Raw genomic sequence first — 72,089 nt, forward strand, 5'->3', positions numbered from 1 at the left:
TGTATATCCCATATGGAAACAAAATGTCTAGGAATAAAAAAAGGCCTCTATGGATGAATAGAAAGGTTAGAGATAAAATGAAGAGGAAAAAGAATGCCTATAAGGTCCTAAAACAGGAGGGGTCCGAGGCTGCACTCAGCAATTACAAGGAGTGCAATAAAAATTGTAAAAAAGAAATTAGGCTGGCAAAGATCGAAGCTGAAAATCAAATCGCTAGGGATATCAAATCTAACCCAAAAAAGTTTTACAAGTACATCAACTCTAAAAAAAGAAAGGTTGACTGTATAGGACTCCTAAAGGATGAAGGTGGAAACTCAATGGTGGATGACCAAGGTAAGGCAGAGTTATTAAATCCTTTCTTTGCTTCTGTCTTTACAAAGGAAACAGCACTGTTGCAAATTACAGAGGCGGAAGAGTCTCAATCTTCTAACTGTAATATTAAATACTTAACGCAGGAAGAAGTAAAGGCAAGACTAAATAAATTAAAAATAGACAAGGCACCTGGCCCGGATGGCATGCATCCTCGGGTCCTAAGGGAATTAAGTTCAGTTATAGATAAACCCCTTTATCTTATCTTTTGTGACTCTCTTGCAACTGGCAGAGTCCCAGTGGATTGGCGTACAGCCCACGTTTTCCCATTATTTAAGAAGGGCAAAAAATCAGATCCAGGAAATTATAGACCTGTAAGCTTAACATCAGTTGTATGCAAACTATTTGAGGGGTTACTAAGAGATACTATACATGACTTCATAGTAGAAAATAATCTTATTTCTCAGCATCAACATGGGTTTACTAAAGACAGGTCCTGTTTGACTAACATGCTCAGCTTTTATGAGGTAGTGAATGCTAATATGAATATTGGGAATGCTGTAGATGTGATATACTTAGACTTTGCTAAGGCCTTCGACACTGTTCCCCACAAAAGTCTGGTGCAAAAGATGAGGATGCAAGGACTGGGGAAGAGTCTGTGTGCTTGGATAGGGAACTGGCTAATGGACAGAAAACAAAGAGTTGTGGTCAATGGATCATACTCAAAATGGGAGACTGTTAGCAGTGGGGTCCCACAGGGGTCTGTACTGGGTCCAGTGCTCTTCAATTTATTTATTAATGACCTAGTGGATACAGTAGTGAGCAATGTTGCTATTTTTGCAGATGATACAAAATTGTGCAGAATCATCAACTCTAAGGAAGATAGTGTTATATTGCAACAGGATCTGGATAGGATGGCTATATGGGCACATACATGGCAGATGAAATTCAATGTTGACAAATGTAAAGTCATGCATTTTGGTCGTACCAATGGTCTAACACCATACAAAATAAATGGGATACAGTTGGGAACATCAAACTTGGAGAAGGACTTAGGAGTACTCATCGACAACAAGTTAAATAATCGTACTCAATGCCAAGCCGCTGCAGCTAAAGCTAACAAAATTTTGGGATGCATTAAAAGGGAAATAAAAACTCGAGATGCTAGCATAATATTGCCCCTGTTTAACTCTCTAGTAAGGCCACATCTGGAATATGGAATTCAGTTCTGGGCACCACATTACAAAAAAGATATTGCAGTTTTAGAGCAGGTGCAGAGACGAGCAACAAAATTGATACGTGGGATGGAAGGTCTCACTTACCAAGAAAGGTTAGATAAACTGGGTTTATTTAGTCTAGAGAAAAGACGCCTTAGAGGAGATCTAATTAACATGTATAAATACATCAGAGGGCAATATAATAGCTTAGCGGATGAGCTTTTTGTCCCTAGGCCTTCTCAAAGGACTAGAGGACATGATCTGCGCATGGAGGAAAAACGTTTTAGCCATTTATTTAGGAAAGGGTTCTTTACAGTAAGAGTGATTAAGATGTGGAATGCATTGCCACAGGAAGTCGTTATGGCAAACTCTATACCTGCATTTCAAGGGGGCTTAGATGCTTTCCTTGCGTTGAATGACATCCATGGCTACAATTACTAGGTAATGCCAATGATGTTGATCCAGGGATTTTATCTGATTGCCATCTGGAGTCGGGAAGGAATTTTTACCTTGTAAGGGTTTTTTCGCCTTCCTCTGGATCAACAGGGATATGTGAGGGAGCAGGCTGGAGTTGTACTTTGTACTGGTTGAACTCGATGGACGTATGTCTTTTTTCAACCAAAGTAACTATGTAACTATGTAACTATGTAACTATGATAACAGGGGTGACAGCACAATACAGGTAATAGACAATAGATACAACAATACAGGTAACAAGCAATAAGATACACAATACAATGCATATAGTAATACATTGCCAGATCATACACTGGAGTGGTAGTGGTAAAAATACAAGTTCCATAATTCTGGGTAAAGTACACTCCGTCAAGTATGATACACAAGGGGAGAGGGCCCTGCCAAAGGCTTGCAATCTAGAGGGAGGGGTTGGTGACACGAGAGGAGGGGGTGCATCAAGATGTTCATGGCAGAGAGGGTTAGGGCAGTGTTGAGTTGAGGTAGGCCTCCTTATTAGTTTTGAGTGCTTTTTTGAAGGAATTGAAGGTGGGGGCAAGCCTGATGGGCAGTGGGAGAGAGTTCCACAAGATGGGGGCAGCTCTAGTGAAGTCCTGTAGTCGTGCATGGGAGTGCGAGATGCATGGGATGGTTAGGGGGAGGTTGGTGGAGGAGCGAAGTGGGCTGTCAGGTGTGTATCTGCTGACCAGGTCAGAGATGTAGGTTGGGCAGTACTTGTGTATAGGTTTGTAAGCCAAACATAGGATCTTGAAGCTGATTCTGAAGCGAACTGGAAGCCAGTGGAAGGATTTGTGTAGGGGAGTTGTGGAGACAGAGCGGTGGGAGGGGTAGATTAGTCTGGCTGCTGCATTCATGATGGATTGTAGGGGGGCGATGCGATTTTGAGTCAATCTCCGCCTCTCCCCATCCCTCTGAATCTTCTTTCACAGAGAGGGGCGGGGAGATGCGGAGATCCGCACGGAGATTGACCTCAGTAGAGGCAGAAGCAACAGCACAAAGCTCTGCCTCCCCGGGCAGCAAAATCCACAACTAGGAAAGTCGTGGAATTTTGACCCGAAATTTGCAGCATTTCAGCACTGCTGATATTGCTGAACAAAAGTAGCAGGTAAAAATAAGTATTTTATTAGGATTCTTATTAGGCCAGTACAAATTATATCTGGGCTAACTGCAATTATTTTTTTCTCCTGAGTTTTCTCACAGGAGATAATTTTTCATCTTGTACAGGTCCTTCTCAAAAAATTAGCATATTGTGATAAAGTTCATTATTTTCTGTAATGTACTGATAAACATTAGACTTTCATATATTTTAGATTCATTACACACAACTGAAGTAGTTCAAGCCTTTTATTGTTTTAATATTGATGATTTTGGCATACAGCTCATGCAAACCCAAAATTCCTATCTCAAAAAATTAGCATATCATGAAAAGGTTCTCTAAACAAGCTATTAACCTAATCATCTGAATCAACTAATTAACTCTAAACACCTGTAAAAGATTCCTGAGGCTTTTAAAAATTCCCAGACTGGTTCATTACTCAAAACCGCAATCATGGGTAAGACTGCCGACCTGACTGCTTTCCAGAAGGCCATCATTGACACCCTCAAGCCAGAGGGTAAGACACAGAAAGAAATTTCTGAACGAATAGGCTGATCCGAGAGTGCTGTATCAAGGCACCTCAGTGGGAAGTCTGTGGGAAGGAAAATGTGTGGCAGAAAACGCTGCACAACGAGGAAGATTGTGGAGAAGGACCGATTCCAGACCTTGGGGGACCTGCAGAATCAGTGGACTGAGTCTGGAGTAGAAACATCCAGAGCCACCGTGTACAGGCGTGTGCAGGAAATGGGCTACAGGTGCCGCATTCCCCAGGTCAAGCCACTTTTGAACCAGAAACAGCGGCAGAAGCGCCTGACCTGGGCTACAGAGAAGCAGCACTGGACTGTTGCTCAGTGGTCCAAAGTACTTTTTCGGATGAAAGCAACTTTTGCATGTCATTCGGAAATCAAGGTGCCAGAGTCTGGAGGAAGACTGGGGAGATGGAAATGCCAAATGCCTGAAGTCCAGTGTCAAGTACCCACAGTCAGTCAGAGGCGTAGCAATAGGGGGTGCAGAGGTAGCGACCGCATCGGGGCCCTTGGGCCAGAGGGGCCCCGAAGGGCCCTCCATCAACTGCAGTATTAGCTCTCTATTGGTTCTGTGCTCATAATAATCACTTATATAGATGCTTTGAATAGTGGTAATCATTAACAAACTGCTTCCCATCCCCTTCCTGCACCTCTGACACTGTGGTTGTCCTTGGCAGGTTTTGGTGCCAATTGTTATGTATAGAGCGCTTGAGGGGCCCCAATGTAAAACTTGCATCGGGGCCCACAGCTCCATAGCTACGCCACTGCAGTCAGTGATGGTCTGGGGTGCCATGTCAGCTGCTGGTGTTGGTCCACTGTGTTTTATCAAGGGCAGGGTCAATGCAGCTAGCTATCAGGAGATTTTGGAGCACTTCATGCTTCCATCTGCTAAAAAACTTTATGGAGATGAAGATTTCATTTTTCAGCACGACCTGGCACCTGCTCACAGTGCCAAAACCACTGGTAAATGGTTTACTGACCATGGTATTACTGTGCTCAATTGGCCTGCCAACTCTCCTGACCTGAACCCCATAGAGAATCTGTGGGATATTGTGAAGAGAAAGTTGAGAGAGACTCAACACTCTGGATGAGCTTAAAGGGAAGGTTCAAGCAAAATAAAAAAGAGTTTCACTTACCTGGGGCTTCTACCAGCCCCATGCAGCCATCCTGTGCCCTCATAGTCACTCACTGCTGCTCCAGTCCCCCGCTGGCAGCTTGCCGACCTCGGAGGTCGGCGGGCCGCATTGCGTACATTTTTACGCATTCCCGCCAGTGCAGGAACATTAACACATACATTTTTACGTGTTACTGGTTCAATGTGTAAAAATTTGCGCATTGTACCAGCAATGCATAAAAATGTATGTGTTAATGTTCCTGCACTAGCAGGAATGCGTAAAAATGTACGCAATGCGGCCCGCCAACCTCCGAGGTCGGCAAGCTGCCAGCAGGGGACTGGAGCAGCAGTGAATGACTACGAGGGCACAGGATGGCTGCATGGGGCTGGTAGAAGTAGTGTTGGGCGAACACCTGGATGTTCGGGTTCGCGAACGTTCGCCGAACATGGCCGTGATGTTCGAGTGTTCGCGCCGAACTCCGAACATAATGGAAGTCAATGGGGACTCGAACTTTCATGCTTTGTAAAGATTCCTTACATGCTACATACCCCAAATTTGCAGGGTATGTGCACCTTGGGAGTGGGTACAAGAGGAAAAAAATATTTGAAAAAGAGCTTATAGTTTTTGAGAAAATTGATTGTAAAGTTTCAAAGGAAAAAAATGTCTTTTAAATGTGGAAAATGTCATTTTTCTTTGCACAGGTAACATGCTTTTTGTCGCCATGCAGTCATAAATGTAATACATATAAGAGGTTCCAGGAAAAGGGACCGGTAACGCTAACCCAGTAGCAGCACACGTGATGGAACAGGAGGAGGGCGGCGCAGGAGGAGAAGCCCACGCTTTGAGACACAACAACCCAGGCCTTGCATGAGGACAAGAAGCGTGCGGATAGCAATGTATTTTGTCGCCATGCAGTCATAAATGTAATACAGATAAGAGGTTCCGTAAAAAGGGACCGGCAACGCTAACCCAGCAGCAGCACACGTGATGGAACAGGAGGAGGCGCAGGAGGAGAAGGCCACGCTTTCAGGCGCAACCCAGGCCTTGCATGAGGACAAGAAGCGTGCGGATAGCAATGCATTTTGTCGCCATGCAGTCATAAATGTAATACAGATGAGAGGTTCAATAAACAGGGACCGGAAACGCTAACCCATCACAGATGTTCATTGTTCATGTTACTTGGTTGGGGTCCGGGAGTGTTGCGTAGTCGTTTCCAATCCAGGATTGATTCATTTTAATTTGAGTCAGACGGTCTGCATTTTCTGTGGAGAGGCGGATACGCCGATCTGTGACGATGCCTCCGGCAGCACTGAAACAGCGTTCCGACATAACGCTGGCTGCCGGGCAAGCCAGCACCTCTATTGCGTACATTGCCAGTTCATGCCAGGTGTCTAGCTTCGATACCCAATAGTTGAAGGGTGCAGATGGATTGTTCAACACAGCTACGCCATCTGACATGTAGTCCTTGACCATCTTCTCCAGGCGATCGGTGTTGGAGGTGGATCTGCACGCTTGCTGTTCTGTGGGCTGCTGCATGGGTGTCAGAAAATTTTCCCACTCCAAGGACACTGCCGATACCATTCACTTTTGGGCACTAGCTGCGGCTTGTGTTGTTTGCTGCCCTCCTGGTCGTCCTGGGTTTGTGGAAGTCAGTCTGTCGGCGTACAACTGGCTAGAGGAGGGGGAGGATGTCAATCTCCTCTCTAAAGTCTCCACAAGGGCCTGCTGGTATTCTTCCATTTTGACCTGTCTGACTCTTTCTTCAAGCAGTTTTGGAACATTGTGTTTGTACCGTGGATCCAGAAGGGTATAAACCCAGTAATTGGTGTTGTCCAGAATGCGCACAATGCGTGGGTCGCGTTCAATGCAGTCTAGCATGAATTGAGCCATGTGTGCCAGAGTCCTGCCAGAATCCTCATCATCCTCTTGTGAGCGTTGTGATAGTTGTGATGCATCATAGTCGTCACCTTCTTCCTGGTCTGCTTCTGCTGACCATTCGCGCTGAATTGTGGAAGTCCAACGTGCACCGCTCTGGCCCTCGTCAGTGGTGGCATGAAATTCCTGCTCCAACTCCAGCTGTTCCTCCTCCTCTTCTTCGTCATAGCTGCTGGGGCCAGCGTTTCCTGAGGCAGATGGCCTGATGTTGGTATCATCACGCTGATCGTTTTCTCCTTCAGATTCCCTAAGTTGCATCATGGCAGCTGTTTCCTTGATTTTCAATAGTGTTGGGCAAACATCTAGATGTTCGGGTTCGGGCCGAACAGGCCGAACATGGCCGCGATGTTCGGGTGTTCGACCCGAACTCCGAACATAATGGAAGTCAATGGGGACCCGAACTTTTGTGCTTTGTAAAGCCTCCTTACATGCTACATACCCCAAATTTACAGGGTATGTGCACCTTGAGAGTGGGTACAAGAGGAAAAAAAATGTAGCAAAAAGAGCTTATAGTTTTTGAGAAAATCGATTTTAAAGTTTCAAAGGGAAAACTGTCTTTTAAATGCGGGAAATGTCTGTTTTCTTTGCACAGGTAACATGCTTTTTGTCGGCATGCAGTCATAAATGTAATACATATAAGAGGTTCCAGGAAAAGGGACCGGTAACGCTAACCCAGCAGCAGCACACGTGATGGAACAGGAGGAGGGTGGCGCAGGAGGAGAAGACCACGCTTTGAGACACAACAACCCAGGCCTTGCATGAGGACAAGAAGCGTGCGGATAGCAATTTGCATTTTGTCACCATGCAGTCATAAATGTAATACAGATGAGAGGTTCAATAAACAGGGACCGGAAACGCTAACCCATCACAGATGTTCATTGTTCATGTTACTTGGTTGGGGTCCGGGAGTGTTGCGTAGTCGTTTCCAATCCAGGATTGATTCATTTTAATTTGAGTCAGACGGTCTGCATTTTCTGTGGAGAGGCGGAAACGCCGCCGATCTGTGACGATGCCTCCGGCAGCACTGAAACAGCGTTCCGACATAACGCTGGCTGCCGGGCAAGCCAGCACCTCCATTGCGTACATTGCCAGTTTGTGCCAGGTGTCTAGCTTCGATACCCAATAGTTGAAGGGTGCAGATGGATTGTTCAACACAGCTACGCCATCTGACATGTAGTCCTTGACCATCTTCTCCAGGCGATCGGTGTTGGAGGTGGATCTGCACGCTTGCTGTTCTGTGTGCTGCTGCATGGGTGTCAGAAAATTTTCCCACTCCAAGGACACTGCCGATACCATTCCCTTTTGGGCACTAGCTGCGGCTTGTGTTGTTTGCTGCCCTCCTGGTCGTCCTGGGTTTGCGGAAGTCAGTCTGTAGGCGTACAACTGGCTAGAGGAGAGGGAGGATGTCAATCTCCTCTCTAAAGTCTCCACAAGGGCCTGCTGGTATTCTTCCATTTTGACCTGTCTGGCTCTTTCTTCAAGCAGTTTTGGAACATTGTGTTTGTACCGTGGATCCAGAAGGGTATAAACCCAGTAATTGGTGTTGTCCAGAATGCGCACAATGCGTGGGTCGCGTTCAATGCAGTCCTAGGCCGAAGAGGTCATAGCCTAGGGTCACAAAACCTGTTTATTTGGGCAATTTCAATGGTGGCGAGTCTGACGTACATAAATCACAGCAATGGCCGTTAGCAACGTCTGAATCTCACGAAATGTCTCATGCAGGTAGAAGACATATTGTTAGACTTGGGCTCCAAAGATGGGTTCCCTACATCTCTGCAAACCAGAGTTACAGGGCTCCAAATTTGGTAAAATCCCCCATAGGCTTTCATTGGGCCTCCTATTTACAGTTCCAAAATCTCACATCTTTTCAAAAGGCAAATACTCAGCAGTGGCAAATTTTCTAGCATTGTAGGGACCCTTAGGGGGAACATGACTGGTGAGTTTCGGGCCCCTAGGCCAAAGAGGTCATAGCCTAGGGTCACAAAAACCTGTTTATTTGGGCTATTTCAATGGTAGTGATGGTGACGTACATAAATCGCAGCAATGGCCGTTAGCAAAGTCTGAATCTCACGAAATGTCTCATGCAGGTAGAAGACATATTGTTAGACTTGGATTCCAAAGATGGGGTCCCTACATCTCTGCAAACCAGAGTTACAGGGGTCCAAAATTGGTAAAATCCCCCATAGGATTTCATTGCCTCCCTATTTCACTTTCCAAAATCTCACATCTTTTCAAAGGGCAATGGCTCAGCAGTACCAAATTTTCTAGCATTGTAGGGACCCTTAGGGGGAACATGACTGGTGAGTTTCGGGCCCCTAGGCCGAAGAGGTCATAGCCTTGGGTCACAAAAACCTGTTTATTTGGGCTATTTCAATGGTAGTGATGGTGGCGTACATAAATCTCATCCATGGCCGTTAGCAACGTCTGAATCTCACGAAATGTCTCATGCAGGTAGAAGACATATTGTTAGACTTGGATTCCAAAGATGGGGTCCCTACATCTCTGCAAACCAGAGTTACAGGGGTCCAAAATTGGTAAAATCCCCCATAGGCTTTCATTGGGCCTCCTATTTACCGTTCCAAAATCTCACACCATTTCAAAGGGCAATGGCTCAGCAGTGGCAAAACTCACCAGTCATGATCCCCCTAAGGGTCCCTACAATGCTAGAAAATTTGGTACTGCTGAGCCATTGCCCTTTGAAAAGATGTGAGATTTTGGAAAGTGAAATAGGGAGGCAATGAAATCCTATGGGGCAGAGTTCCCCAACCCTGTCCTCAGGGCCCACCAACAGTACATGTTTTGCAGAAAACCACACACAGTCACAGGTGAGGTAATTAGTGTCTCAGTAGAGTTGATTAACTACCTGTGTGGCTTTCCACAAAACATGCACTGTCTGTGGGCCTTGAGGACAGGGTTGGGGAACTCTGCTATGGGGGATTTTACCAATTTTGGACCCCTGTAACTCTGGTTTGCAGAGATGTAGGGACCCCATCTTTGGAATCCAAGTCTAACAATATGTCTTCTACCTGCATGAGACATTTCGTGAGATTCAGACGTTGCTAACGGCCATTGCTGCGATTTATGTACGTCACCATCACTGCCATTGAAATAGCCCAAATAAACAGGTTTTTGTGACCCTAGGCTATGACCTCTTCGGCCTAGGGGGCCGAAACTCACCAGTCATCTTCCCCCTAAGGGTCCCTACAATGCTAGAAAATTTGGTACTGCTGAGCCATTGCCCTTTGAAAAGATGTGAGATTTTGGAAAGTGAAATAGGGAGGCAATGAAATCCTATGGGGGATTTTACCAATTTTGGACCCCTGTAACTCTGGTTTGCAGAGATGTAGGGACCCCATCTTTGGAATCCAAGTCTAACAATATGTCTTCTACCTGCATGAGACATTTCGTGAGATTCAGACTTTGCTAACGGCCATTGCTGCGATTTATGTACGTCACCATCACTACCATTGAAATAGCCCAAATAAACAGGTTTTTGTGACCCTAGGCTATGACCTCTTTGGCCTAGGGGCCCGAAACTCACCAGTCATGTTCCCCCTAAGGGTCCCTACAATGCTAGAAAATTTGCCACTGCTGAGTAATTGCCCTTTGAAAAGATGTGAGATTTTGGAACTGTAAATAGGAGGCCCAATGAAAGCCTATGGGGGATTTTACCAAATTTGGAGCCCTGTAACTCTGGTTTGCAGAGATGTAGGGAACCCATCTTTGGAGCCCAAGTCTAACAATATGTCTTCTACCTGCATGAGACATTTCGTGAGATTCAGACGTTGCTAACGGCCATTGCTGTGATTTATGTACGTCAGACTCGCCACCATTGAAATTGCCCAAATAAACAGGTTTTGTGACCCTAGGCTATGACCTCTTCGGCCTAGGACTGCATTGAACGCGACCCACGCATTGTGCGCATTCTGGACAACACCAATTACTGAGTTTATACCCTTCTGGATCCACGGTACAAACACAATGTTCTAAAACTGCTTGAAGAAAGAGCCAGACAGGTAAAAATGGAAGAATACCAGCAGGCCCTTGTGGAGACTTTAGAGAGGAGATTGACATCCTCCCCCTCCTCTAGCCAGTTGTACGCCGACAGACTGACTTCCGCAAACCCAGGACGACCAGAAGGGCAGCAAACAACACAAGCCGCAGCTAGTGCCCAAAAGGGAATGGTATCGGCAGTGTCCTTGGAGTGGGAAAATTTTCTGACACCCATGCAGCAGCACACAGAACAGCAAGCGTGCAGATCCACCTCCAACACCGATCGCCTGGAGAAGATGGTCAAGGACTACATGTCAGATGGCGTAGCTGTGTTGAACAATCCATCTGCACCCTTCAACTATTGGGTATCGAAGCTAGACACCTGGCGCAAACTGGCAATGTACGCAATAGAGGTGCTGGCTTGCCCGGCAGCCAGCGTTATGTCGGAACGCTGTTTCAGTGCTGCCGGAGGCATCGTCACAGATCGGCGGTGTATCCGCCTCTCCACAGAAAATGCAGACCGTCTGGCTCAAATTAAAATGAATCAATCCTGGATTGGAAACGACTACGCAACACTCCCGGACCCCAACCAAGTAACATGAACAATGAACATCTGTGATGGGTTAGCGTTTCCGGTCCCTGTTTATTGAACCTCTCATCTGTATTACATTTATGACTGCATGGCGACAAAATGCAAATTGCTATCCGCACGCTTCTTGTCCTCATGCAAGGCCTGGGTTGTTGTGTCTCAAAGCGTGGCCTTCTCCTCCTGTGCCACCCTCCTCCTGTTCCATCACGTGTGCTGCTGCTGGGTTAGCGTTACCGGTCCCTTTTCCTGGAACCTCTTATATGTATTACATTTAGGACTGCATGCCGACAAAAAGCATGTTACCTGTGCAAAGAAAACAGACATTTCCCGCATTTAAAAGACAGTTTTCCCTTTGAAACTTTAAAATCGATTTTCTCAAAAACTATAAGCTCTTTTTGCTAATTTTTTTTCCTCTTGTACCCACTCCCAAGGTGCACATACCCTGTAAATTTGGGGTATGTAGCATATAAGGAGGCTTTACAAAGCACGAAAGTTCGGGTCCCCATTGACTTCCATTATGTTCGGAGTTCGGCCATGTTCGGCCCGAACCCGAACATCTAGATGTTCGCCCAACACTACACGTGACCCGTTCGGCCAATCACAGCGCTAGCCGAACGTTCGGGTAACGTTCGGCCATGCGCTCTTAGTTCGGCCATATGGCCGAACAGTTTGGCCGAACACCATCAGGTGTTCGGCCGAACCCGAACATCACCCGAACAGGGTGATGTTCTGCAGAACCCGAACAGTGGCGAACACTGTTCGCCCAACACTAATTTTCAACATTGACTTCTACAGTAAACACAGCAGTGGTATGGTAATGCTGACTGAAGAGTAGTGTTGGGCGAACACCTGGATGTTCGGGCCGAACAGGCCGAACATGGGCCAGATGTTCGGCATGTTCGGCCCGAACCCCGAACTCAATGCAAGTCAATGGGGACCCGAACATGCCGCAATACGGCCCCCCTATGGGGTCGCAGGCATAAGGGGGGAGCATGCCCCGATCGCGGGGGGGGGGGGGGTCGGAAATTCCCCCCACCCCCCCAGGTACTATTTAACTTTACGCACATTTTTTTATGGGGAAGCGGGCAGAGGGGGGAGCGTTAGCGGAGGGGGAGGGGGGCATTTCCGACCCCCCCCCCCGCGATCGGGGCATGCTCCCCCCTTATGCCTGCGACCCCATAGGGGGGCCGTATTCGGCCGGGCATTGAGCAGTTCGGGCAAACCCGAACAGTTTGGCCGAACACCATCAGGTGTTCGGCCGAACTCGAACATCACCCGAACAGGGTGATGTTCTGCAGAACCCGAACAGTGGCGAACACTGTTCGCCCAACACTACTGAAGAGTTGTCACTGCTCACAAGCAACGTGGATTGCTCAAAATTTTGGAGGACTTGGCAGAGGTCCAACATGTTGGCCCAATCGGATCCACAGAAGCTTGGCAGCTGTCCGGATGCGCCTCGGTACTGCGCCGTCATGTACTGGACCACTGCACTCTTCTGCTCGCAAAATCGGGCTAGCATGTGCAGCGTAGAATTCCAGCGTGTAGGGACATCACACAGCAAGCGATGATGGGGGAGATTGAAGTGCTCCTGCATCTTGGCGAGTGCCCCCGAAGCAGTACTGGAATTTCTACAATGTTTGGCCACTCGTCGCACCTTCAACAGAAGATCGGCCACGCCTGGGTATGTCCTCAGGAACCGCTGAACTACTAGGTTCATCACGTGCGCCAGGCAAGGGATGTGTGTCAGCTTAGCCAACCTTAAAGTGCGAATAAGATTACTCCCATTATCACACACAACCATGCCCGGTTTCAGGTCCAGCGGTGCCAGCCACAAATCCGTCTGTTCCTTTATTCCCCTCCAAATTTCCTCCCCTGTGTGCTGCTTATCCCCAAGGCAGATCAGCTTCAGCAACGCTTGCTGACGCATGCCAACAGCTGTGCTGCACTGCTTCCACGATCCTACTGCTGCTGGGTTAGCGTTTCCGGATGAGGTACAGCTTTGAGATGCGTTGGAGGAGAAGGAGTCAGAGAGGTAGGTGCTGCTGTTGTTATCCAGTGGGAGGGACGGCGGTGCAGCTGTTTGCGGCATGGGCAACACCCGCGCCGTAGCAGGTGAGGAATCGCTGCCAGGCTCCACAAGGTTCACCCAGTGCGCGGTAAGGGAGCTGTATCGACCCTGGCCGAACGCATTCGTCCAGGTGTCAGTGGTGAGGTGAACCTTGCAGGCAATGGCATTCTTCAAGCTTCTGGTTATTTTGCTGACCACGTGCTCATGCAACTCAGGCACTGCAGAGCGCGCAAAGTGGTAGCGGCTGGGAACCACGTAACGTGGGATGGCCACTGACATCATGCCCTTGAAGCTGTTTGTCTCGATATGGCAGCATTTCGCAGGCCAGAAGCTTGGCTATGCTGGCTGTTAGTGCCACGGCCCGGGGGTCATTTGCTGGCAATTTCCTCTTGCGCTCAAACATCTCCGAGACAGACAACTGAACCGTAGGGCTGCACACTGAAGGGCTGTTGGTTGTTGTGTTTGATGAAGACTGGGTGACCTCAAGAGCACTATTCCGGAAAGTGACAGTGTCAGCGTCGTCTGATGTTTGTGAATGTTGTTGTGAACCACGCAATGGCTGAGCTACTGCTGCTGCTGAGGAGAGTCTGGTGGTGAGTCTGGTGACCCTAAGGGAGGCAGTGTTGCTGGTACCCTGTCTTGCCGCGTTTGCCCACAGAGTGGGATGTTTGGATACCATGTGGTGGGTCATGCTGGTGGTGGAGAGGTTGTTAATATTTTTCCCCCTGCTCAGGCGGGTCTTGCACACCTTGCAAATCACCATGGTACCATCCTCACTGCAGTCTTCAAAGAAAGGCCAGACTTTGGAGCACCTGCCTTGCTGGCGATTTCTGTTTGCGCCTCTTTTGCGTCTCACTTGAACTTCCATGCTTGTGGTGCCTGAAATTTCGTGCCGCCTACCTTGTGGCACAAGGCGAACTCGTGCAGCAGTGGGTTCTTCAACAGACTCATCTGTGCTGCTACGACGGCGATGTTCTCCTTCACATACAAAATCTGGGTCTCTGTCAACATTGTCAAAACCCTCCTCTTCCATCTCCTCAAACTCGTCATATGTGATTGTGGGCCGCCGCCGTGGAGTAGAGCTCCCCAGAACAACCTCTGCGCAGCTCACTCCAACGTCGTCTTCCAGATCTTCTCGGCCAACCTCCTGCAATTGAAAGCCCTCCTGCCCAACTTGCTCTGGGATTTGGGTTTCAAAGTCCTCGGACTCGCCTTGCATTTCAGTGCGCGGTGCATTTCCCACAGTAAATGGTTGTGAATCCGGGCACAACATTTCTGGCTGTTCCATTGACCTTTGAACGGTGGAAGTTTGTTGGGCTGGGAATAGCTCCTGCGAATACCCCATTGTGTCCTGAGGAAATTCTTCGGACTGGATATTTGGCAGTTGTGTGCGTGGTGTCGCAGCCGGTTGTGTCAGCTTTGTGCCCACTGGCTCCTTGTAACTGGCTGAGGACTCGGACCTCGTGCGTGATGTGCTGGTGCTGCTTAACCCACTGCTGGACGCTTGAGAGGTCATCCAATTAATTATCTGGTCCTGTTCTTTTGGATTTGTGAGGGTTGATTTCCTGGACAACATGGGCGGTATTGAGTGGGTTTTCTTCGGTGCTCCACTGTGGCCTGTACGTGAACCGTCAGGGGAAACACCTCTTCCCTTGCCCCTCCCTCTTTCACAGGATTTCTTCTTCATTTCACTTATCCTTAAAGTACACGCTGACTGGCAGCAGTACAGTGGCAGTACAGAAATGCTATATAGTGGTGGGTGAGCGGTGTACTACTGTTCCCAGCAGCGACACAGAGCACAATGCTATACAGTGGTGGGTGAGCGGTGTACTACTGTTCCCAGCAGCGACACAGAGCACAATGCTATACAGTGGTGGGTGAGCGGTGTACTACTATTTCCAGCAGTGACACAGAGCACAATGCTATACAGTGGTGGGTGAGCGGTGTACTACTGTTCCCAGCAGCGACACAGAGCACAATGCTATACAGTGGTGGGTGAGCGGTGTACTACTATTCCCAGCAGCGACACAGAGCACAATGCTATACAGTGGTGGGTGAGCGGTGTACTACTATTCCCAGCAGCGACACAGAGCACAATGCTATACAGTGGTGGGTGAGCGGTGTACTACTATTCCCAGCAGCGACACAGAGCACAATGCTATACAGTGGTGGGTGAGCGGTGTACTACAATTCCCAGCAGCGACACAGAGCACAATGCTATACAGTGGTGGGTGAGCGGTGTACTACTGTTCCCAGCAGCGACACAGAGCACAATGCTATACAGTGGTGGGTGAGCGGTGTACTACTTTTCCCAGCAGCGACACAGAGCACAATGCTATACAGTGGTGGGTGAGCGGTGTACTACTATTCCCAGCAGCGACACAGAGCACAATGCTATACAGTGGTGGGTGAGCTGTGTACTACTATTCCCAGCAGCGACACAGAGCACAATGCTATACAGTGGTGGGTGAGTGGTGTACTACTGTTCCCAGCAGCGACACAGAGCACAATGCTATACAGTGGTGGGTGAGCGGTGTACTACTATTCCCAGCAGCGACACAGAGCACAATGCTATACAGTGGTGGGTGAGCGGTGTACTACTATTCCCAGCAGCGACACAGAGCACAATGCTATACAGTGGTGGGTGAACGGTGTACTACTATTCCCAGCAGCGACACAGAGCACAATGCTATACAGTGGTGGGTGAGCGGTGTACTACTGTTCCCAGCAGCGACACAGAGCACAATGCTATACAGTGGTGGGTGAGCGGTGTACTACTATTCCCAGCAGCGACACAGAGCACAATGCTATACAGTGGTGGGTGAGCGGTGTACTACTATTCCCAGCAGCGACACAGAGCACAATGCTATACAGTGGTGGGTGAGCGGTGTACTACTATTCCCAGCAGCGACACAGAGCACAATGCTATACAGTGGTGGGTGAGCAGTGTACTACTGTTCCCAGCAGCGACACAGAGCACAATGCTATTAAGTGGTGGGTGAGCGGTGTACTACTATTCCCAGCAGCGACACAGAGCACAATGCTATACAGTGGCGGGTGAGCGGTGTACTACTGTTCCCAGCAGAGACACCGAGTGGCAGTAAACACAATGCTATACAGTGGTGGGTGAGCGGTGTACACAGAGTGGCAGTAAACACAATGCTATATAGTGTGGGTGAGCGGTGTACTACCGTTCCCAGCAGCGACACAATGACTGGGGGGACCCTGGCTAGCCTGGCTGGAGAGAGAACTACCCTGCCTGCCTACCCAAAGCTAAACCCACAGACAAATGGCGGAGAAATGACGTGGATCGGGTATTTATTTACCCGAACCACGTGACCCGTTCGGCCAATCAGAGCGCGTTCGGGTCCGAACCACGTGACCCGTTCGGCCAATCACAGCACTAGCCGAACGTTCGGGGAACGTTCGGCCATGCGCTCTTAGTTCGGCCATATGGCCGAACGGTTTGGCCGAACACCATCAGGTGTTCGGTCGAACTCGACCATCACCCGAACAGGGTGATGTTCTGCAGAACCCGAACAGTGGCAAACACTGTTCGCCCAACACTAGGTAGAAGCCCCAGGTAAGTGAAACTCAATTTTTTTATTTTGCTTGAACCTTCCCTTTAAGGCTGCTATCGAAGCATCCTGGGCCTCCATAACACCTGAGCAGTGCCACAGGCTGATTGCCTCCATGCCACGCCACATTGAAGCAGTCATTTCTGCAAATGGATTCCCGACCAAGTATTGAGTGCATAACTGAACATAATTTTTTGAAGGTTGACTTTTTTTGTTTTAAAAACACCTTTCTTTTATTGGTCGGATGAAATATGCTAATTTTTTAGATAGGAATTTGGGGTTTTCATGAGCTGTATGCCAAAATCATCAATATTAAAACAATAAAAGGCTTGAACTACTTCAGTTGTGTGTAATTAATCTAAAATATATGAAAGTCTAATGTTTATCAGTACATTACAGAAAATAATGAACTTTATCACAATATGCTATTTTTTTGAGAAGGACCCGTATTTAAAATAATTTTTCAGCACTTTGCAATTGAAATGTTATAAAAAAAATAGGTGAAAAGGTACTATCAAAATTATTTTGAGTATTTTCTTGCTTGCTGGTGGTTTAAAATGCATTTTATTCACAAGTTGTAAAAATATCACCTAGGAAAAAAAAAGTGAATTGCATATAGGCCCTGATCTCCCAAAATGCTTTGGAGGGCAGAATTCCACATAGCTAAATAACATAGGCTAAGCATTACTGGGAGGGCAGGACTACATACCAAAATAATAATAATAATGATGATAATAATAATAAAAATAATAATAATAGTGACATTTTGTATCACACTTTTCTCCTGTTGGAAAATGCTTGAGAGCTGCAGCCAATAAGGGTGCACTCAATAGGCCTTCAGTGTTAGGGAGTCTTGCCCAAGGATGCTTTGCTGAATAGCAACTGCCTTAGTAGATGGGTACAGCCAAGATTCAGACCCTAAACCCATTTGTTATTCATCTCCTCTCCACCTGAACTTGTGCTGAACATCGATTTTGTTGGCCTGGGAATGGGCTGTCTTCACTAACGTTACACTGTTATCACCTTTTAATAACCTCCATATGCTGGTCTTATTATTGAATCAAAATGTAAAATTCAGAATTGTTCATGACAACATTTATTTCTTTATTATTATTTAGTATTTATATAGCACCAACATCTTCTGCAGGGCTGTACAGAGTATAAGTAGTCTTGTTTTTCAAAGGAGCTCACAATTTAATCCCCACCATCATATGTCTATCATAGTCTAGGGCCTTTTTTTTTTTCGTCGGTAGTCAATTATATTATCTGTATGTTTTTGGGATGTGGATGTGCCCTGGTTGGAATTTGAACCGGGGTGAGAGCGAGAGTGCTATCCAATAGGCCTGAAAGATAAATCAAATTTAAACCGAAATTGCGAATGATCTCACCAAGATCACAATTTTGGAATTGTCAAAGGGACAATATTTGTGATTCCGGAATTTCCACATGGGGGAAGTTTGAAGAAGCGGCTTCAAACTTACCGCAAGTCCAGGCGCATGCGGCCCGCAGCATCAGCTGTGTTGGACCTACCTTCCGGCACAAGTCCAATGCTGTCCATCCTCTCTTTCCGTCTGTCGCCTCTTGTACACGGCAACGGCATACTACCTGGTTCCTGTATGTCTCATGACATACAGGAAGTATGCCGTGCATTAGAGCCTGCAGGAGGCAAAGTGGATAGACTGGCATCACTGGACTCATGCTGGAAGGTATGCCCAGCACTGCCACAGCTTGGGGGCACAGAGAGAGACACAGAGAAAGGCACAGGGCATGCACAGAGAGACAAAAGGGGCAGAGAGAGGCACACAGAGCAGGCACAGAGAGACCCAGCGTGGGCACAGAGAGACAAAAGAGACACAAAGGGGGTAAGAGAGAGACCCAGAGGGGACACAGACAAAGGGGGCACAAAGAGAGACACAGAGGGTGCACAAAGAGAGACGGGACAGAGGCGCACAAAGGAGGGGAACAATGCTCGATTTAAAGGAAATTGTGAATCGAATTGAAATTGTGACTTCGGACAGAAATCGCTCAATTCAATTTTTTCCTAAAATCGTTCAGGCCTACTATTCACTACACCACCGTACTGCCCTGACACTTTGGTGGTTATTCCTACCCATGCACAATCTTCATTTACAGATGTTTAATTGCCAGACCCTGGCTTCATTCCATTCTGGAGGTCTTTTATTTGAAGTTTGGCCAGACACCAGGTCGATATTAGGAAGTAGTGTTGCTCGTATTGGGTCATTTACAATTACGCAAAATTTCCCCTAATTTTTCACAATTACGACATACTACGTTTGTGAATCACAATTTGCAACTACATCTGTAATTTCACACTTATGCATAATTCACGTACAAGGCATAAAAATGTTTGCATCTGCCAATGTTTGCCAATGTACTGCGCATGTGCAGCTATTAGTTTAATATTCCATGCAAAAAATGAGTTTGTATGCGCAAAAACAGTTTGCGTTCATCAGCCAGTATACTGCACATGCACGGCTATTATTTAAATACTAGCTGGACGCCCGGCGTTGCCCGGGTATGTATTTGGCTAGTGTTGGCTCTGCCCACTTTTCCTAACCCTAACACACAATTATTTAATGACCAAGTATGTGAGCTTTGCGGTCTTTGGCATCAATCATTTACAATGAAATAAAATTAATCTGATTGGATGTGGCTCCACCCCTTTTCTGAATTTGAACCCCAATCACCCAATGGCCAACTGTACCAGGTACAGGTACAGGTGATTAACAGTGCAAGAATGGCAGCAATTAAATATTCCCCTTAAAAATCAAAAGGTGGATTTTGATTGGCTTTTATAGGCTCCACCCACTTTTCTGAATATGAATCCCAGTCACCCAGTGACCAACTGTGCAAAGTTTGAGGACCCTACCATTAACAGTGTAAGAATGGCTGCTGTTTACATTTTCCCAGTAAAATTTGTATTTGTCTACGCCCACTTATGACTCGGCATTGCCCATTTATGTATGTGGCTGGTGTTGGCTGTGCCTACTTTTCTAACCCTAACACACAATTAATCAATTACCAAGTTTGTGATCTTTGCGGTGTGTGGCATCAATAATTTGCATTGAAATGAAACAAATCTAATTGGCTGTTTGTAGCTCCACCCTCTTTCTGAAATTGAACCCTTTTCACCCAATGATCAACTGTACCAGGTTTGCGGCTTGTGCCATTAACAGTGCAAGAATGGCAGCAATGTAAATATTCCCCTTGAAAATCAATAGGTTAATTTTGATTGGCTTTTATAGACTCCACCCACCTTTCTGAATATTAATCCCAGTCACCCAACGACCAACTGTACAAAGTTTGAGAACCCTACCATTAACAGTGTAAGAATGGCTGCAGTTTACATTTTCCAGTGAAATTTGTATTTGTCTCCGCCCCCTTTTTGGTTATGGGAATAAAAAGTATCCTATACTTTATTCCAGGTAATGTACTTATGGCCTCAATTCACGGTGCTTTATCAAACACTTTATCAAACGTTTGATAATTTTCCTCATGGGTAAAATCCAATTTTGAATTAACTAAGGTGTTATAGATTTATCAAATGTTTTATCGATGAAATGATCAATAAATCGATAACACCTTAGTTAATTCAAAATTAGATTTTACCCATGAGAAAAATTATCAAACGTTTGATAAAGTGTTTGATAAAGCTCCGTGAATTGAGGCCTACGTGTGCCAAATTTCATTCAAATCCGTTCAGCCATTTTTGCGTGATCGAGTAACAAACATTCAAACATCCAAACTTTCCCATTTACTATATTAGTAGGATTCAATGCAAAAATCCATTCGTATGCGTAAAATCCGTTTGTGTCCGAAATTATGCAAAGATTACGTTAACATGCGTAATTATAGTTAGTGATTACGTTTACTTGCAAAATCTGCAAATTTCGCATTACGATTGTTATGCATAATTGCAAATTATGATGCGTAATTATGGGAAGGCGTAATTTCTGCCCCCCACTATTAGGGAGGTAGGCTTTCAATATTTAGGGGAGGTTGCTTCATTTTGTGTAATTCTAATTGGTTTGAATTGTGCGATTAATTTTCGTGTCATTGAATTTTGATATTTAATAAAATAATTGAATTAATTTAATTGTGGTACATCTGATTTTGCACATCTTATTTTCCTTTCTTTGAACTGCCCTTAACCTGTACAGTATCCAGCCACTGCTGTACACAGCAATATATAGATATATGAAATGTGTTTATGATGCTGAAACCAGGAAAATTCACATAAAAGTGACTATCCTGAACAAGATTTACTCATAGATTTACTCATTCTACTATAAGTCACTATGGTGCCTGTTTAATGGAACAGAAATTATCATTCTCATTCAGAATCATTCCTACACGCAGAAAAAATATATAGATTTGTATTACAAATGAAAAATGTTTCATGTTGCACATTGCCTGTCCAGAACCTCTATAATTTGCACAAGGTGACATTTGCAACTCTAAAGAGAATGAACAGTAACAGATTTTAAAAATGATCCATCATAGCTTGATCTTTTCCAGTGATTGTCTTATTATTCACACAATCTTCACCTTGGTGCTCAGATTAGGCTAACCTGTATAGGTAGCTGATGCCGGTGCTCTTTCTCTGCAGGTACACCACTCCTGCCAAACAAATACTCCACCAATGCAGAAAAAGGCACTCCACAGGCTCCAAACGTGTGTTTGTGATTTATTGAGCAAGACACACTACAAGTGAGGAAGGGTCAGGAGACTCGTAGCATGTAGTGTGTCTTGCTCAATAAATCACAAACACAAGTTTGGAGCCTGTTTGTGGAGTGCCTTTTTCTACATTGGTGTATTGTCTTATTATTCTGCTGATGGCGCCCCTATTGATGAAAGCTAATATTTATTTTTCAAATGAGTTCTTGGCAAAATGTTCACAATATAATAATGGATCCACAGGTTTCTGTCTGCTTAAATGTACCATGTAGCATTGTTATCTGTCTACCGTGTATAATATTTTTGTTTCTCCTCCCTAGATGTACTCATGCAATGATAATGTTTAGAATAGTTACCTGGCAAGCTGTGCCTGGGGTGACAGTTACTTACTGTTATCAATCTACTCAAACAGTGAATGCCATTTAAGCAAGTTTACAATATATTACAGTAAAGGCATTGGCCAGGGGCGATCTCCTTGACATTGCTGCTGACATAAGCATGACATCTTAAGAATGGAAAATGGAAAGGCAGATCTGTGCCCATGGGCTAACAGCCTTAAAGAGCTTGAAATAAAATACAAAGATATATTACACACATTAGAACATATTGTCATGCAGAAAACTATGGTAAAAACACTACTGTATATATGACGGAAAATATTTTTCTGGTGCTCAGTAATGTTAGATTTTAGAGGTATTCCTTGCATGGGTATTTGTCTTCCATGACTTGGGACTCCATAACAAGTCATTTGTTCTAAATGGTTCTAATTTCTCTGATTCTTACAAACTGTCTTTTACAGTTGTTTTACACATTGATTCAAAGGCTACTGCAGTGGTTTAAGCAGCTAAATCATTTTGGTGGTCTTGGAAAAACATCCCTTTCACCAAGTTTCTGAGACCACTGCTCTGTTCTATTTGAAATACATTCAAAATAACAGCTCCTGGTATATTGCAATAAGAAAGTCAAGGTTCTCCATTAAATTTAAGGTCTCTCCTTAAAGGAGTTCTGTGTGTTTGTGTGTGTGTGTGTGTGTGTGTGTGTGGGGGGGTGCTGAGGACAAAAACAGACACTTACCTGGGGCTTCTATCAGCCCCCTGTAGCAGTAATGTCCCACGCCATCCTCCTCCGATCCGCCGATCTCCGCCACCGGCTCCGGTCTAGCGTGGCATGCCATCCAACTGCGGCTGCGTGGCTGTGGCCGTGCGCCTACTTGCTCCCACCCGTGTCATCGGAAGCTTACTGCGCAAGCGCAGTACAAGAAAACTTTGTACTGCGCCTGCACAGTAAGCTCCTGATGACGCGAGCGGGAGCGCGCATTATCTGTCTTATCAGACAAATAATAGCCCTGTGCCGGCGGCGGGGAACAGCGGATCGGAGGAGGACGGCGTGGGACATTACTGCTACAGGGGGCTGATAGAAGCCCCAGGTAAGTGTCTGTTTTTTATCCTCAGACCCCCTCCCCGACAGAACCCCCTTTAAAGGACAACTATTGCAAAGCATTGTAAAATTTTAAATACATACATATAAGATGTACATTTGGTCTAGAGCATACATGTTAAACACCAGTCCGTGAGTCAAATCTGGCCCTTGGAGCCATTCAATTTGGGCCTCAAGTGGTTTCCTGACTTTGTATTATGTTTGGCCCACTCTGGACCACCAGAGAAGCCATATTGGCGGGGGGTAAGCCATAGATCACCAGGGAAACTATAAGAGGGAGCACTAGATACCAGGGAACTGTATAGGAGAGTGAAGGGGGCTACTAGACACCAGGAACTGTATAGGAGAAGGAGGGGGATACTAGACATCAGGAAACTGTATAGTGGAGGGAGGACCACTTATCCTCAGGGAAATGTATAGGGGAGGGAGGGAGAACCATTGAACACCAGGGAACTGTATAGATGAGGGACGGAGAACCACTAAACACCAGAAAACTGTATAGATGAGTAAAGGGTGCCCACTAAACACTAGTGAACTGTATAGGGGAGCAAGAAGGGGCCACTAGACACCAGGGAACTGTAAGAGGAAGGAGGGAGCTATTAGACACCAGGGAACTTTATAAGGGAGAGAGGTGGCCACTAGACCAAGATTGGCCCACAACTTGGTCCCAGAGCTCAATTTCATCCTACTTTGTTTTTGAGTCTGACACCCCTGGTCTAGAGTAAAAGGAACTATAAATTACTTTTTTTTTCTATGTTACTGTAACCTAGAGTAAGTGTTAAACAAATCTGACAGATTTTGGAATGGTCCATTACCTGAAGAGACATTTCCAGGTTTTATTTACTTTCAAAATAACTTACTGAATAGCAGTTGCTCAGTCCAACTGCCAATATAATGTGCAAATAAGGAGGGCTCCATCTGACATCTTTGTATAGATCCTTTCCAAGGAGTGTTTTTATAAATAATAAAGAAAATACTGAGAATACACCATAAAGAAATGGGCTAGTATAAAACCTGTCAGATCTTTCAAATGTACTGCTTAGCGTAAGTGTCAGCGATATAATTAAAAAGTAATTATAATAATAATAATCCAAAGATTTTTATAGCGCTTTTCTCCTGTTGGACTCAAAGCACTCAAGAGCTGCAGCCACTGGGACGCGCTCAAGAGGTCACCCAGCAGTTTTAGGGAGTCTTGCCTTGAACTCCTTACTGAATAGGTACTGATCCTAGCCAGGATTCGAACCCCGGTCTCCCATGTCAAAGGCAGTGCCTTTAACCAGCAGTGAACTTTGCTCTCAGACAAATGTACGTCTTATATATGTACTTTGATTTAATACATTTTTGGGATAGTGGTCCTTTACCTACCATGCCCATACTATATCCTAACAAGAAACAAAGAAAAGTGGGCTTCTAATACCACATCTGCATAATGCTATAAAGTAAAGTAACCACTCAAACTGACTCAGAAGCTGCTATTTAAGTATCTGTGATTTAATGATGTATGGAGGTTTGAGTGAGGGAACTGGGGCAAGAAAAGTAGCTTAACAATTTATAGTAATATAAAATCAATTGCATAATATTACGGCTTGAAACAGTTATTAAGTTATTGCTGGGCTGGATGAAGAACACCATAGACACAAAAATGGAAGCTGCGTGTAGAGTTCAAGTTGAGTATAAGATTTGTTAGAGAGTATCTCTGTAAAAAAAGACAGCACTACCAAGAATAAATTGAAAGCCTACATCCAGCAATTGAAAAAAACAAAAAAACAAAAAAAAATTCCCTCACCTCTTCTGCGTTTGCGCTGGCCTCTTGTGATCATACTCCCATCACCAGGAGTGCTCTGAACTGTTCAATTCTCTCTGAACTGTGCTCTCAGCAAAGTGAGTGTGCTCAAGGGAGGCAAGCAGCGTGCCTGCGCATGTGCAGAATATCCTGGCCGGGGTTTGCTATCTTATGGAGGGGAGAGAGGAGGCCTGGCTCGGAGCAGGCGTACATTTGAAAAGGGCACCTGGAAAAAAGGGCGCCTGATATAGATGAAAAAAGCCAAATTTGGCTACAATGGGCACCTCGTGTACCCGAAATGTCAAATTGGGCTACAAAGGGTGCGTGGTGTAAGCAAAAGGACAATTTCGGCTACAAAGGGCACCTAGTGTAGCTGAAAAGCTAATTTTAGTTTATAAAAAAGATGATGCTATATACAAAATGTTTTAGGCTATAAAAGGGCTCTGGATATAGCATAGAAAAGTTGTATAACCGAGAAAAGTGATTACTACGACTTAACTTCTCCCTTCTCTCACACAGAACTCTCCCCTGGTGGTGCCTAACCCTACCCCCCCAGTGGTGCCTAACCCTAACCCCCCTGGTGGTGCATACCCATAACCCCTCCCTGGTGCTGCCTAACCCTAAGACCCCCTGGTGGTGCCTAACCCTAAGGTACTTTTGTAGCAGACTTAAAAACCTTGTAGACGATTACGAAAACCTTGTTGGTGAATCAAAAATCTTGGCTACAAAGGGGCGCCCTTTTGTAGCAGAATCAAAAACCTTGTAGCCTAAAACATTGTAGCTGAATCAAAATCTCGGCTACAAAAGGGCGCCCTTTTGTAGCCAAATCAAAAACCTTGTAGCCGAATCAAAAATCTCAGCTACAAAGGGGCACCCTTTTATAGTCGAATCGAAAGCCTTGTAGCCAAAACTAAAATTTGGGCACCCCTTTCACCACCTTGTAGCCGAGATTTGCAGAAATAACACTGAAGTCTATGGAGGCGCCCTTTTAATAGAGATGGCTCAGGCGCCCTTTTCAACTGATTCCCAGAGCAGAACTGTGCCATGGGACCTAACGACTTCTAGGTGCTGGAAGAAGCCCCGGTGTAGTGAAAGTTTCTTTTTACTGATGGATGTATGCTTTAAAGTCACTTTATTGAGCATGGAATATATCCCCATTGGTCAGTTAAGGAACCAATGGGCAGGTATGAGCGCCGGATAAAATCCAAATGGGTTTTATTCGGATTTCATCCGGATAATCAGTGCAGCTAAGCGGGCAGGTGAGGGATGGTAAACGTACCCAGGAGCCTTTTGCTTTAATGCGCCCCACGTCGCTTCACACTGTGTTCCAATTCTCGATCACATGACTACCATGCTTCCTCCTTTCTACCCAGAAGGAGGAAGCGTGGTAGCCATGTGATCAAGAATTGGAACAAAGTGTAAGGCGCAATGTGGGGCGCGTTAAAGCAGACGGCTCCTGGGTAAGTTAACCATCCCTGACCTTCACCCGCCCGCTCAGCTGCACTGGTTATCCGGATTTGGATTTTATCCGGAGCTCATCCCTGCCAAAGGGGAGCTTTGGAGGGAAATATAAAGATTCTTTTCTGTCAGCTTTACTCATTTCTCTTTTTTTTTATATATGTAAATTTACTCTATCGTTAGGTTTGCTACATTATCTGTCATTTAACACATTTAAATGTATTCTTTTTTCCTATAAAGCTTTAAAATCTATTTTCTCAAAAACTATAAGTTTTTTTTTTCCCTCTTGTACCTACTGTCCTCCTCTACCTACCCTGAAAATTTGGAGTTTCTAGCACATAAGGGGGCTTTGCTATTAACCGCCAAAGTCGGCGGCCGTTCACCTGCCTTTAAAGTTTACAGTCTGTTCGAAGTTCGCAAACCGAAAATGTGATGTTCATCCCATCTCTACTTACAATGTTTACATCATTTAGCTCCACTACTTATTTACATAGACAAACTGAGGCCTACATAATTTAGCTAATTTTGCAAGATTGGACATTCACAATGATCTCTGTATGTGCATTATTAAAAAAAGATACAACCGGCAGGGTTGCTCGCCAGAGATTGCAAATTCGAATTTACCCGTGATCACGATTGATTGTTTGCTTGCGTGTGTGACAGACTTTTATTGTCACTCACTGTCTGTCACACGAGTTAGTTATCGACTACTACACTACTACTAGGGATTATAGTTAGTTGTTACCTTCGTACTAATTTACTTAATTTTTGATTGCTATAGTCTGTGAGTTTATTTAGTGCCGCAGGCCTCACTACTACTGTGTAATAGTTACTACTTCACAGGCCACTAGGCCAGGCCAGCATCTGTTGTGATCTGTGACTGTCATCTGCCCAACCCTATTGATTGCGTCCGTGTGTGACAGACTTTTAATGTCACTCACTGTCTGTCACATGAGTTAGTTATCGACTACTACACTACTACTAGGGATTATAGTTAGTTGTTACCTTCATACTAGTTTACTTAATTTGCACTGCTATAGTCTGTAAGTTTATTTAGTGCCGCAGTCTTCACTACTACTGTGTAATAGTTACTTCACAGGCCAGTGGACACTAGGCCAGGCCAGCATCTGTTGTGATCTGTGACTGTCATCTGCCTGACGCTATTGATTGCATCCGTGTGTGACAGACTTTTATTGTCACTGTTTGACTGTCACATGAGTTAGTTATCGTTATCGACTACTACACTACTACTTGGGATTATAGTTAGTTGTTACCTATGTACTAGTTTACTTAATTTGTACTGCTATAGTCTGTGAGTTTATTTAGTGCCGCAGGCTTCACTACTGCTGTGTAATAGTTACTTCACAGGCCAGGCCAGCATCTGTTGTGATCTGTGACTTTCATCTGCCTGACCCTATTGATTGCGTCCGTGTGTGACAGACTTTTATTTGTCACTGCCTGTCACATGAGTTAGTTATCGACTACTGTAGACTACATTACTGTTAGTACTACTACTATAAAAAAAAAAACCCTTTCTTTTTTTTTGTCACTCACCACCAATCACCACCAACCCAGACTCTTTATTAAAGTTTACATCCTTTCCTAGCGACCAGCCTGCCCTCACTGAGCTCGCTGTTCACCCCAGGGACCGCAAACGTTTTGAGGGATGTTGTGGAACAGTTTGAGGAGGAGATGATGGGGCATGCAAGGAGGAGGAGTTTGAGGTGGAGGAGTTTTTTGTTGGCGCACAACAACCAAAATTTCATGAGGAGAAGGAGGGGCTTGATGTAGGGGATTTTGGGGCAGAGGAGTTGATTGAGGGCTCAGAGGAGATGTTTGGGGATTATGATGATGATGATGAGGTGGGGGACTGTCCCTATGTGCCACCACCAGCACAGTTGGTTGAAGGCAGCTCGTCATCGGAGGAGGAGGCGTCTTTGGCACAGAGGGGAGGCAGCAGCATGGCGGCCATCACAGGGTTTGGAAGGCAGGAGCCACAGCCTGCTGCTTCAGCCGCTACCACCACCTGCACCAAAGCTCCTCCAAGCAAAGAGAAAAAAACTCAGCCCTCCAAAGGTAAAAATCCTCCCCAGCCCTCAAGCTTGAAGGGCAAGTTGAAATCCCCAGTCTGGCGGTACTTCACTGTGTGCGTTGACGACAAGATCTGTGCCATTTGCCACAGTTGCGGTGCCAGCCTGAGCAGAGGTCGCGATCTGAACAAGTTGGTTACCTCGTGCCTGCAGACCCACTTGGAGACCAAACATTTTCAGGACTACAGTGAGTTTCTGAAGCTGAAGGACAGTGGCGCAGGCAGTGGTCAGAGCTAGACAGCCACTGCACAGACTTCAGCAGCAGCAGCATCAGCATCCCACCCTCCTGCTCATCCAGCACCAGCAGCAGGAGCACAGAAACTCACTGCTCTCCCCCCCCACCCCGGGCAGGTAGTCCTCAGGGGCCTCATCTGCTCACTCCACAGTCGCCTCCTCAAGAGTCCTCATCCTCCCATGCAGGCAAACGCCGCCAGACCCTGCTCAGTAGTCCTTTCTCTCCTTTCTCGGTGTGACCAAACCAACAGGCGCATCCAGGTGCTGAACGGGTTGCTTGCCCAGGCCATGTGCTCCCAGCTTCTGCCATACTCCTTTGTGCAGGAGGGGAGTGACATGAGAACGCTCCTGCAGTATGGGATCCCGGAGTGGCAAATTCCCAGCCGCCACTATTTCTCCCGCACAGCAATCCAAGCACTGCACCACTTTGCTATGGCGAACGTGGGCCGCTCGCTCGATCACGCCATGAGTAAGCAGATCCATGTCACCATGGATTCATGGAGCAGCCATTTTGGGACAGACCGCTACCTGTCCTTCATGGCCCACTGGGTCAGCCTGGTGGAATGCACCAGCGAGGAAGCAGCAGGTCCATCCTCGGGCGCATCAGCAGCAGCAGCACCACCAGTAGTCCACTATGTGGTGCCACCACGCGGGGTCAGGGGAGAAGCAGCAGCTCCCGCCGCCAAGCGGCTCCGCCTCAACAGCAGCGTGAAGGCCTGCCATTGCCAAGTGCTGCAGAAGATGAGATGCCTGGGGAATAACAGTCTCATGGCAGCCAATGTGCACCACTACCTGAGGGAGCAGGAGAAGATGTGGGTGACCCCCAGAGGCCTCAGAGTCGGATTGGTGGTGTCCGAAAATGCAGCCAACCTGCTGGCTGCCATCAGCAGGGGACACTTGACCCATGTCCCCTGCATGGCCCACGTCCTGAACCTGGTGGTGCAGAAGTTCCTGCGCACCTACCACGGGATGGACAATCTGTTGGAAGTGGCTCAGAAAATTGTGCACAGTTTCTGCCGCTCAGCTGCTGCCGCAGCAAACCTAGCCGACGTGCAGCAGCTTGAATGCCTGTCACAACACCGCCTTGTCATCGATGTGCCAACTCGCTGGAATTCCAACCTGGCGATGTTGGAGCAGCTGGTTGAGCAGAGGAGGGCTGTCAATCGCCACATCGTTGAGGGCACTCTTGCCGGCACAACCAAACTCCAACTTCTCTCCAACACATAGTGGGGCAGATGCAGCAGGTCTGCTTGGTGTTGGCTCCCTTCCTGCAGGGAAACAACCTGGTCAGCGAGGAACGGGCATCCCTCTGCCAGTGGGCACCCATTGTTTGTCTGCTGGACAGGGCCCTGGGTGATCTGCTGGATGTGGGAGAGGAGGCCCTGATCCAGCTGGAACAGCAGCTACCTGCGCAGTCCACTTCTGCACAGGATTTTGAGTTGTTGGAGAAGGAGGAGTTGGAGGTCCTGGACGTTGCTGTTGAGGGGGAACAGCGGAGCGCTGCTGCAGTGGTGCGAGGGTGGAGAGAGGAGAAAGAGGCTCAGGGGCCAGAGGAGGAGGAGGACAACATTGCAGCCGCTGACCCTGATGTCTCTGCTGGACAGACCACCCTGTTCCCCATGGCAGCGCACATGCTGCGGTGCGTGCGCACAGACCCCAGGGTGAAGCAGATTCGTGCTCAGGAGGACGCCTGCATCAGTATGATCCTGGATCCATGGTTGAAGGGGAAGGTGGGTCAGTTCCTGCCTGCTGGAGACCCTGAGCAGCGAACAAGGGAGTTGCAGGAGATCCTTGTTCGGCGATTGTAGGAAGCCTTCCCCCAGCCTTCCACCGCCTCTGTCCCTATCCAGCCAGCACAGCAGCCGGTGCCTGCAGCCAGCAGCAGCAGCAGCATCGGGCGCCCAGGAGACCTGCTGTCCTTTACAAAGGCACTCTACATGACGGTAGAGCAGCCGAGAGAGGAGGTGCGTGCAGCAGCATCCTCCCCTCAAAGTCACAACCAGCACCTGACCCGGATGGTGGCCGACTACATGGGGTCCTTCAGTGGGCTTGACACCGGCAAGGAGCCTGTGGACCCCTTGGAGTACTGGGTTGAACGGTAGCAGATCTGGAGTGAGCTGGCGCAGTACGCCCTGGAAGTCCTGTCTTGCCCCCCCTTCCAGCGTGCTGTCCGAGAGGTGCTTCAGTGCGTCCGGAGGTGTGGTCACGGAGAAGCGCTCTCGTCTTTCCACAGAGTCCATGGACAGATTCACATTTTTGAAGATCAACCAGGCCTGGATTGAAGGCACGTTCCAGGCACCTGTGGTCGGCGAGAGGAGGACATGAGGTGCCTGGGAATTATTTTTTCACAACATCAACCTTCAGTCCCCTGCTAAATTGGCCTGGTTTTTCTGTAGGTGCTGTGGTACCACCGCTAGGTGCCATGGCCCGTTACATTGCCTGCTGCCACACGGTACTTCTTTTCCTCCTGCTGCTGCTGTATTTAACCTCCTGCTGTCTGTGTTCCCACCACCAGGGTCCACAGAATTATGTGCTGCTGCCATGCGCCACTAGCTATTACAATAGCTACATTTTTTGTAAAAAAAAAAAAAAAAAAATTCGGAGGTGTCTGGGTTGAAAACTGTGCTATCCCAGTTGTTTATTGGACACAATGTGGGCTTAACGACTGCTGTCTGTAACCTCCTGCTGTATGGTGTTTATTATTACAGCAGTGGTATCAATGCTAAGGACCATGGCCCATTACATTGCCTGCTGCCAAACGTCACTCCTCCTCCTGCTGCTGTTGCTGCTGCTGCTGTATTTAACCTCCTGCTGTCTGTGTTCCCACCGCCAGGGTCCACAGAATTTTGCACAGCTGCCAATATATATATATATATGACACTGAGGTGTCTGGGTTGAAAACTGTGCTGTCCCAGTTTTGTGTTGGACACAATGTGGGCTTCACTACTGCTGTCCGGAACCTCCTGCTGTATGGTGTTTATTATTACAGCTGTGGTACCAATGCTAGGTGCCATAGCCTGTTACATTGCCTGCTGCCACACGTCACTCCTCCTACTTCTCCTCCTTTTGCTGCTGTATTTAACCTCCTGCTGTCTGTGTTCCCATTGACAGGGTCCACAGAATTATGTGCTGCTGCCATGCGCCACTAGCTATTACGCCACTACAATAGCTACATTTTGTTGTAAAAAAAAATATTTTACTGAGGTGTCTGGGTTGATAACCGTGCTTTCCCACTTGTGTATTGGACACAATGTGGGCTTTACGACTGCTGTCTGGAACCTCCTGCTGTTGGTGTTTATTTACAGGTATGGTACCAACGCTAGGTGCCATGGCCCGTTACATTGCCTGCTGCCACACGTCACTCCTCCTCCTCCTGCTGCTGCTGTATTTAACCTCCTGCTGTCTGTGTTCCCACCAACAGGGTCCACAGAATTATGAGCTGCTGCCATGTGCCACTAGCTATTACGCCACTACAATAGCCACATTTTGTTGTAAAAATATATATATATTTCTGAGGTGTCTGGGTTGAAAACTGTGCTGTCCCACTTGTGTATTGGACACAATGTGGGCTTCACGACTGCTGTCCGGAACCTCCTGTTTTTGGTGTTTATTTACAGCCGTGGTACCAACGTTAGGTGCCATGGCCCGTTACATTGCCTGCTGCCACACGTCACTCCTCCTCCTGCTGCTGCATTTAACCTCTTGTTGTCTGTGTTCCCGCTGCCACAGAATTATGCACTGCTGCCATGTGTCACTAGCCATGAGGAGGAGGAGGAGAAGGAGAAGGAGAATGAGAAGAAGAAGAAGAACGCCAATAGGATAAAAATGACCAAAAACATTTAAAATGTTTGGAATGCGGTGGTGGGCCAGCCAACCCAAAAACAGACCAAAGTACTGTCGATTAAAGTTTTAGACAATTTATTCGCATACTCCCAAGACAAGTTGCAACGCATTTCGCAGGTAAAATCACGCTTCCCCAGGCAATAAATAACAGGAGTAACACACTGAAAAATGACAGAGACAAAAAGCGATAATCAGGTAACCGTGTATGGCATGACTGTATAATAGTTAAGTGTTGTTCAAAGGCAAAACTGTACATTGATGACCAAGGTGATATAACAATAATCGTGTGGAATATAAAATATGGACAGGACTACCAAATGATTAAATAATATACAGTGAAACTTCTTATTAATATAATTGAATCGCTGCTGTGCGGCAAAAACTAGGTAACGTAACATTACACAATGTTTGAAACGTTCTGTTACAATATTTTGCTTAAATTGATATATACAGGTAAACAGAAAGGAAGCACTATATATGCACCAGGAACTAGAAGAAGAAGAACCAGGGGAAGAAGAAGAAGAACCAGGTGAGGAAGAAGAAGAAGAACCAGGTGAAGAAAAAGAAGAAGAAGAACCAGGTGAAGAAGAAGAAGAACCAGGTGAAGAAGAACGGGCAGCATGGTGGCTTAGTGGTTAGCGCTCTCGCCTTGCATCGCTGGGTCCCCGGTTTGAATCCCAGCCAGGTCAACATCTGCAAGGAGTTTGTATGTTCTCCCCGTGTCTGTGTGGGTTTCCTCCGGGCTCTCCGGTTTCCTCCCACATCCCAAAAACATACAGATAAGTTAATTGGCTTCTCCCCTAAATTGGCCCTAGACTACAATACATTCACTACACAATATAGACATATGACTATGGTAGGGACTAGACTGTGAGCTCCTCTGAGGGACAGTTAGTGACAAGACCATATACTCTGTACAGCGCTGCGGAATATGTCGGCGCTATATAAATACTAAATAATAATAATAATAATAAAGAAAAAGAAGAAGAACCAGATAAAGAAGAAGTAGAACCAGGTAAAGAAGAAGAACCAGGTGAAGTAGAAGAAGAACCAGAGGAAGAAGAAGAAGAAGAAGAAGAAGAAGAAGAAGAACCAGGTGAAGAAAAACTAGATGATAGTGAAGAAGAAGAAGAACCAGATGATGAAGAAGAACCTGATGATGATGATGAAGAAGAACCAGATGATGATTATGAAGAAGAAGAAGATGAAGAAGAACCAGGTGAAGAAGAAGATGAAAAACCAAGTGAGGATGAACCAGAAGAAAAAGAAGAACCAGGTGAAGAAGAAGAACCAGGTGCCAGTGAAGAAGACGATGATGAAGATGATGGTGATGAGAATGAAGATGGTAAAACAAAAAAAGAAGACGGTGAAGAAAAAGATGGAGAGAAGAAAAAGAAGAAGGTGAAGACGGTGAAGAAGAATAAACAAGAAATGCAGAAAAAAAGTTTTCCATCAAATTTTTTTTTTTTTAAAGTACACCTATTTCATTGTGATTTCCCTTTAAAAAAATTGCTTTAAGGCCATCCAAATCCGTGATCACAACTATTACCCAAATTCAATTACCGATCACGACTCAAATTCAAATTCAAATCGAATTCTATGGTCGTGATCACGGCCGAATCTGAATTTGACCCGGACCCGAATTTGAATGTACTCAAATCGAATTTGGGTACATTCGAGCATCCCTGACAACCGGTATTTGGCTTGATCAAAATACCTAGTATTTGGTGTGGATTGTAGTAGCCACAAATAAAATTAAACAAATAATAATCCTATATAATAAAACTCCATGTGTCCCTGCGTCATCCTCCTGTCCCTGTATCCATGTGTTTTGGCTACTGTGCATGTGTAACTGTTGGGACAGGAGGGGGGGCATGTGCGCAAGAGGCTTATGCGGCAAGAGCCTAGCGCCCTTTTTTAAACGTGCCTTTGGCCTAGTGTATAATAATAATGTAATGTATTAATGTAGTTGTAGAAAGTGACTGAAATCAGGTCCTTTATTATAATCGCAAACATTTCCATTATATAGCCAGTATAGTCGGTAATCGCAGGAAATAACACTGAAGTCTATGGCGTTTGTACACAGATGGTTCTAGTGCCCTTTTCAAATACCCTTAGGCTCCGTTTACACTTCAGCTGCTCTCAGTTATAACTTAAAGGGCAACTGATTTTCAAAGTAATGTCCATGTTTTCCTATGGCACAGTTCACACTTAATGCGTTTTAACTGAAATATTTTTCACAATGCACTGCTAGTCTGCTGTTGAGAAGAAAAAAAATGTGTACCAACTGGTTAAGTGTTAATAGGGCCATAGTACTCCTTGAGCTTTATTGTGGCAGTGTAGGTGTTATTTTCAGGATTTTTCAGAGGTAATGTGCTTTGCTTTTTAGAAATGTTTAAATTATCTTTTGCTTACTGTATTCAGATTTAATACATGTTCAGTAAAGTAACTTATTGTATGAATATTAGTGTGTTTTTATGGGACTCTCCTTTTCCCAATCTCCCATTGGTCATCCCTACCTCCAGCACTGCACACCTTCTTTATTACTGTACAAATAATTTTATTACATATAGGAGCATACCAAACAAATAATTGTATCCAAACACCATGGTATCTCTTCTATAAATCAATTAAATACCCCAACCTTCAGATATTCACTGATGAATCAACAGAAGTAATCTGCGGTCACACAGCCAAGAAAGGTGATGTGTAGTGACAAGACACAGATGGTGTAAATCTGTGCTTTATTGAGACAAAGTACTGAAAGATGCTCTTATAGCATGTGGAAAAGTTTAGGCATGTCTCAGCCTGACAGTCTGACAGAAGCTGGAGAGCTCAGATGCTGTGGATAGCATTTCTGAGCTGTTTACTGCATCTAAGGATGCCCAGCTTCTGGCAGGATGATGTAGGCCAATCACTCACAGACGCACCAACTACCAACCCTGTACCATCCCATGATTCACTATCATAGAACAACGGTTCAAAAAGTACAAATTTATACAACGAGGTATAAACAGGAATGCTCAAAACGAGGTCATGATCACGAGCCATTTTTTGCGATCACGAGGTCGTAATTGGCATTAGTGATCGGCTCTCGATCACGAATGCCGATCACGCATGCATTTGTGATTGCACTCATTACCCGACTCATGATCATGAGTTACTCGTGATTAAAAACACGCTGACTTTAGCGGGTAATAGCAAAGCCCCCTTACATGCCAGAAACACCAAATTTGCCAGATATGTTAACCTCTTGCCGACCGCGTCACGCCAGTAGGCGTGGCCGCGGCGGCAGCCCCAGGACCGCCTAACGCCAATTGGCGTAAAGTCCTGGGGCTCTGTTTTGCAGGAGATCGCGCGCAGGCTGCGCGCGCATCTCCTGCTTGAGGGGCGGAGCTCCGCCCCGCCTTCAGTCTCCGAGCGGCTATTGCCGCTCGGGAGACTGTTAGACGGCGTAATCACCGTCTATTTACTCTGTGCAGCGCTGCGATCAGCAGCAGCGCTGCACTGGGGACAGCCGTGTGACACGGCTGTCCCCCTGGGGGACAAGAGAGCGATCGGCTCTCATAGGGTAAAGCCTATGAGAGCTGATCGCCATGATTGGCTGGCTGGGGGGAGGAAGCGAGGGAGGGAGGGAAGGGGTTTAAAGGAACAGCTGTTTTTTTAAAAAAAACACAAACAAAAATATTTATAAAAAAACAAACAAACATGGGGGGAGCGATCAGACCCCACCAACAGAGAGCTCTGTTGGTGGGGAGAAAAGGGGGGGGGGGGGAATCACTCGTGTGCTATGTTGTGCGGCCCTGCAGCTTGGCCTTAAAGCTGCAGTGGCCTTTTAAACTAAAAATTGCCTGGTCACTAGGGGGGTTTAGCCCTGCAGTCCTCAAGAGGTTAAGAAGAACAGTGGGGAAAAGAGGGGAAAAAATTCAAAAAGACCTTATAGTTTTTGAGAAAATCGATTTTAAAGTTTCAAAGGAAAAAAGTATACATTTAAATGCAGTAATTGACAGTTAATGTATTTACCGCATTGAAATGTATAATTTTTTTCTACTAACCGCTTAAGTCAGTGGGTTTTGGCGGGTTTTTAATCTGGAATACCTTTTTCCTTTGAAACTTTAAAATCAATTTTCTTAAAAACTATAAGGTCTTTTTGACATTTTTTTTCCTCTTGTTCCCACTGTTCTTAACATATCTGGCAAACTTGGTGTTCCTAGCATGAAGGGGGCTTTGCTATTAACCGTTAAAGTTGGCGGGTTTTTAATCACGAATGCCACTTGTGATTCGTGATTACATGCATCTATTTGACTCAAAACCGCACTCGAGTCGGATATCCTTTTCTACTCATGATCGTGATCATAAGTCAATTCGTAAGTGGAAGGAGTCGAATTCGTGCTCACTCAAATTCGTGATGGGGGGTATCAGGTATCAGAGCACCTCTGGGTACAAACAAGTATAGGCAATACAGCAATACCTTGGCGGTGATGACCATCTGGAACTGTTCTTTTGACACACCTCAGGAGGTATTTAAGCTGCTGGTCAGGGCACACAAAATTTCAACTCCACCCGGCTGGGAAGGCCACAAAGGCCCAGGGCCTTGATGAGCACCAGCTGGCTGAGGGATGGCTGGACATGGATGAGAGTTGCTGCAAATGGAATACAGAGGTTTCAAATAAGAAGCAACATATAGAAATAGGGAGCTGCAGCTCAAGGGATTTGTATATAATTAAAGGGGGCTACTGTCAGGGGCGTAGCAATAGGGGGTGCAGAGGTTGCGACCGCATTGGGGCCCTTGAGCTAGAGGGGCCCCAAGGGGTCAGGGGAAAATGAGTTGAACTTACCCGGGGCTTCTAATGATCCCCCGCAGAAGTCCTGTGCCCATGCAGCCACTCACCGATGCTCTGGCCCCACCTCCAGTTCACTTCTGGAATTATAGACTTTAAAGTCTGAAAACCACTGCGCCTGCGTTGCCATGTCCTCGCTCCCGCTAATTGTCACCAGGAGCGTACTGCGCAGGCCCAGTAATGGTCTGTGCCTGCGTAGTACGCTCCTGGTGACATCAGCGGGAGCGAGGACACGGCAACGCAGGCGCAGTGGTTTTCAGACTTTAAAGTCTGAAATTCCAGAGGTGAACCAGAGGCGGGGCCGGAGCATCGGTAAGTGGCTGCGTGGGCACAGGACTTCTGCGGGGGATCATTAGAAGCCCCGGGTAAGTTCAACTCATTTTCCCCCGACTCCCCTACAGTATCCCTTTAACGGCAGGGAGCAGTGCATGGGCAGAACACTCCAGGCCACAGGGGCATGATCTTAGTCAAAGTTGATTTTTCCCATATTCAGACATCAATAGTTTGAGGTCTACAATGACACGTATATTTCTCCACATGGAATAAAGCTGTGCTGCTTGATGGAGGGGGAAGTTTACCCCTCATCAGAATAATGGCTCATTTGATTGCTCTCTGCCCTCTTTTCATGGAGCAAAATATACAGCAATATTGAAGGTTTTAATAGCGATAGCAATGCTTACAGAAAAAAACTAACATTTCATTTTTATACTTTTATTTTAAGAGAATGGTCTCTGAGTCCTGTTAAAGCAGACCTAGAAATTTGGAAATGAGCCAGTTTTGCTTCAGGTTAGGATTGGCTCATCTCTCGCTAGCAACAATGAAATAATTATTTTACTGGGTGTAAAAGGTGTATACCAAAGCTCTATGGTCTTCCAGATGTCGACAATTAACACTGTGAATCGGTCATAGAGGTCACTGAGGTTACTGAGTAAGGAGACTTTTTACAGAGTGCCCATTAACCCATTCAGGTTCCGTCGTTTTCACGTGAGAAATGTTCACTTCCCATTCATTAGCCTATAACTTTATCACTACTTATCACAATGCACTGATCTATATCTTGTTTTTTCCGCCACCAATTAGGCTTTCTTTGGGGGTACATTTTGCTAAGAGCCACTTTACTGTAAATGCATTTTAACAGGAAGAATAAGAAAAAAATGGAAAAATGCATTATTTCTCAGTTTTCAGCCATTATAGTTTTAAAATAATACATGCCTCCATAATTAAAACTCGCGTATTGTATTTGTCCAAATGTCCCGGTTATTACACCATTAAAATTATGTCCCTATCACAATGTATGGCGACAATATTTTATTTGGAAATAAAGGTGCATTTTTTCCATTTTGCATCTATCACTATTTACAAGTTTAAAATAAAAAAAAAATTGAAATATTTCATCTTTACATTGATATTTAAAAAGTTTAGACCCTTAGGTAAATATTTACATGTTTTTTGTTTTTTTTATTGTAATGGTTTTTTTTTTATACTAAACATTTTATTTGGGTACTTTTGGGAGGGTGGGAGGTAAACAATAGATTTATAATGTAAATGTGTGTTAATTCTTTTTGTTTTGTTTTTTCAGGTGTAGTATTACTTTTTGGCCACAAGATGGCGGCCATGAGTTTGTTTACATGACGTCACTCTAAGCGTAGCACGCGCTTAGAGTGATGTATCGGGAAGGAGACGGCCAGAAAAAGCTCAGCTTCCGAGAGAAGCTGTCGCTTTTTCAGCGGGGGAGAGGAATCAATGATCGGGCTCCATAGCCCGATACATTAATGCCTTGGCTACCGAATCCGCGGCCGGGAGTGCGCGTGCACACGCACAATCGGCCGCGGGGGCGCGCGGCAGCGCGCATCGTTCCTGGACGTAGAAACTACGTCCAGGAACCAAAATAGGTTAATCAAAGCATCAACATTTCTTGTATTCTAATAAAGGACATGCTTCTATCCTCAGTACATTAAAAGATTCTCTGAGCTTTCAACAGATTAGCATAAAGAACAAACGTGAGACAGACTGACTGAATGATGCAAATAATTTATTATTTTGTGAAATTATGCACAGGTATAACGCTGGCTTTTCAGTACGCCACTCAGTCAAATAGATATTTGAAACTGGAGGATGAGCAACTCTAAACAAGGCAAAATGGTCTTGCAGCTTATCACTGGACAGTGATGTCGCCAATTATAGTTATGGTCCAATTAGAGGTGAAGTCATGGGAAACTGCTACAAGAAAGAGAAACTGTAGTAAAAATAACATAATAAATAAAATTGCTTATATTTTAGAATATTATTTTATAAATTATTTAGTTTACCAGACAGACTCGGAAGGAGAAGGCTCCGATATACATTCAGAGGTGGGTGATCGCGCATATAGCGGTAAACAAGCAGCACGACCGACAGCCTCCCCACACCACACTAAAAGCTCCTATATGGACGCTGAGTTAAGGGAATACATCCTGGGCCTCCCCACTCTGAAAGACCTCGACTCCTTTGCGGCAAGACTTGAAAAATCTTTCCGTCATGAATTTGATGACCTACATAAGGACATGGTCAGCATAGCTCAGAGAGTGGCCGCCATAGAAGAAAGGGAAGACACCTCCTTAATAGCAATGGCGGCAGTACGCGACCGCACCAAGGCACAAGACCAAGACCTAGAAGTGTTGAAGACACAACTTGACGATTATGAAAATAGAGCACAGAGGAAAAAAATAAGAATCAGGGGCCTGCCTGAGGCATCAAGACAAGAAGAACTGAGACCCACTGTAACAGATATTTTCAACATAATCCTAGAACAACCTGCGCAGAGCCCCATTGAAATAGAAAGGGTACACAGAGCACTCCTCCCTAAGAACGCAGACCCACAAAAACCGAGAGATATTATATGCAAACTCCTGCGCTTCACTGATGTAGAGAACATCTTTAAGAAGATGAGAGACAGAGATGAACTGGACTTTGACGGGGCAAAGATCACCCTCTTCCCCGACCTCTCAAAACGCACGCTACTTCAAAGAAAGGCCGTAAAACCCCTCCTGGAAGAGATCAAGAAGGCCGGAGGTTCTTACAGGTGGGGACATCCATTTGCTTTGACGGGGCGAGTTGGAGACAAGTCGGCAACTCTACGCACCAAGGAAGATTTAGACGAATTTATCCAAAAACTTGGACTGCCAGATACAGACTTTGAGGACTCTCGAGACATTGTAAAGCTACCTCCACTACCTCAAAGAGAAAAATGGCGGACGCCATCTACTCAGAAGAGAAAAGGCACTCCAGCGCAAACTCCACGCTAATCTCCGCATCTACCCCCGCGAGCACCTGGCGTAACTAACAGAGTCGTGACCTGTTATATCTGTTATTAGGCACCTCGGTTAGAACCAGGGAACGCGATTTGAAAAGAAACAACGTCCTGCTTCTCTGATGGAGGGTAACTCTGATCATCTTGTTATCTTTTGTTCTTACTTGTTCAAATTAACTTTGCTTTCCCTAAAGATTTATAACTAAGTGTGTATAAATGCTCGCAAGGCTGAGACCCGACTGTCCGCCATGTGGAACACATACCCCCTTAGGGATCCCCTAACCATGAGGGGAATTTTGAGCTATGAGCTCACTGGTTTTCATAGGTTTATTACTGGTTTCGTTACTCTAGTTGTTATATACATCAGTCGATATCAGAGTTGTGAAAGCTATTCTTTTGCTTTAGATGTTAAAAGGTAAACTGAAAATACTATCCTATAATGTTAGAGGTCTAGGGTCACCATCAAAGAGAAGCAAACTATGGTTAGAACTCAAAAGGTTACGTCCACAAGTAGTTATGTTACAAGAAACATACTTTAAAAAAGATTATACTCCACGCCTTCCATTGAATCAATATGATAGATGGTATCTGGGGTTCTCCCCAATTAGGAGAGCAAAAGGAGTGGCCATCGCTCTAAGTAAAGATTGTCCCATTAAAATCATAGACACCCTAATTGATGATATGGGAAGATATGTGATGCTTAAAGGGGAATATGCAGGCAAAAAATACACCTTTGTTAATATTTACGCTCCCAATGTCAAGCAGGCAGCCTTTTTATCAAAAGTGCTTAACAAATTGTCTAACTTCAAGGAAGGCTGCTTGATTGTAGGGGGAGACCACAACTTAGTTAGTAATCCGGCTATAGACACCTCCTCAGGTAAAACGACAACACAGGCGTCACTGATTAATAGATATACACAATTACTATGCTCAGCACACCTAATAGATGGCTGGCGTTATCTTTTCCCACTGGAAAGAGACTATTCATACTATTCTCAAGTCCATAAACTCTATACCAGAATAGATAGAATATATATTGATCAATATTTTCTTAACTCACTCAAGTCGGCAAGAATAGAACCTCTAACCATATCTGACCATTCTGCAGTATGGATACTCATAGATCTAGGTAAAGTCCCAGGCTCTCAATGGCACTGGCGTCTAAATGAATCCTTATTTGATGATAAGGAAGTAACCCTAAAAATAACTACCACATTAAAGCATTTCTTTAAGGAAAATTGCACAGAGGGAATGCATGAAGGTATCATATGGGAAAGCCACAAATCAGTAATCAGGGGGGAGTTGATAGCTATAGGAGCCCGGAAGAAGAGGGAAGAGATGGCCTGGGTAAAACATCTGGTTGACAATCTAGAAATAGTAGAGCAAGAACACAAAAAGCAGAGCTCTGAAGGAAAAGCTAAAATAGTAGCAGAGGCCAAATTAAAACTTCTAAAAGCAATGGAAGATAAGGTCAAAAGGCAACATAGATTATGGATTGCCAAGGCTTTTGAATACGGAAATAAAAGTGGGAAACAATTGGCAAGGGCAATAGCAAAAAAAAGGGAGAGGGCCTTTGTACATCAAGTAAGAGATGTGAATGGACAACTAGAAATGCAACCTCAAAAGATAGCAGAAACCTTTAGAACGTACTATGCCAAACTATATAATATCATAGAACAACCTTCTCAGTCTGTCACAGATTCTCTTCAACTTAAAATAAAACAGTACTTGCATAAAGTACAAATGCCATACCTATCAGAGGAAATCTGTACTTTATTAGACCGACCTATTACAACAGAGGAAGTAAGTGAAGTCCTAAACGCTATGCCAAATGGTAAAAGCCCGGGCCCAGACGGGCTAACAAAAAAATACTACAAAATCTTTTCACATCTCTTGCTTGGTCCCCTTACAAAGTTCTTGAATAAGTTAACTGAAGAGGAAACTTTCCCTCCCCAAAGTTTAGAGGCCCATATTTCAGTTCTTCCAAAGGAGGGAAAAGACCCTGCCTGGTGCCAAAGCTACCGCCCTATATCTCTTTTAAACCTAGACGTAAAAATTTTCTCTAAAGTTATCGCGAACAGATTAAGGGAACATATCCCAAGTTTAGTAGATGTGGATCAAGCAGGCTTTGTGAGGGGTAGAGAGGCAAGAGACAACACGAGCAAGGCCCTAAATCTCATCCATTGGGCACACAAGACCAGCTCACCCTTGATGCTCCTATCCACGGATGCAGAGAAAGCATTTGATAGGGTGAACTGGTCTTTACTCAAAGGGGTCATACAACACATTGGCCTCAAAAATAATATGGTAAAATGGATCATGTCTCTCTACTTCTCCCCCAAGGCCAGGGTAAGGGTAAATGGTACTTTGTCCAACTCCTTTTCAATTGGAAATGGCACCAGGCAGGGTTGCCCCCTTTCACCTCTCTTGTTCATTTTGACACTGGAGCCACTCCTACGTAGTATCCGCAGTAATCAAGATATAAGGGGGGCATGGGTTGGAGACAGGGAATACAAACTATCGGCATTTGCCGATGATGTCCTTCTGTATGTCTCAGAACCCCATATATCCCTCCCAAATTTACTGAGAGAATTTCAGATATATAGCTCCCTTTCGAATTTTAAAATAAATCCCTCCAAATCGGAGTTCATAGCAATTAATATCCCAAGGGAAAAACTCCTACAAATACAGCATGATTTCCCTTTTCCCTACCGAGAAAAAGCATTAAAGTACCTGGGCATAATGCTACCTGCAGACTTGAAGGACTTGTATAGCCTTAACTTCCAACCCATGCTGGAGACAATAGGGAAGGACTTACAAAAGTGGGATAGGGATCAATTTACGTGGTTTGGACGCATAAGCATTTTAAAAATGAATGTGATGCCAAGGATTCTCTTCTTAATGAGCACTATACCCATACCTCTACCAAAGCATTTCTTCAATAAACTAAAGACCCTGTTTATACAGTATGTCTGGAGGAAACGCCCACCAAGACTAGCATACTCAGTCCTTGTTAGGAACAAACCATCAGGAGGCCTTGGACTTCCAGACCCAAAGACTTACTACAAAGCGATAGCCCTTAACAGGCTGTTAGACTGGACCTATGAACTTAAAATGAAAAGCTGGATAGTCCTAGAGAAGACGTTAGCGGGAAGAGACCTAGCTAAAGCTCAATGGGTACCGAGCAATAAGAGAGGGTTCTCCAAACTATGCCCCCCATGGGTTATACACTCATTGAAAGTGATAGACATAGCAAATAAGAAAGCAAAATGGTTCACACCAATATCACTGATGTCCCCATTAGAAGGTTACCCCCTGTTCTTACCAGGCCTAGAAAAAGGCTTCTTTGGTACATGGAAAGGAGAAGGCTTAATGGTAATAGGGCAGCTATGGCTAGGGAGCAAACTTTTAGCACTACAGGAACTCAGGGCAATCCATGGCAGTTTCCCCATGGACTTCTGGAGGCTGAGGCAAATTAAAACCTGGTGCCAATCAATTAAGCTTAAATGCAATGATAACCTACAGGCAGGCACATGGGTGGCGCTCTTCATTAAAAAATTTAAAATAGAACATGCAGTATCTGCCCTATATAAATTGCTACGAGATGAAGAGGACTCAGCACCCTTATTATATCTAAGGGCGTGGGAGAGAGAAATAGAAGAGCTATTAGATGAGTCCCAAAAGGCCACCATCATTAATAATTCACATACATCTTCCATTAGCACCAGAATCCAGGAAAATAATTTCAAAATTCTCTCCAGGTGGTATAAAACACCGGACAGACTGGCTCTTATATACAAATCCTCAGAAGACAGATGCTGGAGAGGATGCGGTGAGAAAGGTTCATTATTGCACTTACTTTGGTCATGTACCAAGATAAGAAGCTATTGGAGGTCGGTCTTAGACATAAGTAGGAGGGTATCTGCCCAGAACGTAGAGGAAAATCCTTGGCAAGCTCTTATGCATCTAAACTCAAAAGGAGGCTATAAAAGATCATTACTTCCCCGCCTGCTAAATGCTGCAAAATCCCTTATTCCATTAAAATGGAAATCAGAAAAGAGCCCTACTATCCAGGAATGGGTTAAAAAGGTGAATGAGTCCCAAGAAATCGAAGAAACAGTAATGACAAGCAGAGACCAATACGATAAACACTACGCGACATGGGCCCTCTGGCTGGACTTTAAAGAATCACAAGAATATGGTGACATTATGACGGACAGAACCTGACCCAACCTCCCCCTTTCAGATAAATTCAGTTTAAAAATTATGCGATAGATGATATCGACACTGATGTAATAGTTTTGTTGTTTTTGGTTTTAAGTTTCATTTAATTGAAGAGAGAGTCTATCAGCACGTTTCAATTAGTCTCTTACCAAGTCAGTGAGAATTTATCAGAATTGTCGACCTTTATATTGCCTATGAGTAAACCACTCTAGTGTTAAGGGGTCTTTCCGATAGAAACGAATCATATCTTATACAAAAAATGATATCAAGCCTTATAAGCTTATTAACAGAAAGGTCCCGCAGATAATAATATAAATAATGAAAATGCTGATGTAATAACATGTCATATTTGTGTTAACTCTGTTTCAAGTGTTGGAAGTTTTAATGTATGGACCCATGATACTTGACATGTATTGTAACCGCACTTATACCACTTCTTCAATAAAATCTGATTATGTTAAAAAAAAAAAAGAAGTGCACCCTCTACGTATCTCTTCGGTGGCTGCCGGAGAGATATGTAGAGGGACCACTTTTTTTGCAAACTGGTGGCTTTTGTGCAAACTCCGGCGACTGCAGGAGAGATATGTAGAGGGTGCACTTCTTTTGCGCAGACTGGCTGCGACTGGCTGAAGGTACGGGACCCCATACCAAAGCAGGAGAAGACTGAGGATGGCGGCGTGGGAGCATTCCGTGCGCATGGGGCTGGAGGAAGTCCCAGGTATGTATAAAACTTTTAATTTACGGTATATCAGCTCTGGTACACTATAAGTTGCATTGAGATTTTAGAGCACACCAGATTTCAAGGTCCTTTGGGCATATGCACAGATGTAGATAGACATACAGTATGCACTACATTCAATATGGCATGATGTCAGGCATAGATTGCATCTTTAGACAACCCTTTTTTTCTTTTAATCTTTAAAACAGCCCACCTAGGGTTGCAACGGTATGAAAATCCACGGTATGATAACCGTCAAAAAAAATACCACGGTATGACGGTATTACGGTATACGGTATTACGCAATTATTCTCATTACAATTACCCTTATAAAATGAGAAAAGGTCAAAGTTGAACAAACTTTTCTTTGTTAAACCCTTAAGGGTTAATGTCCTCCTGTCATGCTTGAAATATTTACTCTTCTAAATGTCAAAAAAACAAACAAACAACAATACCAAAAGTAAATCTCAATCCAAAATTGCCAACAGAGCAATTTTTATATTTTGTTGGCTGTCATTCTCCCCGTGTCACATGACTGCCTATGGCAGAGAGGGCAGATAATAAGGCCATTTGAAAGCACAGTAGGTTAATATGTCCGCTTCCATGAATCAGGAAGTAGAAACAGTGCAGATTTATTTTAGGATTTGTATCAGCTGTAACAAAGAGAGAAATTGCTGTTGCATATCTTTTTGAGCAGAGGGGAGACCTTTTGAGTTCAGGTTTCCTTTAAAAATGCTGGTGGTACACTTTACTATACACCTTAAAGTGTACCAGAGATGAAGCATAGTGAAAGTTTTATATATACCTGGGGCTTCCTCCAGCCCCATCATGTGCACGGATCCCTCCCACGCCGCCATCCTCAGCCTTTTCTATCGCTGTTATTGAGTCTGGAAACTTGAGCCAGTCGCGGCCAGTCTGAGCATGCGCAGTGCGTTCTCTACAGCGGAGAATAATATATGCAGGCGTAGTACTATTTCTGGCTGCGACTGGCTGAAGTTACGGGACTTAGTACCAGCGATAGAAAAGGCTGAGGATGGCGGCGTGGGAGGGATCTGTGTGCATGATGGGGCTGGAGGAAGCCCCAGGTATGTATAAAACTTTCACTATGCTGTGTCTCTGGTTTCCTTTAAAGGATAACAGAGCTGAAAAATATAATGCAAATGGGGGGACATGTATTAAGTGCAGTCCTGGGCTGAGCTGCAGCAGAGGCTTTCTTTACAAAGTAGGGGGACAGAGGAGAACAGGGGGGGAGTGGTGAGCATGAGGACTTATCATGACACATCACACAGACACACATCCATCAGGCAGACATCACTCAGACATCACACACACATATACATCAGGCAGACACACATCCATCAGGCAGGCAGACATACATCCATCAGGCAGACATACAGCCATCACACACGCAGACATCACACACACATATACATCAGGCAGACACACATCCATCTGACAGACACATCACACACACATGCCATAAATTTACACACTGGCTGCATTCAAATACTGCACCTCTCCCACAGCAGTACTGCTTAAAGGCCGTCATAGCTTCAACTCCACGTGCAGTGTGTCTTTCTCTCTCTCCTTCTCCCGGGCGGGCGGGCGGCAGTGTTCATTTTCATGGGGGAGGAGCGCTGGCCATTCCTTTGAACACTGATCTGTATCAGTGTTAAGCTCAACTCTGCAATCGGGGGAGGAAGGAGACTGCGTGCATCGAGCAGGAGGGAGCACGGGCTGTAGCCTTTTCTCATTTAGTGTAGTTAATTATTTTGAAAGGAATCACCTGGTGTCTCCCCCTCTGCTCTTGTGGTACAGTCCACAATTAAAAATAACACAAGCAGATACATTGCCGGGGAAAAAGATCTGTGTGCGCTCCAGCCGTGGCCGCGTCATCACAGGACGCGCTTCACCACCCAGCTCCTGCACTCATGTCGGCAAGCCTCCCGCAATCGGGAACTAGCTTTGGGAGCTTGCCTTCCTAATTTGGAGGGAGACGGAGAGCAGGACAATGCCGGAGCGGTGGATGCGGAAATGCAGCCTAAACCGGTATTTCTTAAAAGTGCACGGTACGGTTACCATGCATTGTAAAACCGCGATATACCTTAATACCGGTAAATCGCGGCAACCCTAAGCCCACCAGGTTTTCTTGTTGTCTTTGTTTTCAGTGGAAAGATGTCCTCCTCTTTTGTTGTCAAGATAAATTTTATCACTCAAACATGAAGTAAAGGGAATTCTCAATAGGTGAAACTATATAATAGTCTTGTTTATTGTAAGCTTTTCCCAATTCACAACAAAAGTACTTCTTCTGATGGTGGTGCCTCCACTGGAAAGATTTCCTTCACTTGCTGTTGAGGAACCTCTACTCAATTGAGCAGCAGTTCCAGCTGTTCTCATTCTATTAAAAACCAAATAAACATTTTAGTTTGAGGTCTACTTTAATTCCCTTACTTTGTTATGACCATTAAATTGCTTAATTTACATCAAGATTAAGATAAAGAAATATATTTGATATTACACTTTATAAAACAGTGACTCATGCAGAAATTTCAAAGGGGCAAGGTTCATATTGTGGAAAGAGCTATGTCACAGCTTGGCTGATACTCCAGACAAGTTTTATATGCATTAATTGCATATTCTGGAATGTATTCCTACATTGCTTCTAGTTGGCTGAGCTAACGTCAAGCAGTAATAAGATGTTCCATCCATTGTGCACAGCTGACATGGTGTTTTGTTACTGTGCCATGGCATGAGTAACAGAAAAGTGCACTTTGGGATACATGCTCATTCTCAATATGCGACCATGTTTACAATTCTGTTGTCAGAACACTGTCATCATCATTAATCACCATCCAGCTGCTTAGCTGTTGCTATAGCAGAACAAATTGTTACTGCTGTAGTCTCCTACAAAGAGAGAGAGAAAGAGATCAGTTCAGTGCAATAATTATTATACTGTAGATTGACATTATTAATGTGTAAAATTATAGTAAAATGAGCAATGTTGGAACTACAATACAGGAAACCACATAAATATTAATTTTGAATGTCCAAATCACATTTTAAAAAGCCACTTAAAAGAAACCAGCCCAGTATAACGTGCAATTACAGTAGTACAAATATAGAGTCAAAGAGGTTACAGAATAATTTACACACCCCTTTTGGTTGTATAGATTGTTTATTCAACACACTATCCAAGTGTGCCTCTCCTCACTGATTATGCTACACTGAAGGGTTGTGGCACACAAATACTTCCAAAGCAAGGAACTGCAGCTATGTTCAGGTATCAGATTATCGTCAACCTTTGTCAAGATAATTAACATATAACAAACAACAAGAAACTGTTTCCCAGGAAATTAGGAAGTTAGGAAGTTAGGAAGTGACATAATCATCCCCCAGTAGCAGAATCTACACAGGACGTTAACAACACAAACTCATATACCCTAACTGCTAATGCATGTAGCGCTTATCTGATACAAAACCGGCCCTAACTGCTAATGAATGTAGCACTTATCTGATACAAAACCGGCCCTAACTGCTAATGCATGTAGCACTTATCTGATACAAAACCGGCCCTAACTGCTAATGCATGTAGCACTTATCTGATACAAAACCGTCCGGCAACAATAATGTTCCTTCAAACACAGATAGTCCATGATTGTGGTATTCTCATAGTCCTGTTGATTACTGTCATCATAAAAAGAATTATGTTTGTCATTTTGGTTATATTTCTCTTTTATATAAACATGATAAAAAAAACAAAAAAAAAAACATGAAATGTAAGAATTTAAATCAAAAGCTGGGCAGGGCAGTTCCCGGGTTATATATGTCCTGAGTTACCATATATCGATAAGAACAGAATTATGGTGTCACTGGTTATGGTGTCACTTCCACATAAAAGGAGAAGAGGACAGCGAGTGCAGAGAGCTTGCCAGAGCTGCTTGGGACATTTTTGGCAGTAAGTAAACATATAGTGGGCCCTGGGGCTACAATGGTGGCACAGGGTGGCGGCAGTTGTGGCTAGAGTAGTCGCAGAGGGAGACATTGGTGGCGCACGTGGTGGCACAGTGGAGGTACAAGGGACAGAGGGGGACACTGCAGGCACAGGAAGGCACAGTGTTCAAGCTTACATACAAATTCAACTTAAAGCATACATCCAGGAGGAATAAAAATAAGAAATCCACTTATCTGGGGCTTCCTCTAGCCTCTTGCAGCCATTTTGTGCCCTCACCACAGCTTTGTTCCCCGTCCCTGACCCGGGGTCCCCTCCGGTATACAAGGCCTACTTACGCTCCAACGTGCGGCTTACATAGTCACGCTGAGGTCATCTGGACTGTACTGCGCAGGCGCAGTAGTCCTGCATTTGCGCAGTACAGTCCGGATTATGTTAGTGCGACTCCGTTAGCCGCACGTTGGAGCGCAAGTAGATGCTGACCTGGCAAGATCAGCATCTGCACCGGAGGGGACCAGGAGCCACCACAGCTGCAGTGATGGCACAGGGCGGCTGCCAGGGGCTGGAGGAAGCCCCAGGTAAGTGGATTTTTTCTTTTGATTCTTATTGGACCTTCCCTTTAAGAATAGACCTACTGTACGGTCCCTTTTTTCTTTGTTAACTGAGAACTACCTGTATATAGTATTCAAAAAGAACACATCAAACGTACACATTTTAACATATGCAATGTGCATACACAGATCCAGAATTAGGCATTGACACTAGTTAGTAAATTTTGTATATACATAATAAGGTCATAAGGCCACCATAATTGTACCAATAAAAATTCAATTTATTAAATCCAATTAGACAAAATCCCCTCAATACAAAACCCTCAATGCAACATATTCCCCTAATCATTAAAACTAAAGAACAATGCAATGCAATTTAGCCATGGCACATGGGGCAATTTTCTGCAGATGTAAAGATAGCTTATCTCTGGCCAGAGAATATAGTCATCATATCGTTCATCCGCCCGCGCATGCATACAACAACCACGCTGCCACACTGTCTCTATGTCCTGGGGCCCCCCCAAAAAACTTATCTCCTTTTGACTGGGCTACCTTTTGGCAGCCAATCAAGGATAGATTTTCCGTATAAATACACCAAGATCCGATTCAGGATGCAAAGTTCCGATAACTTGTATGCTTTCAGCCTTAAGGATATAAGGTAACACTGTGGATGGGTCTCACCCGTAAAGACAGTCCCCGTTGTAGTTAGAGTAGCTCCACACTCACTTCCATTGGTGTTATAGCCATGATCTCACCAAGCGTGTTGCGGATTCAGTCACCTTTGATGTTGACATGCTGCCCGCCGCGTGTGCCTCCGTAACCACGCCAAACAAGCTGTTTCCTCTATCCGGGGTTCGTGCGGCCAGGATGTTGTATCACCAAATTAGCATCCGCTGTGTCGGCTAGTGCACCGCCCACCGATGCGTTTCACACCCACATTGGGCGTTTCATCAGGGTGTGGCCAGTCTGACCGTCATGTTCATTTAAAAGCATTCTCTCACTCCGCCCCATACAGCCCCATAGCAACAACCAAACTTTCGCAGTAGCTTGTACGGTGGCTAGGGTGAGTCATGCGCGCCTAGGATATGTCAACATCGCTTCCTATTCAGTAACAACGATATGTCAACAGTGTCCATCCCAAACGAGATTCAAAAAGACATCCAGGGGGGACTTTTTCTTCCTCCAAAAGGTAAACATCCCTTTATATATTCAACATCGTGGCTTAAACTACACAATCAATGCGGGTCTGCGCATACCTCATGCATTACCCAATGATATCATTGAGGACTAGACTCCAAGTCAGCCTTATTTATACCTATTGTATCTCAGGAAGGGGGAGAGATCGAGCTCTGCATTGAGCCCAAAAGGGGCAACAGTGCCCAATTTGTATATCCACATTGCCTCTTTACACTACAGGACCTCATCAAAATCACCCCTCCTCCCCGAGATCTTCAAACTGTACAATCCTTTTACCATTGTATCTTTCAAGCTATTATTATGATGCTCTCTATAGTGATCATAAATTGCTCCTATAGCTTTACCCCCTGTTATCTTACAAAAGTGCTCCAACACCCGGTCTTTAAGCATCCGTTTGGTCTTGCCCACATATTTGAGATTACATGGACACTGTATCATGTATATTACTTTGGTGGTCTCGCAATTTATAAAAGATCTGATGGTGAATTCAGTCTTGGCATCACTACTGTGGAACACATTAGTACGTTCAACATATGGGCACAGTTTGCATTTTGAACATTTGAACATCCCCACTGGTCTTCTACGATCTAACCAAGTTGAAGGATTTCTTTGTATCTCACTATGAACTAAATAGTCCCTTAGGTTTGGTGCCCTTCTAGCAGTCATAAGTGGACGTGGCCCCACAACCTTAGCAACCTCCTGGTCAGAGGTCAAAATGGGCCAAAATTTACTAAGTAACTCTCTCAGTCCATCCCAGTAGGCCCCAAAACCGGTTATGAGCCGCATATGTCCCTCCCCCTCCGCACTTCGCGGCACCCCCCCAGGGGCCAGCAACTCCCGTCTATCCCTGCCCCACGCCCTTCTAAGGGCCCTTCGCAGGACAGAGTGCGAGTAACCCCTCTCACGGAATCGCTGATACATAAGACGGGATTCTTTTTTAAAATTCTCATCCCTGCCACAGTTCCTCCGCAATCGGAGGAACTGGCCATAGGGGATACCTTTCTTTAGGGGAACAGGGTGATGACTGGTGGCATGCAAAAGAGTATTTCCAGTCGTGGGTTTGCGGAAAGAGGTGGTCATTACAGTTCCTCCTTCCACCCTTAGCATGAGATTCAAAAAGGAAATCTCCAAGCCAAAGGTGTAGGTCAATTTTATATTTCTGTCATTCTGGTTCAGCTTGGCCACAAATTTCTCAAGTCCCCCAACTGTTCCAGTCCACGCCACCAGTACATCATCCAAATATCTAATCCAGAGGGCGACGTGTGCCCCACCCCTTATCCTTGAGGGTACATTGACCAATTACCCAATAGACAATCTTGCTTTCCTTTATTGTTCGCCCCACCCCTTATCCTTGAGGGTACATTGACCAATTACCCAATAGACAATCTTGCTTTCCTTTATTGTTGGCCCCACCCCTTATCCTTGAGGGTACATTGACCAATTACCCAATAGACAATCTTGCTTTCCTTTATTGAGATTGACACTAGTTAACCAGTTGAGGACCGTAGGCCCCTAGTGACCAGGCTATTTTTTTTACAATTCAGGGCTCTGCAACTTTAATAGCTCACTGCATACAACTGATCACGCACATGAATCCCCCCCTTCCTTTTCTGCTCACCAACAGAGCTTTCTGTTGGCGGGCTCTAATCACTGCTGCAGCTTTTTCTTTTAATCAATTTAATTATGAAAAAAATTGTAAATAAAAACGTACATTTTCTTTTCATTTTTATTACCCCCCCGACAGCCAATCAGGGTGATCCCTTTTCATAGGCATCAGCCTATGAGAGGGGATCACGATCAGAGCCTCTGTAGGGGACAGTCAAGTGACACGGCTGTTCCCAGTACAGCGCTGCAGTAGATCACAGTGCTGTACAATGTAAATAGACGGCAGTTTCACTGTCTAACAGTCTAATAGCAGCCACTGAAAGGCTGTTGACGGAGCATCAAAGATTATTATATATACATTGGATATAAATAATGTACACAGCCCTGTAAAAATGCCAGGTTTTTGTGTTGTTAAAAAGATGAGACCACAATAAAACATTTCAAAAATTTCCTCACCTTTAATGTGATCTATAAGTTAAACAGTTCAATTGAAAATCAAACAAATCTGTTTGTGGAAACATACAAAAATTAGCTGGTTGAATGAGTGTGCACATCCTTAAACTAACACTTTGTTGTGCCCTTTGATTTAATTATAGCATCCAGTCTTCTTGGAAAACATTCTATCAGTATGACACATCTAAACTTGACAATATTTGCCCACTTTTCCTTGTAAAAGCACTTCAGGTGTGTTAGTGAGGGAATCTTTTATGCACAGCCCTCTTCAGTTCACCTCACATATTTTCGACTGGATTTAGGTCTGGGCTCTGGCTAGGCCATTCCAAAACTTTAATTTTCTTCTGGTAAAGTCATTATTTTGTTGACTTGAATGCATGCTTGGAGTCATGCCTGGTTGAAATGTGAAATTCTTCTTAATCTTCAGCTTTCTAGCAGACCACTGAAGGTTTTTGGCCAAAATTACAGGTATTTGAAACTGTTCATATCATAACTCCCTCTACAGTTTTAGCTGAATAAAAGCAACCCAAAACGTGATGCTACCACAACCATGCTTCATGGTGAGCATGTTTTTTTATGATGCAAAGTGTTGGCTTTGCACTAAAACTGCCTTTTAGAAATGTGGTATAAAAATTCAGTCATGGCCAAATCAAGCCATAACCTATTTATCCTTATCCTTTTCTTTTGCTACACTTTTTTTTTGCAAATGTTTGCCAAGCTCAATCCAGACATATGGAGAAAAGGAGATTGTTGTCATATGTAGTACACAACCAGTACTTGCCGGAAAGTCCAGCATCTTTTTTAGTGTTCCTGTAAATCTCTTGGCGACCTTCCTGACCAATTTTAATCTTGTTTTTTCATCAGTTTTGGAGGAACATCTAGTTCTTGGCCACTTCTCTGTTGACCTATGTTAGAAAGAGGTCTGAGGTTCCCTTGGCTTCCATATTGTCCATAAGTTTCACAATATCAACCCAACTTCCTCCTCAGCTTTGGAGCTTTGTGAGTCCTTGTCCATAGCTTCATGACAAAGGTGCTTTGCAAAGGGGAAAGTGCTGCTTCCATTGTGCTGAATACTTCATGATGTTATACCTGACATTTTCTCTCACTATGCAAGCAGGCATGTTAACAATGCTGTAAGGAACACACACACACACACGCACACACGCACACACGCACACACGCACACACGCACACACGCACACACGCACGCACGCACGCACGCACGCACGCACGCACACACACACACACACACACACACACACCACATTAATGTGATAATTGGAGGGCCCTCTGAGCAATATGATGACTGGTCGAGCAGGGAAATGTATACACATTAATATATTTGGTAAGGTAATTTTAAATTAGTTATCTAGTTTTGTCTGTAATACAATGAGGGAATGCTGTATACCCTGGATATGTATCAAATTATACATTTTACAATGAACAATGTACAATTTTTGTTAACATGTATATTGCTTTAAGAAGCTTTCAGTTAATAACACACATCATGATATGCATCAAACACATGTGTGCTTCACAAAAGCTTTTAGAAATAAAACTTGTACTTTATCTTTTGATGAACTTATTATAACCATATTGAATAACTTTATCAAAATGTACAGTTTCATAAAGTTGTGCTGATTAAGTCAATATGGTTTGTTTGATGCAGATGTTTACTATGTGAAATGATTAAGAAATAAAATAAAATAAAAGCTATAACAATGAAATATGGTACACTTTTGGTACGGTCTGGCAAAGTTTTCGGAAAGCAAGGTTACAGAGGCGTCAGTAGTATAAAATTGGATAAAAAGTTTAAAAATCGGGAGACCGTTGGTGGACTTACCTCCCCAATGCAGACACAAGAACAATGTCGAACTTTCAACACAAAAAAAGTTTATTTACATACTCCAATTGCAATCAATTGGAGTATGTAAATAAACTTTTTTTGTGTTGAAAGTTCGACATTGTTCTTGTGTCTGCATTGGGGAGGTAAGTCCACCAACGGCCTCCCTATTTTTAAACTTTTTATCCAATTTTATACTACTGGCGCCTCTGTAACCTTGCTTACAAGTTGTGTCCACCCCTGGTGGAGGGGATTTGGCCCCTTTTCTTCCTATCTACGGAGAGCGACTTCTTAATCCTGAGTGGGAACAAGTCTAATCTTCCCACCTGCCTACATAGTGGTTACCTGGAAGGTAACCCTGATTTGTGAGTATTATTCTTACATTGCATACCTTCACCCTAACCTTCCAGTACATACTGCACTGTATCAGGCTCTTGGTGTCTCCCTCCCCTATAACATTTTCGGAAAGTACCTTCCACAGATACACTTGAGTAATTATATACTGTCCCTTCTGCCTTGGTTATTTATGGGTGAATGTGGCAATGTAAATCTCCCGGTGTACCAAAAGATGTTTTTAACATTTTCTATGAAAATATAATGAGGCTTCATGCAAATACCAGAGATCACTGCTCCTTATCCTGAACCAAGATGGTGGAAGAGGCTGCATTGGAGTCCTGGAATAAAGAACCTAAAAGAGTTCTGGCAAGAAATTCATAAAGGGATGACTGAAGGGACCCACAACACTTTGGTTTAAGTGATTCTGTAGTATGAGGGAAATGGAGGCTGCCATAATTGTTCCCCTTTTAACAATGTTAATTGCATGACTGTCCCAATTATCTTGTACCTCAATTAACTTAAGCTGTGCCAACTGTGTGCTCCAAGTAATTTAGTCTCAAAATGAATATGATCTGCATAGCAAGTACGGCCTACCAATGCAAAGGTCTAAAGATGGGCACATGTAAAAACTGACTGCATCTGCCTTAAATGTCTTATGTGTGGAATGGCAAAATTGTGTGGCTTGAATGCTGTCAGCAACGGCCGTATCCATGGGTGCTTTGCGTTCCATGCTAGCCGTACAGCAAAGACCAGACCCACCCATGGGTCATACATTTCTCTGCCTGGGCCTAATGGGTTGACAGGAAACACGTGTAAAATAAACATAAACAATAAATGAAGCTATAACTCAAAAGTCTGGTGCAAAAGTTGAGGATGCAAGGACTGGGGAAGAGTCTGTGTGCATGGATAGGGAACTGGCTAATGGACAGAAACAAAGAGTTGTGGTCAATCTATCGTACTCAAAATGGGAGACTGTTAGCAGTGGGGTCCCACAGGGTTCTGTACTGGGTCCAGTGCTCTTCAATTTATTTATTAATGACCTAGTAGATGCAGTAGTGAGCAATGTTGCTATTTTTGCAGATTATACAAAATTGTGCAGAATCATCAACTCTCAGGAAGATAGTGTCATATTGCAACAGGATCTGGATAGGATGGCTATATGGGCACAGAAATGGCAGATGAAATTCAATGTTGTAAAATGTAAAGTCATGCATTTTGGTCGTATCAATGGTCTAGCACCATACAAAATAAATGGGATACAGTTGGGGACATCAAACTTGGAGAAGGAGTTAGGAGTACTTATCGACAACAAGTTAAATAACCGTACTCAATGCCAAGCAGCTGCAGCTAAAGCTAACAAAATTTTGGGATGCATTAAAAGGGAAATAAAAACTCGAGATGCTAGCATAATATTGCCCCTGTTTAACTCTCTAGTAAGGCCACATCTGGAATATGGAATTCAGTTCTGGGCACCACATTACAAAAAATATATTGCAGTTTTAGAGCAGGTGCATAGACGAGCAACAAAATTGATACGTGGGATGGAAGGTCTCGCTTACCAAGAAAGGTTAGATAAACTGGGTTTATTTAGTCTAGAGAAAAGATGCCTTAGAGGAGATCTAATTAACATGTAGAAATACATCAGAGGGCAATATAATAGCTTGGCAGATGAGCTTTTTGTCCCTAGGCCTTCTCAAAAGACTAGAGGACATGATCTGCGCATGGAGGAAAAACGTTTTAGCCATTTATTTAGGAAAGGGTTCTTTACAGTAAGAGTGATTAAGATGTGGAATGCATTGCCACAGGAAGTCGTTATGGCAAACTCTATACCTGCATTTAAAGGGGGCTTAGATGCTTTCCTTGCGTTGAAAGACACCCATGGCTACAATTACTAGGTAATGCCTAATGATGTTGATCCAGGGATTTTATCTGATTGCCATCTGGAGTCGGGAAGGAATTTTTCCCTTCTGGGGCTAATTGGACCATGCCTTGTAAGGGTTTTTTTTGCCTTCCTCTGGATCAACAGGGATATGTGAGGGAGCAGGCTGGAGTTGTACTTTGTACTGGTTGAACTCGATGGACGTATGTCTTTTTTCAACCAAAATAACTATGTAACTATGTAACTCAATAATATTATTCAGATTTACTATTTATATAGGGTCAGTATTTTCCATGAAGTGCATTAAAAAGTTCATGTTGTTTACTACACTTCAGAGGAGCTTACAATCTAATCCCAGTCATGATCTTATGTCCCAACAATAGTTTAAGACCACTTTGGAGGACATACCAATTAACTTAAAGCGGGCCCAAACCAAACTTTTAATTAAAAATATTTAGTTGCACCACTCTGACACATACAAAGATAAATAAACACTCCTTCAAGCCTATGATCATTTCAGTGCATGATTTTCACCCTTCTCTTTTCATAACTAGGGATATACAGGTGGCAGCCATTAGCAATTCCTCCATTGCCGGACACCACCTACTCCACCAGTTTGACTGATTCTGTCCCGGCAATATGAAAGCAAGGGAGGGGTTCCTCCAATAAATGTAAACTATTTTATATTTGTCACCGTGCAGCTGAAAAATGTATTATTATAATTTAGAAAATAGATTTTATTTCTGAAATCTTGTATTTTTAATTTGGGTCCACTTTAAAGAGAAACTCCAACCAAGAATTGAATTTTAGCCCAATCAGTAGCTGATACCCCCTTTTACATGAGAAATCTATTCCTTTTCACAAATAGACCATCAGGGGGTGCTGTATGACTGATATTGTGGTGAAACCCCTCCCACAAGAAACTCTGAGGACCGTTGTACTCCTGGCAGTTTCCTGTCTGTGAACCTTGTTGCATTGTGGGAAATAGCTGTTTACAGCTGTTTCCAACTGCCAAAAAAAGCATGCAGCAGCTACATCACCTGCCAACAGTAAAAATGTCGCCATGTAATAAATGTCAGAATGTAAATCAGGGATTTAAAATATTTTACAATGGGCAAAGACTGACTAAATCATTTATACATAATTATTGTAAAAATTAAGCACTTTTTTTATTACATTATTTTCACTGGTATTCCACTGTGTTTTTGGGATGTGAAAGGCAGCCAGAGTGACCTGTGAAAAGCCATGCAAATGATGGCAGAATATACAGAGTACATGTACTTTAGTGTCCCCGCTGAAATGTGAACTTTGGAATCCAGTACAGCATCATGCTGTCCAAGTCGCTGTGTAGCAAACTCCAGATTATAGCTGTCTTGTATGCAAAGAAATGCAGACTGAGCTTATTAGCCATTTTGGTTAGTTTTGGAAATACTTAGCTGGATGCAAATTAAAATAGAAAGATGATCCAGATTACCAAATCCTAATATATATAATTAGTTTAATAATTTAGAGACCCATTGTAGGCACGCCTACATCAAGTGGGGAAAAAAATGAGAACCACTAAGGGTTGGGAGGACTAAGAGAGGCATGGGTCATAATACCCTAAATAACTATAAACACTAACACAGTGAAATCAGAACACACAACATTTTTAACTGGTACTGGGTCACTGCTAGATTGTCACATTTGGACTCAAACATATCTGACAGATATTTCCTAAACTGAGGAGGAAGACGAGATCCCCTCCACTGTTTCTTGTCTTGCCCAAAGCTATTCTTTACCTGGTCCACGGTTTCTAGCTTTCTCCATTCGCTGTTTAGAGCTAATATTCCTACGGATACATAGATAGCTCTCCTACAGATAAAATCTTTACTTTCATCGAAAACACAGTGCCAGAAACTTAGTCCCTGTGAGGAAAACTAGTGGAATGGCCTGGAGACAGTCAGGTCCAGAAAAAGCAAATTCAATTTGATTTAAGAGAAAATGGCCTATATAGTTTTGGACTCCCATTGAAATAAAAAATATCTGCAGCCCTTGGAATAAAATATATCTGTCCATTATAAAATCCTGTCATTTTAAGAACACCATTATTGCTTGGGATACCACCAATAAGTACCATAATTTGTATGAGTGTGTGGGTGGTAGGGTGGAGCGGTTTGGGTCCAGTGAGCTTTTTTCTTTTCTCTTTTTTCATTATCCTCCTTATACTTCTCCGAGTTGATCTTTCCCCTTATCCTTAACTTTAGGTGAGAAGAGTTTAAGTGCTTAAAGTCAATAGAAGCCAAAGAGATCACTCCTTTAGGGCTTGAGCCCCCTGCTGCGTTTTTAAAAACGCATTAAAATACATGTGTTTTTGAAATGCGTTTTCAGGCATTTTCATGTGTTTAAAAGCATTAAAACACATCAAAAATATTACAAAAATGCTTGAAAAATGCATGCGTTTTTATGCGTTTTTTAACGCAGAAGTGGGCTCAGGCCCTTACAGAAGCCATATAAGAGCCAGTCTTGCAAGAGAGAACTCAAAGCACAGGGGAGGCTATTCTAATCCAAATTGCATTTCCTCAATAGTCACAGATTTTTTTATTTCCCAACCAAAAAACTGTTAGAAGTCTTTAAAATAATTTTATATGGTCACAGTAGCTGATATTAAAACATACTAAACACCTGGAGAGGTTTGTAATCTGTGTGGGCTCTGGGGAGGAGGGGGTGCCACAGGCATTTACTTACCTATATTTACTTACCTATACATTTACTTACCTGTGCCTCAGGTTGAAATCACCTTGGGGGTATATTTTTCCCCTGGTAGCCATACCCTGGACATGAAATGCATCCTGCAAGATGTAGTTTAGTGATGCAGTTTTTTTTTCTGTCGTGTCTCCAACATGCATTGTGGATGCCAGGGACATAGGATAGGACATCACTTCGTTTTTGTGGCACAGGGACATAGATGGGGGCTACTGAGCCGCGCCGTAGGTAAGTAAATGCCTGCTGCACCCCCTAAAACCCACAAGAGGTTAGAAGTTTTAAAAATGTGGTGCACAGTTCACTTTAAATGCATTTTTTCTTATCCAGAAATATATGTAACACTTCACATTACTTTGTTACTGTTAAAATATTTAATAAAATCATTGAAACTGAAAGATGATTGCAATGTTACATTAAAAGAAAAAAACGTTGTCAGGAACAGTCTGGCTGGGTGCATACATGCATTTTATGCAGCAATGTTAGTCTATGGGACTCAGAAGTACCAGCGTTGCGCTTGCGATTTACAGTAAGCGTTCTGCAGACGCTGGTAGTGTTGCATAATATGCAGGCTGGCTGCCAAAACGCACATTACAAAAGTATATGGTAACGTATATGCATTGCGCTTGTAATGTGTTTTTCATTAAAAAGTAAAGATCTGTGATGTGTTTCAACTTGCAACACACACAAATGCTCACTACCAGTTCAAGCATTTTCCTACCTCTATCTGGCCAGCAGGCGCCAGTCAGCCAATCAGGTGCATAGTCATACACCCTTTGCCTGCCATACCGATCTAGCAGGATCTGCATAAATATGCATTCAGGTGGGAGCCTTGGTTGGACGTAATCGTTGATTACATCTTTTACAGGGACCGCCACATGTAGGCATCTCCCACACAGTCCCCTCACTAACCACTCACCTGTCAACCGCATCCTGGTAGCTGCAAAAACAGAAATTTAAAATCACAAACACTGGTTTGCACGACAGCCGTGGGCCCCAGCCTCTCTCACCAGTGGTGCTCGGATACCCCTTTTTATAATTCGAGTTTGGTCGAATTCGAATAGTAAATTATTCGAATTCGGTCGAATATTCGAGTCGAATATTTTTTACTATTCGATTCGACCTCGGACTTCGAGCTCACTATTCGAGTCAGTATTCGAGCTCATTATTCGAGCTGACTATTCGAATTGGCCTTAAATAGCTTCCAACACTTGTTTTGAGGGTGAATGATGCAAGAAACATCTTTTTTTCCAAGTAACAACAGCAAGTGATTATGTGGGGATGTTCCTTTAAAAAAAAAAAAGGTGGAAAGAGAAGTTGTGTCCAAAATGTTGTTCAGTACTGTATATACTTCTTCTTCTTCTTCTTTATCTTCTATATCTTCTTCTTCTTCTTCTTCTTCTTCATCTTCTTCTTCTATATCTTCTTCTATATCTTATTCTTCTATATCTTCTTCTTCTTCTTCTATATCGTCTTCTTCTTCTTCATCTTCTTCTTCATCATCTTCTTCTTCATCTTCTTCTTCATCTTCTTCTTCTTCTTCTTCATCTTCTTCTTCTTCATCTTCTTCATCTTCTTCATCTTCTTCTTCATCTTTCATCTTCTTCTTCATCTTCTTCATCTTCATCTTCTTCATCTTCTTCTTCTTCATCTTCTTCTTCTTCTTCATCTTCTTCTTCTATATCTTCTTTTTCTATATCTTCTTTTTCTATATCTTCTTCGTATTATTTTTCTATTTCGTCTTCTTCTTTTTCTATATCTTCTTCTTCTTCTCCTTCTTCTTCTTTTTCTATATCTTCTTCTTCTTCTATATCGTCTTCTTCTTCTTCACTTATTTCTCTTTTATATTTTTTTTTTAAAGAAATGCAGCTATTTTTGAGCGTAATAAATAGCTGGTGGCGCACGCATGTTGGAAGCGCCATTGTATGTGCTCCCTGGCAGTGGAAACACACAGACAGCAGGAGGTAAATTCAGCAGCAGGAGGAGGAGGATGAGTGTGTGGCAGCAGGCAGTCAATGAGGCAGGCAGTGTGACATAATAGCCCTGGTACCTAGCGGTGATACCAGGGCTGTAAATAAACACAGCAGGCAAGAGGTCCCAGACAGCGGTCGTGCAGCCCACATCGTGTCCAATACACAACTAGGACAACACAGTTTTCAACCCGGGCACCTCAGAAAAATTAAACCTTTTTTTTTTTATGGTTTTTTTGTTTTGTTTTTACAACAAATTACACAGATATAGCTATTGTTTGACGTAATAGCTGGTGGCAGAGTGGCAGCAGAGGGTAAATCTGTGTACCCTGGCAGTGGGAAACACAGACAGCAGGAGGTAAATTCAGCAGCAGGAGGAGGAGGATGAGTGTGTGGCAGCAGGCAGTCAATGAGGCAGGCAGCGTGACATAATAGCCCTGGTACCTAGCGGTGATACCAGGGCTGTAAATAAACACAGCAGGCAAGAGGTCCCAGACAGCGGTCGTGCAGCCCACATCGTGTCCAATACACAACTGGGACAACACAGTTTTCAACCCGGGCACCTCAGAAAAATTAAACCTTTTTTTTTTTATGGTTTTTTTGTTTTGTTTTTACAACAAATTACACAGATATAGCTATTGTTTGACGTAATAGCTGGTGGCAGAGTGGCAGCAGAGGGTAAATCTGTGTACCCTGGCAGTGGGAAACACAGACAGTAGGAGGTAAATTCAGCAGCAGGAGGAGGAGGATGAGTGTGTGGCAGCAGGCAGTCAATGAGGCAGGCAGCGTGACATAATAGCCCTGGTACCTAGCGGTGATACCAGGGCTGTAAATAAACACAGCAGGCAAGAGGTCCCAGATAGCGGTCATGCAGCCCACATCGTGTCCAATACACAACTGGGACAACACAGTTTTCAACCCGGGCACCTCAGAAAAATTAAACCTTTTTTTTATTTTATGTTTTTTTTGTTTTGTTTTTACAACAAATTACACAGATATAGCTATTGTTGGACGTAATAGCTGGTGGCAGAGTGGCAGCAGAGGGTAAATCTGTGTACCCTGGCAGTGGGAAACACAGACAGACAGCAGCAGCAGCAGGAGGAATGGAGGAGTAATGTGAGCAGCTATTGTTTGACGTAATAGCTGGTGGCAGACTGGCAGCAGAAGGTAATTCTGTGTACCCTGGCAGTGGGAAACACAGACAGCAGCAGCAGCAGGAGGAATGGAGGAGTAGTGTGAGTGTGGCAGCAGGCAGGCAGCGTGACATAATAGCCCTGGTACCTAGCGGTGATACCAGGGCGTAAATAAACACAACACCTCCGAAAAATTAAACCTTTTTTTTTTTTTATGGTTTTTTTGTTTTGTTTTTACAACAAATTACACAGATATAGCTATTGTTTGACGTAATAGCTGGTGGCAGAGTGGCAGCAGAGGGTAAATCTGTGTACCCTGGCAGTGGGAAACACAGACAGCAGGAGGTAAATTCAGCAGCAGGAGGAGGAGGATGAGTGTGTGGCAGCAGGCAGTCAATGAGGCAGGCAGCGTGACATAATAGCCCTGGTACCTAGCGGTGATACCAGGGCTGTAAATAAACACAGCAGGCAAGAGGTCCCAGACAGCGGTCATGCAGCCCACATCGTGTCCAATACACAACTGGGACAACACAGTTTTCAACCCGGGCACCTCAGAAAAATTAAACCTTTTTTTTATTTTATGTTTTTTTTGTTTTGTTTTTACAACAAATTACACAGATATAGCTATTGTTGGACGTAATAGCTGGTGACAGAGTGGCAGCAGAGGGTAAATCTGTGTACCCTGGCAGTGGGAAACACAGACAGACAGCAGCAGCAGCAGGAGGAATGGAGGAGTAATGTGAGCAGCTATTGTTTGACGTAATAGCTGGTGGCAGACTGGCAGCAGAAGGTAATTCTGTGTACCCTGGCAGTGGGAAACACAGACAGCAGCAGCAGCAGGAGGAATGGAGGAGTAGTGTGAGTGTGGCAGCAGGCAGGCAGCGTGACATAATAGCCCTGGTACCTAGCGGTGATACCAGGGCGTAAATAAACACAACAGGAGGTCCCAGACAGCGGTTGTGCAGCCCACATCGTGTCCAATACACAACTGGGACAACACAGTTTTCAACCCGGGCACCTCAGAAAAATTAAACCTTTTTTTTTTTTTTTTTTTTTTAAAGGTAAATACAGGCAGCAGGGGCAGCTATTGTTTGACGTAATAGCTGGTGGCAGAGTGGCAGCAGAAGGTAAATCTATGTACCCTGGCAGTGGGAAACACAGACAGACAGCAGCAGCAGCAGGAGTAATGGAGGAGTAATGTGAGTAGCTATTGTTTGACGTAATAGCTGGTGGCAAAGTGGCAGCAGAAGGTAAATCTGTGTACCCTTGGCAGTGGGAAACACAGACAGACAGCAGAAGGGCAGTACACAGCAGCCCACTGTAGATGTAAAATGTGTGGCTGCAGGCGTCGTAATAGTCAAAGTGAACCAGGCTGGCTTAGTGAGCAGGAGCCAGGAGGTGGTAAAAGGTGGTAAGGCACATTAACGATGGTTCTTCCGGCAGCCAGTTCATGTCCCCCTCTCGCCGACAACAGGGGCCAGGAACTCGCCTTCCACCCACGCCTGGTTCATCTTGAGAAATGTCAGTCTGTCCACAGACTTGTGAGACAGACGTGAGCGTTTCTCGGTGACCACGCCACCAGCTGCACTGAAGCAGCGCTCGGACAGCACGCTGGAAGGGGGACAGGACAGCACTTCCAGGGCGTACTGCGCCAGCTCGCTCCAGATCTCCAGGCGCTTGACCCAATACTCCATGGGATCAACAGGGGCATTGCTGTTAAGCCCGCTGTAGGACCCCATGTAGTCAGCCACCATGCGGGTCAGTCGCTGGCTGTGACCGGAGGAGGATGCTGCTACATGCACCTCCTCTCTAGTCACTGCTGCCGGAGCCTCTACAGTCATGTAGAGCTCGTTGCTGAGAGACAGCAGGTCTGTGGGGCGCTTGCTGCTGGATGCAGGCACCTGCTGCTGCCTCTGTGCTGGCTGCTGGACAGTGGGGGTGGAAGGCTGGGGGAAGGCTTCCTCCAAGCGCTCAACAAGGGCCTGCTGCAAGCTCCTTATTCGTTGCGCTGGGTCTCCTCCTGCAGGTGGCAGGAACTGGCTCAACTTCCCTTTGAGGCGTGGGTCCAACATCATGCTGATCCAGATGTCCTCCCTCTGCTTCATCTGGATCACCCTGGGGTCCCTGCGCAGGCACGTCAGCATGTGCGCTGCCATTGGGAAGAGGCGGGCCACGTGTGCTGGCACATCGACGGCAGTGCTGTCCTCATCCTACTCCTCTCCCTCCTCAGCCTCATCCTCTCTCCACCCCCGCACCAACTCAGCTGCACTGTGCTGATCCCCCTCATCAGCAGCAAGGTCAGAGACCTCCACCAAGTCCTCCTTCTCCTCCCTGTCAGAGGTGGGCTGTGCAGCTGCATGACGCTCCTGCTGGTCCAAGGCTGCCGCTCCCTGTTCCAGCAAAGCATCGAGGGCCCTGTTCAGCAGACAAACCAGGGGCACCCACTCGCAGACCATAGCTTGGTCCCTGCTCACCATGTTAGTGGCCTGCAGAAAGGGAGCCAGCACTAAGCACACCTGCTGCATGTGCCTCCAGTCATCATCGGGGACGATGGACGGGATGTTGCTGGTCTTGTCCCTTCTCTGAGCGGCGGAAACAGTGGCCAGGGCAAGATACTGGTCGCCACGTGCTTCTGTTCATCCAGACGCTCCAACATCGCCAGGGTGGAGTTCCAACGTCAATGATCAGCCGATGGCGTGGCAGCTCCAGCTCCTTTTGCACGTCTTCCAGGCTCACACAGGCTGCAGCCGAGCGCCGGAAGTGACGCACAACATTCCTTGCCGTTTCCAGCAGTTCGCCCATCCCCTGGTAGGTGCGCAAGAACTTCTGCACCACCAGGTTCAGCACGTGGGCAAGACAGGGGATGTGGGTCAGGTTTCCCCTGTCGATTGCGGCAACCAGATTGGCCCCATTGTCGGCCACCACCTCTCCGACTCTGAGGCCTCTGGGGGTCAGCCAAATCCTCTCCTGCTCCTGGAGTTTGGCCAACACATGGGTTGCCGTCAGTTTGGTCTTCCCAAGGCTGACCAAGTGCAGCAGCGCTTGGCAGTGGCGTGGCTTCACGCTGCTGCTGAGGCGGGGGGTTTGGCCAGGTGTGCCGGAGGATGGCAGAGGATCGGAGGAACCTGCTGCAGTTCCCCTGACCCTGCGGGGTGGCACCACCCACTGTGTTGCTGCTGCTGCTGCTGTGCCCTCTGCTGCTCTCCCATCCTCACCCCCTTCCACCAAGCTGACCCAGTGGACAGTGAAGGACAGGTCGCGGCCTGTCCCGAAGCGGCTGCTCCAGGAGTCCATGGTGACGTGGACCCTTTCACCAACTGCGTGCTCCAGCCCTCGCTCCACATTGGCCATCACAAAGCGGTGCAGTGCAGGAATGGCCTTGTGGGCGAAGAAGTGTCTGCTGGGGAGCTGCCAGTCTGGGGCTGCACAAGCAGGCAGCGCACGCATGTCGCTCCCCTCCTGCACGAGCGTGTACGGCAGGAGTTGGGAGAACATGGCCCGTGCCAGCAAGCAATTCAGCTGCCGCACGCGACGGCTGCTGGGAGGCAGAGCCCTAACCACCCCCTGGAAGGACTCACTCAAAAGGCTCTGGCGTGGCCTTTTGCTACCACGGGAATCAGCGGACACAGCAGAGGAGGCCACTGAGGACTGGCTGCCAGAACAGGCCTCAGTGTCGGCGGCAGGAGTTGCAGAGGGGGGAGGAGCAGTGCATTTCCGCACTCCTGCTGGTGCTGCTGGAGGAGCAGGAGGGCGGGTGGCTGCTGTTGCTGCTGCTGCTGCTGAAGGCTGTGCAGTGATGGGTGTGGTGCCACTGCCAGCACCAGATGCCTTCAGCCTCTGGAACTCCTCATGCTGGTGGAAATGTTTAGCAGCAAGGTGGTTGATGAGCGAGCTGGTGCTGAACTTTAAGGGGTCTGCACCTCTGCTCAACTTCCGCTGACAGTGGTTGCAAGTGGCGTACTTGCTGTACACTGTGGGCATGGTGAAAAATCGCCAGATTGGTGACAAAAACAACCCCCTACGGCCTGGAGCCGCTGCTGCCTGTCTCCCTGTGGTGGTTGGGGGGGGGGGGCTTGGGTGGGGCTGGTGGTGGTACTGGCAGATGCTGCTGCTGCTGCTGAGCCTGAGACACCAGCAGGCTGTGGGACCTGCCTACTGCTGCCAATGCTTGCAATGATGCGCCTCCTTGCAAGGCCCACAAGCGCATCCTCCTCCTCCTCCTCCTCAGAGCTGCTGATGATGACATCCCCAGGTGCTGGTGGTGGCGGCACCCAGTCTTTGTCTGCCACCACGTCATCATCATCATCCTCCCCCTCCTGAAACATGTCCTGCTGGGATGATGACCCCCCAAACTCCTCTCCTGATGCATGGATGGGCTGCTTGACTGTCGCCACAGTCTTGCTGTCCAATCCCTCCTCCCCCAAAGTGCCCATCAGCATCTCCTCCTCCAAATCGCCAACAACAGCAGACAATTTACTCATGATGCCTGGGGTCAAAAGACTGCTGAATGACAGATCTCCAAGTGACGGTGAACTGGCCTCCTCCCCAGGCCCTGCTGGGCGGCTGCTGCGAACAGGGGTGGTGGTGGTGGTGGTGAGGGTGGAGGCCTCGGATGCAGAGCTGATGGCGGGCTGCTCATCCTCCGTCATCAGTTGCATCACAGTGGCTGCATCCTTTTCCTCAATGGGACGTTTCCGACCCGGCTGGAGGAAAATAGGAGCAGGTACTACACGCTGCTGCTGCTGTGTCTCTGCAGCGTGAGTTGCAGATGCTCCTGCTGGGCGCCCAAGGCATCCACGGCCAGTGGCTATAGGAGGAATGTTAGCCACTGACGCAGCTGCTGCAGAACTGTGCATGGTGGCGCGGCTTGCCACAATGCTGCTCCCTCTCCTCCTGATTCCCTTGCTGCCCTTCCCCTTGCCCAAACCGCGCTGGCTGCCACTTCCAGACATCTTAGATGTTTTGGGCGTAAACACAAAAAGTTTTTAAAAAGGGCGGGCGAAAAAGTGGGGTACTTTAATGGAGTGGGTTGGTGGGTGAGGTGACACTAATCACTAAGTGATTAGATCGCTAAGTGATTACTAGTACAGTACAAATACAAAATACAATAATCGGTAATCAGTAAGTGTGAACAGTGAACAGTGAGTGTGTCCCCTAGTACACTAACTAGAAAATACAATAATCAGTAGTAATCTGATTCAGTAGAAGGAAATAGAGTGTGTGTACACTACAGACAGTGAGTGCACGCACGCACACACACACACACGCAGGAGCTAGCCTATGAACAACAGTGACTGAGTGTCCCTACTAGTACAGTAAGTAGTAACGGTCAGTAAGTACAACTAGAAATTACAATAATAAATCAGTAGTAATCAGAAGGAAATAGAGTGTGTGTACACTACAGACAGTGAGTGCACGCACGCACACACATACGCAGGAGCTAGCCTATGAACAGTGACTGAGTGTCCCTACTAGTACAGTAAGTAGTAACGGTCAGTAAGTACAACTAGAAATTACAATAATCAATCAGTAGTAATCAGAAGGAAATAGAGTGTGTGTACACTACAGACAGTGAGTGCACGCACGCACACACACACGCAGGAGCTAGCCTATGAACAGTGACTGAGTGTCCCTACTAGTACAGTAAGTAGTAACGGTCAGTAAGTACAACTAGAAATTACAATAATCAATCAGTAGTAATCAGAAGGAAATAGAGTGTGTGTACACTACAGACAGTGAGTGCACGCACGCGCACACACACGCAGGAGCTAGCCTATGAACAACAGTGACTGAGTGTCCCTACTAGTACAGTAAGTAGTAACGGTCAGTAAGTACAACTAGAAATTACAATAATCAATCAGTAGTAATCAGAAGGAAATAGAGTGTGTGTACACTACAGACAGTGAGTGCACGCACGCACACACACACGCAGGAGCTAGCCTATGAACAGTGACTGAGTGTCCCTACTAGTACAGTAAGTAGTAACGGTCAGTAAGTACAACTAGAAATTACAATAATCAATCAGTAGTAATCAGAAGGAAATAGAGTGTGTGTACACTACAGACAGTGAGTGCACGCACGCACACACACACGCAGGAGCTAGCCTATGAACAGTGACTGAGTGTCCCTACTAGTACAGTAAGTAGTAACGGTCAGTAAGTACAACTAGGAATTACAATAATCAATCAGTAGTAATCAGAAGGAAATAGAGTGTGTGTACACTACAGACAGTGAGTGCACGCACGCACACACACACGCAGGAGCTGACCTATGAACAACAGTGACTGAGTGTCCCTACTAGTACAGTAAGTAGTAACGGTCAGTAAGTACAACTAGAAATTACAATAATCAATCAGTAGTAATCAGAAGGAAATAGAGGGTGTACTGTGCACGCACACACACGCAGGAGCTATGAACAAACAGTGACAGTGAGTGTCCTAGTACAGTTACAGTATATAACTACAAAATACAATCAATCAGTAGTAAAGGACAGCAGAAACACTGGTATAGATAAGATGAGAGAAATAAAGTAACAGAGGACAGGAGGACAGCTGCCCACACAGGCAAGGCCCTGAGGCCTAAAGCTGTAAGCTTGCCTGCAGCAGCTGGCTGTCTCTAGTAACACACAAGCTACTAACTAAAATACAATGTCTATCTAACTAACAACAATATAGGTGTATATAGGAGGTGTATGTGAGCAAAAACGCTAGGTAATTGACCACTATAGAGCTCTTGCTAAGCCAAAGCACAAAGGAGCAGATCTCTCTCTGTACAAAGTCAGGCAAGGACGGAAAAACGGAACATGGCGGCCGCTATTTATAGGGTAGGGGCTGGCCAGGGTCCCCCTCTGTGATTGGCTGCCGTCAGAGGGCCTGGGAGCCCTCTGATTGGCTCAAAGGACATCAATCTGGGCTATGACGCTATTCGAGCTCGGTATTCGAGCTCGAATAGCGCTGTTTGCTCGAATAGCGGGAATAGTGAATGAGCTATTCGAGTTTACTCGAATAGCCCATTCGAATACCTGCAGCTATTCAGAGCTCGAATACCGAGCTCGAATAGCTAAAAAAGAGCTTGAATATTCGAGCTACTCGAATATTCGAGCTCTGTTGAGCACCACTGTCTCTCACTTGCTGGGGCTCCCAAACCACCATGCGATACCCAGAGGGAAATATGGGCGAGCCCTGGCTCTCTCACCTCCAGGGACTTCACCCCCATCACCTCATAACTGAATGCAAACTGCAACCCACACAAATGCTCACTACCAGTTCAAGCATTTTCCTACCTCTATCTGGCCAGCAGGCGCCAGTCAGCCAATCAGGGGCATAGTCATACACCCTTTGCCTGCCATACCAATCTAGCAGGATCTGCACAAATAAGCATTCAGGTGGGAGGCTTGGTTGGACGTAATCGTTGATTACATCTTTTACAGGGACCGCCCTGTAAACTTCCTGTTTTCTTCCTAGTGATTTGCATAAATTTAAAAAAAAAGCGCATACAAAACGCATATGCAATTTCCATTAGCGAAGCGCAAATGCATTAAAACACACGCACAACGCATGAGAAATGCAACTGTGTAAAAAAAAAAACCCAAAATCAAAGGAGGAAAATACAAGTGTGACTGTGGTCTGGTATTTCTGTCTGCTATTTAAAAGGTTTTGCTTTGACAGAGAAAATCACTCACACCGCTATATGCATATTTAAACTTAAAAAACAAAAAAACAAAATAGGACCTAAAAGCTGTCTAGAAGCTATGTAATTCAAATTGCCTGCAAATAAGAAATAATTCATTACAGAATATCCTAGAGCTATGCTATTTGCTTCAGCTAATGCTGATTCTTGTATCATTGAAAAGATTTGCCTGTATATAACTCTTTAGTTGAGTATTTTGTGTGCAATAGAACTTAACCACAGCTTTTTTTTCAGAGTATCTCTCTAAAATGGAATTTGCTGACATCACAAAAAGTCACAAAACCACATAATCCCTTCATAAAAAAGCAGCATACAAGCTACATAATATGCTATAAATCACACAGAGAAATAAATCAAAGGATCACTTTCCTACAAACTCTTCCTATTTTTTGCTTTATATGGCCAGCAGTTATAAGATGTAAAAATTAAGAATAATGAAGTCTGAAATTGTAGTTTGTGGGTGCCAAAATGGTCCATACTGGGGAAGGGTGGCGGGGGGGGGCGGCAGGAGGGAGGCAACCTAATACTGGGGGCAAATCTGTCTATCTATACTGGGGAGGGGGCTTCCTAATATCAGGGAGTTATCTGACTATCCATACTGAGGGTCTTCCTAATACCAGGGACACATCTGGCTATCTATACTGGGGAGGGGGTCTTCCTAATACTGGGGGCACATCATGCTATCTATACTGAGGAGGTGCCAACCTAATACTGAGGATCATCTGGCTATCCATACTGGGGAGGGGGGGTACCTAATACCAGGGACATATCTGGCTACATATACTGGGGAGGGGGCTACCTAATGCTTGGGGCACATTTGGCTATCTATACTGGGGGCTACATAATACTGGGGGGGGGGGGGGGGGCATATCTACTACTATACTAACCTCCCATTATGCCTTCAGTGCTGTTCTGTGTTCCAGTATGTAAGGCTCTCACTATTTCTCAGTTTCCTGTGAATCGCTACCACTGTATTTTGCTGTGTATAATAGAATTACATACAGATCTGTGATTGGACATATGGATTTGTGATTTGTTTTCTACATTTCAAATTTGATTCCTCCTCCCCTTCTGTTCCCCACTTGTTCTTTATTAACAGGCCTGGGAGGATGATAACAGTAACATTTGTAAATGACAGGGATTGGCTAAAGAGTATGTGTTGGGGAGAGGGAGAGAGGGAGGAGAAGGGCATTGGGCCCCCCATGAGGCATGGTGAGGCAGGTTCC

Source organism: Hyperolius riggenbachi, chromosome 3 (assembly GCF_040937935.1).
Source record: "Hyperolius riggenbachi isolate aHypRig1 chromosome 3, aHypRig1.pri, whole genome shotgun sequence".
In the NCBI taxonomy this organism is placed as follows: domain Eukaryota; kingdom Metazoa; phylum Chordata; class Amphibia; order Anura; family Hyperoliidae; genus Hyperolius; species Hyperolius riggenbachi.